The sequence below is a fragment of the Poecile atricapillus genome, chromosome 31 (genome assembly GCF_030490865.1).
Source record: "Poecile atricapillus isolate bPoeAtr1 chromosome 31, bPoeAtr1.hap1, whole genome shotgun sequence".
In the NCBI taxonomy this organism is placed as follows: Eukaryota; Metazoa; Chordata; class Aves; order Passeriformes; family Paridae; genus Poecile; species Poecile atricapillus.
Window position 1 is genome coordinate 234,145 of NC_081279.1, and position 71,546 is coordinate 305,690.

Below are 71,546 nucleotides of genomic sequence, written 5' to 3' on the forward strand. Positions count from 1 at the left end.
TCAGGCCATGCAAACTGATACTTTTTCGTCTGTGTGCTAAGATCACTGGAAGGATGTCAGTGATGTACCACACACTTCTCAGAGCTGTCCCTTCTATCCAGCTCTCCCCAGTCACTTCACACACTTCACTCCAAGCACTTTCTGATAGAGTTCAGTAGCACATGGGATTTCATCCTGGCTTTTCTTCATTTTCTCCTGAGCTGTCTCCAGACACAGTGTGTGGGCACTGCAGCAGCATTAACGGGGCACCTCCCTGACACTGAGATTCATGTCACAACTTTTCATCAAAAGCAGCAAAGAAATGATTCCCACTGGGTCCCACACGGCTCCCTGGCAACTTTGTGCTGCTGCAGCTCCAGCACCAGGCCTGGTGCACAGGAATTTCAGGAGGAGACACACCGAAGGAATCAACCATTCCCAGAGAAGAAACATCTGTTTGCATGGCCCAAATCCCCACAACACTGCAGACTCTGGTGACCCACACTCTGCATTTGCACTTCAGCCTCTGTGCCTCACTTTTCCTCTCACTAAAGTCCCCCCAGTTTCCCTCATGCTCAGATTCCCAAGAGAATTCAAAGCAGCATTAGGAGCAGGGAGAGATGATGGGAGCTGTCCCAAGGCTCAACCAAATTTCTCAGGCCTGACAAATCTAGCCAAGGACAGAGGAAAAAGCTGCATGAAAGAGGTGTGAAATGAAAGCAGGAATCAAATTTAGGTAGAATGAGAGAAGCTGAAGAGGTTTTCAGTGTTTGCAACAAGATTAGAACCTCCAGGTCCAGGAGGGATGGGACATTTTCCCCACTCTAACAACTCTGTGATGCAAATTGCAGCTCAAATCCTTCTCCCCAGCTCTGGGACTTGTTCAGCCACCAACATGGTGCTGAATTTTTCAAGCAAAGTGGAAGCTGGTCAGAGAGGTGGCTTGCAAATCAAAATCACAGAGGACAGCTTGGAAGCAGCAGCCAGAGCAAAGAGAGGCAGAGCCCGGCCCTGGGGTGCAGCACAGCCACACAACACATGCCTGAAACTCTAAGACATGAAAGAATTTGCCACGGGAGACACAGAAGGTACTTGATGGAATCCTGCCTCCTTCACGATGCATCAGCACGCAGGATAACACAAGTATGAAGGTGACAACACCTTCTGCTGCTGCTTCCATCTCCTGAGTCAAATCTCCCCAATATCTCTCACTATTGGCCATTCCCAAAGCCTCAGATTCCCTCAGTCCTTGCAGGATTTCAGTGCTGAGCAGCATGAAGGGAGATAAAGGCACTTGCAGAGACCAGAGATGCATTTTCTGCCTGAGGTGCATTCCACTGCCCAGCTTAGTTCCTCTAAAACCATTCCAATCAGCCCCTTGGACAGCACCAAGCCAGCCGCAGAACATCAGCGCCTGAAAATGCTTGGAAATGCCATTCTTTGAGATTTCTCTCCAGCTCTCCCATTTCATGGTGCCATTGCAGGGCTTTATCCCATCACTCAGCACTTGCAGCAAATCATGGCAACCAGCTTCAAACGGATTTGTAGTGCTGAGCAAATACGAGGCAATTTGACTTTGTCTCCAGTGAATGAAATTTCACCTCAATCAGACGAACTCTGTGTTCTGTCATTGGCCAGGCACTAACTACTGCCAGCTCCCCCCAAGCCTGGATGTCAAACTGCCTTTATATTGGGAAGTTAAATTGATTTGGTTTTATGTACAAGATTATTCTGTCTCCAAATCATTTGGAGCCATAGAATTGCATTTCCAAGGACTAAACTCAGAGCAGCCACAAAGAGCACAAGAGGCAGGAAAAGAAAGAAAAATAGAGATTTCTAAGGAGATGGAAATTGAATGCTGAGTTTTTCCCATTCCAGGAAGTTCCATCAATTATCACCTGCCACCTCCTTGCCTTCACTTGTGTGGCCACCACTGAATACACTCCCAGAGAAGAAAATGTTGGTCCTACTGAAAACGGGGGCTAGAAGTAGAAAAAGGCTCAGAGATCTGACTTCAAAGACAACATCATGAAAAGAGCTGCCTTATAATAGCAAGATATGATGGGCAGCAGGAATGGCTGAAGCCAGCAGAGAGAAGTCCATGAACTATTGGTGCTACAAAGATTTTTGACAAAACCCCCAAGAAGCCAAAACCAGCGTTTGGTCTGGCCCAGCTGATAGGAGCCCTGTGCATTTAATTCAGTCATTGGCAGCACATGGAGATTGGCTTTAAGCTCCTTTGGTCCACTACAATTTTATTTTATTTTATTTTATTTTATTTTATTTTATTTTATTTTATTTTATTTTATTTTATTTTATTTTATTTTATTTTATTTTATTTTATTTTATTTTATTTTATTTTATTTTATTTTATTTTATTTTATTTTATTTTATTTCATTTCATTTCATTTCATTTCATTTCATTTCATTATTTCATTTCATTTCATTTTTTCCACCCAGAAAATGGAATTTCTTCTCCTCTTCGGGAAGAAATTACTGCTTTGAATGGTTCAAGCAGAGTTTCTTCCTACACCCACTTGTAATCAGTCACCAAGAGAAAAATTTTCTCAAAAGATCTCTTAAAAATTTTGGAGTTACTTTCAACATAAATAACTTGGTGATTTTGCTCCAGATGAGAAGGGAATTGAATTTGACTCCCTCAGCTTAAAAAGAAGTCTTTCTTCCCAGCTCTTCACCAAGAGGAACAAAACACTTGGTTGCAGCAAAATGAAGGGAGGAAGAAGTTTCTTTCCCCCTGAGCTGCACAACAGGAGACAATTTTGTTGCCAAGAGGTGACAAAACCCAGCCAATTTCCAGTTCTTTCAGTTGAAGGGAAAAGCTCCAAGGATCATAGCTGGGACAGACACAGAGTGGGAGGAGCAGGGAATCTGCTGGGGGGTTTTGGCCTGGGGCATAGATTAAAGAAATCTTCAAGTGAAACCCGTCAGAGCTCAAGACTTCATCCCACAGAGGAGAAATTGGATTTGACCCAAATGCCATTCAAATCCAAAAAACATTGAGGCATTTCCCCAAGCTCTGCTGAGCCATCAGGTACAACCCAAAGCACCCTGTGCGACCAGAGCAGCAGCTCCCTGGCATGGGGACAGGGATGCTCCCTTGGCAAGCCGCCTGCATCACCCATGGGATTTGCAAGATCTGTTTCTAAAGACCCCAATATCCAAAAGACTCCACATTCAAAGCCTTTCCTTTGTGGTTTCACTTCTCCATCTGTCTCTTGTCACTAGACAGCTGCTTCACTTCAACACCCTTCTGGATGGGGTCAAATTTTCTCCGAATTTCCAGCCTAAACAGGAAGTTACTTCCATTCATTCTTCTGCAAGTACTGGCAGCTTGTAGCTGCTCTGCTCTTCCTCTCCTGCTGTGCATTTGTGCACATCAAGTGCCAAGAGCATTTCCTTGTTTCAATGCCGCAGCGACGGAAAGCCCGGAGCACCGCGACTTCTCTAGATATTCAGCCCTGATAAGGGCTGGGCCGAGGCGCTTGAGCAGCTTCGAGCAGGCGAGTGATTCAGCTCAGGCTCAGCGGTAGTTGAGTGATTTCAGCTCAGCTTAGCTCGGCTCGGCAGCAGCGGCAGGCAGGCAACACAGGAAGCAGGGACGGGAATGCTGGTCCAGCGTTCCACCAAGGCAAAATCTTTTATTCAGGCAGAGCTTCGGCGAAGGGTGCTGGCAACAGCGAATCCATCGAACAGGGGAAAAGCCGGGGTATTTATGGGGAAGGAGAGGGGCGGGGGGAAGCCCGAGATACCTGTATTGGGATGGGACAGCAGGCGGGAACACCAATGGGACACAACAGTTTAACATATCTAACTCAAAGAACCCTGGGAGTGACACATTGTCTCTCTCTTACAGAGAAGTATCTTGTCTCCAGGGTAGAGCCAGAATCTCAGGCCCAGAGGGCTCCTCCGTACCCACATTTCAATGATGTCATTTTGCCTTATTATTTCCTTCCCATAGAGTTGCACAGATTTGGTGCTGGCTCAACACTCAGAACATTGACAGCACAAAGTCGAGTTTTCGCACCAACTTCTCCAACCTTGGCACCTGTTGCAGTCCGCAACCTCAAAATCTCAGCCAGGGAAACCGCAGGGTTCTGGGGACCAGCATGGAACACCAGCGAGACGGGCCTTTGTTCATGAAACCATTTCTTCAGCATGGGAACAAACTCAGATCCAGAACAGAGAGCCCCAAACAGAGGCACGGCAGGGGTTTTTGAGGGACAGAACTCTTGAGGGTCTCCACCCTTGAGGCTGGAGTTCAGGGTCAGGGACCACTACAAACACAACAAGGGAGAAGCCCCCCAGGGACTCCAACCCAATCTGAACCCCTGGGCCACCCTTCACAAGGGGTTTGGGGTGGGACAATGGAATTCGTTGCCTCCCCCGAGGCACATCACAACATCTGCTCCTTTTTTTTTTTTCCCCCTTCAAATTTTAATTTGGAGCTTAAAAATGTTTCCAAAACTTACAGCATAAAATCTTACCTCCTCCACAGAGCACCCACTTTGCTCTGTGGGACACTAAAAACTCAATAACAAAACACGTTAAGCAAACAAACAAACAGAAAAAAACAAAATTAAAAACAAACACTTAAATTGAACAGTGATGGTACTTAATACAAACGTAACGCTTTTTTAGTTCAGTCTCTTCCAGTTCTGGAGTTTCTTTCAGGAAGGGCGCAGCTCTTAGATCTCCTCTCACGAGGGGCAGAGTTCTTAGATCTCCAGCTTCGGCTCTGGTCTCGTAGGTGTGGGCGTTGCCACTTGAGATGTTCTTGGTGAAACGCTGGCTTTCAGAGCTCGGTTCCAGTTTTGATTTCCCCAGAGGGGGTGTTGCTCACCATGGAAAAGGCACAGCCCCCAGGGGTGGAGCAGCTGAAGAAAGGGCTGGGAGCGAAGCAGGAGTTACTGGGGGAAGGGAAGGTTGGGGGCCAGAAAAGAAGGAGCAAGGCAGAAAAAAGGAATCCCAGACCGCGTGGGCAGTGCCATCTTGGGAAGAGGGCAGGGTCCGGGATGGACTTTCCCGGCCAGGGAACGGGAATATGGAAAGACAGGGGGTGAAGAAGGACACGGAACGGCGGGCAGACGGCAGCAGACCCGCAGCACTCTGGATGTTCCCCGTCCCTTGCCTGCCTTCAGGAAAACAGGGGATGGGATGGCAGAAAGACACCGGGGTGACGGGGAGTCGGCAGCAACCCCGAGCCATCTTGGCATTTTTCACCCTTTGTCCTGCCCTTAGGAACAGAGGAGAGGGGAAGATACAGGGAGGTATACACCAAAAAAAAAAGAGGGACTTCACAGAAGCCAAAAAACAGTCCACAGGAAGGGCCATACCGTCCATAATCGTCCATAATCGTCCATAATGTTAATCTCGTCCATAAAGGTCCTTCCCATCTATATAAAAAAAACCCAAAACCCTCCATAATACGTCTCGTTGGGTGATGTTAGATGTTTGTCCCAGTGTCTGGTCTCTCGGCTCCCCCACCTCCATAAGCCCTTTTTCCCCATGGCCCTGAGGCACTCCCAACTTGGCCCTCCTGCCAGGTATTCTCGACTCCTCCTTTCTAAGGCGGGAGTCTCTCCGGCTCTCGAGCCATCAGCCGGGGATTTACGGAGTGTCCATGTTGCCGCTCCTGCTGTTCTCCTGGTGCCTCGCTGGATGCCGTGCATTCTCCACCATTTGTTGCAGTCCGCAACTGCAGGATCAGGTCCAGGGATGATATTTTCTGGAAACCGGCATGTACTACAACGAGAAGCGCCTCTGTTCATGAAACCATTTCTTCAGCACGGGAACAACTCAGATCCAGAACAGAGAGCCCCCAACAAAGGCAGGGCAGGGGTTTTTGAGGGACAGAACTCTTGAGGGTCTCCACCTTTGAGGGTGGAGTTCAGGGTCAGGGACCATTAGAAACACAACAAGGGAAAAACCCCCCAGGGACTGAAACCCAATCAGAACCCCTGGGCCACCCTTCACAAGGGGTTTGGGGTGGGACAACTTCATCCAGGGCTCCCACACCCATCTCCCAAAGCAGGAGGTCAAAATTCACTAGCTTGGCTTACAGCCATGCCTCTCCTGTAACAATGCTTATCTGAAACTAACTCTTTGCCTCCCTGAAGCACCTCCCAACAGTTTATGCTGTCTCTTTCCATGTTGATCACTCTCTCTCTCTTCCCCTATCTCTGGAAAAAAGGATGAATTTGCAAGACTCACCTGAGTAGTGAGCAGGTTCAACTCTTGCCCAGGCCTTGTGGATGGTCCTGGGATCTCTGCTGGAGCAGCGCCTGGAGCTGTCTGCGCTAGAAGATTTTTTCCCATGGCTGCTGTGGGGAGTGTGGCCATTATCTGAGCACGCTGCAAGCTCCTATCTTTCCCTGCATATCTTTAGTGGGCAGTGTGTGGTGAAACTGAGCAGTGGCAGCAAGTGCAGGCCAGGCAGGGAGCGGCCTGGCCCGGCAGCCCCGCTGTGCAAGGCCCAGCCAAGCCTCTGAGAAGGGGCTCCTGTCACTTGCCAGTCTCCATCCTCCCCGGGAAGCGCAGAGCTGCGGCCAGCCCCGCTCCCCTCCCGTGGCCTTGGCTGGCCTGGGGGGAAGGAGGCTGAAGGGGAGCCCTGGTACCTCTTGAAAAGGCGGAAAGCAAAGAGAGCAAGGAATTGCCGGCCTTAGGTCTTCAAGTGCTGTTTTCAGGTTGATGTCACTTCTCAATGGTCCCAACTGCTGTCAGTTCTCAGCATCGGCCACTTGTTGGCCAGGAGAAAAACTTGGTGGCATTTTGAAGAGATTTGGGGAATCTTGAGGGATTTCTGTAGAAGTTTCTAGGATCTTGAGCAGATTGAAATAATTTTGTGGGATTTTTGTGGATTTTTGTGGGATTTTTGTGCAATCTGTAAAATATTTCTGGAATTTTGTGTGATATTGAGAAGATTTAAATAATTTTGTGGGATTTTTGTGGAATTTATGGGATTTTTCTGGAATTTTGAGGGATTTTTCTGTAATTTTTGGAAATGAGTGGAGATTTTGAGGGATGTTTCTGGAATTTGCTAAGGTTTTGAGATTATTTAAAGAATTTTGTGGTATTTTTCTGGAATTTCGCGGATTTTTCTGGTATTCTGTGGTATTTTGAGGAGACTTGAAGAATTTTGAAGGTTTTTTCTTAGATTTTGAGATTTGTGGAGATTTTGTGGGATGCTTCCTGAATTTGGTGGGGTTTTGAAAAAATTTAGGGAAGTCTGTGGGATTTCTCTGGAATTTTTGGGCTTTTTTCAAGAATTCTGAGGGTTTCAGAGGAGACCTGAAGAATTTTGAGGAATTTTTCTTAGACTTTATGGAAATTCGTGGGGATTTTGTGGGATGTTACTGAAATTTTGTGGGATATTGAGGAGATTTAGGGAATGTTCTGGGATTTTTCCATCATTTGGTGGGATATAGAGGAGACATGATGAATTTTGCAGGATTTTTCTTAGATTTTGTGGACAATAATGGAGATTTGGTGGGACTATTCTGGAACTTGGTAGGGTTTTGTGAAGATTTAGGGAATTTTGAGGGATTTTTCTGTAATTTTGTGGGCCTTTTCAAACACTTTGTGTGGTTTTGAGGAGAGTTGAAGAATTTTAGGAATTTTTCTTAGATTTTGTAGAAACTTGTGGAGGTTTTGTGGGATTTTTTGTGGAATTTTGTGGGATATAGAGAATATTTTGGCATTTTGAGGGATTTTTCATGTATTTTGTGGGAAATTGTGGAGATTTTGTGGGATGTTTCTGGAATTCAGTTGGGTTTTGAGGAGAATTAGGGAATTTTGTGGGATTTTTGAGGAATTTTGTGAATTTTCCTGGAATCCTGTGGGATTCTGCTGATACTTGAACAATTTTGAGGATTTTTTTTTAGATTTTGTGAGAATTTGTGGAGATTCTGTAGGATTTTGCTGGAATTTTGTGGGTCTTTTCAAAGACTTCGTGGGATATTGAGGAGATTTTGGCATTTTGAGGGATTTTTCATGTAATTTGTGGGAATTTGTGGAGGTTTTATAAGATGTTTCTGGAATTCAGTTGGGTTTTGAGAAAATTTAGGGAATTATGTGGCATGTTCCTAGAATTTGGTATGGTTTTAAGGTGATTTAGGGAATTTTGTGGGATTTTCCTTGAATTTTAAGGAAATTAGTGGGGATTTTGTGGGATATTCCTGGAATTTGGTAGGGTATTGAGGAGATTTAGGGAATTTTGAGGGATTTTTCTTGAATTTTGTGGGAATTTGTGGAGATTTTGTGCGATGTTTCTGGAATTCAGTTGGGTTTTAAAAAAATTTAAGGAATTTTGTGGGATGTTTCTGGAATTTTGTAGGATATTGAGGAGATTTTGTGGGATGTTTCTGGAATTTTGTGGGGCTTTTCAAGAATTTTGTGGTATTTGGAAAAGATTTAGTGAATTTTGTGGTGGTTTTCCTGAATTTTGTGGTAATTTGTGGAGATTTTATGAGGCGTTTCTGGAATTTGGTAGAGTTTTCAGAAGATTCTGGGATTTTTGAGGGATTTTTCTGGAATTTTGGAAGGCTTTTCAAGGATTTTGTTGGATTTAGAGGAGACTTGATGAATTTTGCGGGATTTTTCTTAGATTTTGTGGACATTTGTGGAGATTTTGTGGGATGTTTCTGGGACTTGGTAGGGTTTTGTGAAGATTTAGGGAATTTTGAGTGATTTGTCTGGAATCTTGTGGGCCTTTTCAAAGACTTTGTGTGGTTTTGAGGAGACTTGAAGAATTTTGTGGAATTTTTCTTGGATTTTGTGGAAACTTGTGGAGGTTTTGTGTGATTTTTGTGGAATTTTGTGGGATATTGAGGAGATTTAGGGATTTTGAGGGATTTTTCATGTATTTTGTAGGAATTTGTGGAGATATTGTGGGATGTTTCTGGAATTTGTTGGGTTTTGAGGAGATTTAGGGAATTTTGAAAGGATTTTTGAGGAATTTTGTGGGTTCTTCTGGAATTCTTTGGGATTCTGGAGAGACTTGAAGAAATTTGAGAAATTTTTTTTAGATTTTATGGGAATTTGTGGAGATTCTGTAGGATTTTTCTGGAATTTTGTGGGCCTTTTGAAGGACTTTGGGATTTTGAGAAAAGTAGAAAAATTCTTAGGAATTTTTGATAGAGTTCGTGGAAACTTGTGGAGCTTTTGTGTGATGTTTGTGGAATTTTGTGGGATATTGAGGAGATTTTGGCATTTTGAAGGATTTTTACTGTATTTTGTGGAAATTTGTGGAGATATTGTGGGATGTTTCTGGAACTCAGTTGGGTTTTGAGGAGATATATGGAATTTTGTGGGATGTTTCTGCAATTTTGTTTGATATTGAGGAGATTTTGTGCGATGTTTCTGGAATTTTGTGGGGCTTTTCACGAATTTTGTGGGATTCTGAGGAGGCTTGAAGAATTTTGTGGAATTTTTATTCGATTTTATGGAAACTTGTGGAGGTTTTGTGTGATTTTAGTGCAATTTTGTGGGATATTGAAGAGGTTTTGGCATTTTGAGGGATTTTGTTCTTGAATTTTGTGGTTATTTGTGGAGATTTTGTAAGATGTTTCTGGAATTCAGTTGGGTTTTGAGAAGTTTTAGGGAATTTTGTGGCATATTCCTGGAATTTGCTATTTTTTTAAGGTGATTTAGGGAATTTTGTGGGATTACTCTTAAATTTTATGGAAATTAGTGGGGATTTTGTGGGATATTCCTGGAATTTGGTAGGGTATTGAGGAGATTTAGGGAATTTTGTGGGATTTTTCTTGGATTTTGTGGAATTTTGTGGAGATTTTGTGGGATGTTTCTGCAATTTGGTAGATGTTAGAGAAGATTTTGTGAATTTTTGGGATTTTTCAGGAATTTTGTGTATTCTTCCTGTGAATTGTGTGGGATTCTGAGGAGGCTTGAAGATTTTTGAGGAGTTTTTCCTAGAATTTGTGAACATGTGTGGAGATTTTGTGTGATTTTTGTGGAATTTTGTGAGATTGTGTGGCGGCTTGAAGAATTTTCAAAGATTTTTCATGTATTTTGTGGGAATTTGTGGAGATTTTGCAAGATGATTCTGGAATTCAGTTTGATTTTGAGAAGATTTAAGGAATTTTGTGGGATTTCTCTGGAATTTTGTGGGGTTTTTCAGGAATTTTGTGGGAATTTGTGGAGATTTTCTGGGATTTTTGTGGAATTTGTTAGAATTTTCAGAAGATTAAGGGAATTTTGAGTGATTTTTTTGAAATTTCGGAAGGCTTTTCAAGGATTTTGTGGGATTAAGAGGAGACGATGAATTTTTCGGGTTTTTTCTTAGATTTTGTGGATATTTGTGTAGATTTTGTAAGGTGTTTCTGGAATTCAGTAGGGTTTTGAGAAGTATTAGGGAATTTTGTAGGATTTTTCTAGAATTTTGTGGGGTTTTTTAAAGAATTTTGTGGGATTCGTAGGAGGCTTGAAGAATTTTGTGGAATTTTTCTTGGATTTTGTGGAAACTTGTGGAGGTTTTGTGTGATTTTTGTGGAATTTTGTGGGATATTGAAGAGATTTTGACATTATAAGTGATTTTTCTTGAATTTTGTTGGATATTGAGGAGATTTTGTGGGATGTTTCTGGACCTCTTAGGGACATTTCTGGAATTTTGTGGGATTCTGAAGAGAATTGACGAATTTTGACGAATTTTTCTTAGATTTTGTGAACATTTCTGGAGATTTTTGTAAGATTTTTTCTGGAATTTTGTGAGATTCTGAGGTGGCTTGAAGATTTTTGAGGGATTATTCATGAATTCTGTGGGAATTTGTGGAGATTTTATGGGGTGTTTCTGGAATTTGGTAGAGTTTTGAGAAGATTTAGGGAATTTTGAGGGATTTTTGTGGGAATGGGTGGAGATTTTGTGGGACATTCCTGTGAATTGGTATGGTTTTGAAATGATTTAGGGAATTTTGAGGGATTTTTCTGTAATTTTGTGGGCCTTTTCAAACACTTTGTGTGGTTTTGAGGAGAGTTGAAGAATTTTAGGAATTTTTCTTAGATTTTGTAGAAACTTGTGGAGGTTTTGTGGGATTTTTTGTGGAATTTTGTGGGATATAGAGAATATTTTGGCATTTTGAGGGATTTTTCATGTATTTTGTGGGAAATTGTGGAGATTTTGTGGGATGTTTCTGGAATTCAGTTGGGTTTTGAGGAGAATTAGGGAATTTTGTGGGATTTTTGAGGAATTTTGTGAATTTTCCTGGAATCCTGTGGGATTCTGCTGATACTTGAACAATTTTGAGGATTTTTTTTTAGATTTTGTGAGAATTTGTGGAGATTCTGTAGGATTTTGCTGGAATTTTGTGGGTCTTTTCAAAGACTTCGTGGGATATTGAGGAGATTTTGGCATTTTGAGGGATTTTTCATGTAATTTGTGGGAATTTGTGGAGGTTTTATAAGATGTTTCTGGAATTCAGTTGGGTTTTGAGAAAATTTAGGGAATTATGTGGCATGTTCCTAGAATTTGGTATGGTTTTAAGGTGATTTAGGGAATTTTGTGGGATTTTCCTTGAATTTTAAGGAAATTAGTGGGGATTTTGTGGGATATTCCTGGAATTTGGTAGGGTATTGAGGAGATTTAGGGAATTTTGTGGGAGTTTTCTTGGATTTTGTGGGAATTTGTGGAGATTTTGTGGGATGTTTCTGCAATTTGGTAGGGTTTTGAGAACATTTAGGGAATTTTGTAGGATTTTTCAGGAATTTTGTGTATTTTTCCTGTGAACTGTGTGGGATTCTGAGGAGGCTTGAAGAATTTTGAGGAATTTTTCTTATATTTGGTAAACATTTCTGGATATTTTGTGTGATTTTTGTGGAATTTTGTGGGATATTGAGGAGATTTAGGGATTTTGAGGGATTTTTCTTGAATTTTGTGGGAATTTGTGGAGATTTTGTGCGATGTTTCTGGAATTCAGTTGGGTTTTAAAAAAATTTAAGGAATTTTGTGGGATGTTTCTGGAATTTTGTAGGATATTGAGGAGATTTTGTGGGATGTTTCTGGAATTTTGTGGGGCTTTTCAAGAATTTTGTGGTATTTGGAAAAGATTTAGTGAATTTTGTGGTGGTTTTCCTGAATTTTGTGGTAATTTGTGGAGATTTTATGAGGCGTTTCTGGAATTTGGTAGAGTTTTCAGAAGATTCTGGGATTTTTGAGGGATTTTTCTGGAATTTTGGAAGGCTTTTCAAGGATTTTGTTGGATTTAGAGGAGACTTGATGAATTTTGCGGGATTTTTCTTAGATTTTGTGGACATTTGTGGAGATTTTGTGGGATGTTTCTGGGACTTGGTAGGGTTTTGTGAAGATTTAGGGAATTTTGAGTGATTTGTCTGGAATCTTGTGGGCCTTTTCAAAGACTTTGTGTGGTTTTGAGGAGACTTGAAGAATTTTGTGGAATTTTTCTTGGATTTTGTGGAAACTTGTGGAGGTTTTGTGTGATTTTTGTGGAATTTTGTGGGATATTGAGGAGATTTAGGGATTTTGAGGGATTTTTCATGTATTTTGTAGGAATTTGTGGAGATATTGTGGGATGTTTCTGGAATTTGTTGGGTTTTGAGGAGATTTAGGGAATTTTGAAAGGATTTTTGAGGAATTTTGTGGGTTCTTCTGGAATTCTTTGGGATTCTGGAGAGACTTGAAGAAATTTGAGAAATTTTTTTTAGATTTTATGGGAATTTGTGGAGATTCTGTAGGATTTTTCTGGAATTTTGTGGGCCTTTTGAAGGACTTTGGGATTTTGAGAAAAGTAGAAAAATTCTTAGGAATTTTTGATAGAGTTCGTGGAAACTTGTGGAGCTTTTGTGTGATGTTTGTGGAATTTTGTGGGATATTGAGGAGATTTTGGCATTTTGAAGGATTTTTACTGTATTTTGTGGAAATTTGTGGAGATATTGTGGGATGTTTCTGGAACTCAGTTGGGTTTTGAGGAGATATATGGAATTTTGTGGGATGTTTCTGCAATTTTGTTTGATATTGAGGAGATTTTGTGCGATGTTTCTGGAATTTTGTGGGGCTTTTCACGAATTTTGTGGGATTCTGAGGAGGCTTGAAGAATTTTGTGGAATTTTTATTCGATTTTATGGAAACTTGTGGAGGTTTTGTGTGATTTTAGTGCAATTTTGTGGGATATTGAAGAGGTTTTGGCATTTTGAGGGATTTTGTTCTTGAATTTTGTGGTTATTTGTGGAGATTTTGTAAGATGTTTCTGGAATTCAGTTGGGTTTTGAGAAGTTTTAGGGAATTTTGTGGCATATTCCTGGAATTTGCTATTTTTTTAAGGTGATTTAGGGAATTTTGTGGGATTACTCTTAAATTTTATGGAAATTAGTGGGGATTTTGTGGGATATTCCTGGAATTTGGTAGGGTATTGAGGAGATTTAGGGAATTTTGTGGGATTTTTCTTGGATTTTGTGGAATTTTGTGGAGATTTTGTGGGATGTTTCTGCAATTTGGTAGATGTTAGAGAAGATTTTGTGAATTTTTGGGATTTTTCAGGAATTTTGTGTATTCTTCCTGTGAATTGTGTGGGATTCTGAGGAGGCTTGAAGATTTTTGAGGAGTTTTTCCTAGAATTTGTGAACATGTGTGGAGATTTTGTGTGATTTTTGTGGAATTTTGTGAGATTGTGTGGCGGCTTGAAGAATTTTCAAAGATTTTTCATGTATTTTGTGGGAATTTGTGGAGATTTTGCAAGATGATTCTGGAATTCAGTTTGATTTTGAGAAGATTTAAGGAATTTTGTGGGATTTCTCTGGAATTTTGTGGGGTTTTTCAGGAATTTTGTGGGAATTTGTGGAGATTTTCTGGGATTTTTGTGGAATTTGTTAGAATTTTCAGAAGATTAAGGGAATTTTGAGTGATTTTTTTGAAATTTCGGAAGGCTTTTCAAGGATTTTGTGGGATTAAGAGGAGACGATGAATTTTTCGGGTTTTTTCTTAGATTTTGTGGATATTTGTGTAGATTTTGTAAGGTGTTTCTGGAATTCAGTAGGGTTTTGAGAAGATTTTGTGAATTTTGTGGGATTTTCCCGGAATTTTGTGTATTTTTCCTGTGAATTGAGTGGGATTCTGAGGAGGCTTGAAGAATTTTGTGGAATTTTTCTTGGATTTTGTGGAAACTTGTGGAGGTTTTGTGTGATTTTTGTGGAATTTTGTGGGATATTGAAGAGATTTTGACATTATAAGTGATTTTTCTTGAATTTTGTTGGATATTGAGGAGATTTTGTGGGATGTTTCTGGACCTCTTAGGGACATTTCTGGAATTTTGTGGGATTCTGAAGAGAATTGACGAATTTTGACGAATTTTTCTTAGATTTTGTGAACATTTCTGGAGATTTTTGTAAGATTTTTTCTGGAATTTTGTGAGATTCTGAGGTGGCTTGAAGATTTTTGAGGGATTATTCATGAATTCTGTGGGAATTTGTGGAGATTTTATGGGGTGTTTCTGGAATTTGGTAGAGTTTTGAGAAGATTTAGGGAATTTTGAGGGATTTTTGTGGGAATGGGTGGAGATTTTGTGGGACATTCCTGTGAATTGGTATGGTTTTGAAATGATTTAGGGAATTTTGTGGGATTTTTCATGAATTGTGTGGGATTCTGAGGCGACTTGAAGAATTTTGTGGGATTTTTCAAGGATTTTGTGGGAATTAGTGGAGATTTTGTGGGATGTTTCTGCAATTTGGTAAGGGTTTGAGAAGATTTGGTGAATTTTGGGGATTTTTCAGGGATTTTGTGTATTTTTCCTGTGAATTGTGTGGGATTCTGAGGCGACTTGAAGAATTTTGTGGAATTTTTCTTGGATTTTGTGGAAACTTGTGAAGGTTTTGTGTGATTTTTGTGGAATTTTGTGGGATATTGAGGAGATTTAGGGATTTTGAGGCTTTTTTCATGTGTTTTGTGGGAATTTCTGAAGATTTTGTGGGATGTTTCTGGAATTCAGTTGGGTTTTGAGAAGTTTTAGGGAATTTTGTGGTATATTTCTGGAATTTTGTAGGATATTGAGGAGATTTTGTGAGATGTTTCTGGAATTTTGTGGGGCTTTTCAAGAATTTTGTGGTATTTTGAAAAGATTTAGTGAATTTTGTGGTGGTTTTCCTGAATTTTGTGGTAATTTGTGGAGATTTTATGAGGCGTTTCTGGAATTTGGTAGAGTTTTCAGAAGATTCTGGGATTTTTGAGGGATTTTTCTGGAATTTTGGAAGGCTTTTCAAGGATTTTGTTGGATTTAGAGGAGACTTGATGAGATTTGCGGGATTTTTCTTCGATTTTGTGGACATTTGTGGAGATTTTGTGGGATGTTTCTGGGACTTGGTAGGGTTTTGTGAAGATTTAGGGAATTTTGAGTGATTTGTCTGGAATCTTGTGGGCCTTTTCAAAGACTTTGTGTGGTTTTGAAGAGACTTGAAGAATTTTGTGGAATTTTTCTTGGATTTTGTGGAAACTTGTGGAGGTTTTGTGTGATTTTTGTGGAATTTTGTGGGATATTGAGGAGATTTAGGGATTTTGAGGGATTTTTCATGTATTTTGTAGGAATTTGTGGAGATATTGTGGGATGTTTCTGCAATTTGGTAAGGGTTTGAAAAGATTTAGGGAATTTTGTAGGATTTTCAGGGACTTTGTGTATTTTTCCTGTGAATTGTGTGGGATTTTGAGGAGGCTTGAAGAATTTTGTGGAATTTTTCTTGGATTTTGTGGAAAGTTGTGGAGGTTTTGTGGGATTTTTGTGGAATTTTGTGGGATATGGAGGAGATTTAGGGATTTTGAGGTTTTTTTCATGTGTTTTGTGGGAATTTGTGGAGATTTTGTGGGATTTTGTGGGAATGGGAGGAGATTTTGTGGGACATTCCTGTGAATTGGTATGGTTTTGAAATGATTTAGGGAATTTTGTGGGATTTTTCATGAATTGTGTGGGATTCTGAGGTGACTTGAAGAATTTTGAGGGATTTTTCATGGATTTTGTGGGAATTTGTGGAGATTTTGTGGGATGTTTCTGAAATTCAGTTGGGTTTTGAGAAGATTTGGGGAATTTTGTGGGTCTCCTCTGGAATTTTGTGGGGGTTTTCAGGAATTTTGTGGGAATTTGTGGAGATTTTGTGGGATTTTTGTGGAATTTGGTAGAGTTTTCAGAAGATTTAGGGAATTTTGAGTGATTTTTTAAAATTTTGTAAGGCTTTTCAAGGATTTTGTGGGATTTAGAGGAGACGATGAATTTTGCTGGATTTTTCTTAGATTTTGTGGAGATTTGTGGAGATTTTGTAGGATGTTTCTGGAATTTTGTGGGATTCTGCAGAGAATTGACGAATTTTGAGGAATTTTTCTTAGATGTTGTGAACATTTCTGGAGATTTTTGTGAGATTTTTGTGGAATTTTGTGAGATTCTGAGGCGACTTGAAGAATTTTGAGGGATTTTTCATGGATTTTGTGGGAATTTGTGGAGATTTTGTGGGATGTTTCTGGAATTTGGTAGGGTTTTGGAATGATTTAGGAAATTTGGTGGGATATTTCTGGAATTTTGTGGGGCTATTCAAGAATTTTGTGGTATTTTGAAAAGACTGAGCAAATTTTGTGGTGTTCTTGAATTTTGTGGGAATTTGTGGAGATTTTATGGGGCGTTTCTGGAATTTGGTAGGGTTTTCAGAAGATTTAGGGAATTTGGAGGGATTTTTGTGGGATTTTGTGGGAATGGGTGGAGATTTTGTGGGTCATTCCTGTGAATTGGTATGGTTTTGAAATGATTTAGGGAATTTTGTGGGACTTCTCTGGAATATTGTGGGGTTTTTCAAGAATGTTGTGGGAATTTGCAGAGATTTTCTGGGATTTTTGGGGAATTTGATAGAGTTTTCAGAAGATTAAGGGAGTTTGGAGTGATTTTTTTGAAATTTTGTGAGGCTTTTCAAGGATTTTGTGGGATTTAGAGAAAACTTGATGAATTTTGCTGGATTTTTCTTAGATTTTGTGGACATTTGTGGAGATTTTGTGGGGTATTTCTGGAATTTTGTGGGGCTATTCCAGAATTTTGTGGTATTTTGAAAAGATTGAGCGAATTTTGTGGTGTTCTGCTTGAATTTTGTGGGAATTTGTGGAGATTTTATAAGGTGTTTCTGGAATTGGGTAGAGTTTTCAGAAGATTTAGGGAATTTTGAGGGATTTTTGTGGGATTGTGTGGGAATGGGTGGAGATTTTGTGGGACATTCCTGTGAATTGGTATGGTTTTGAAATGATTTAGGGAATTTTGTGGGACTTCTCTGGAATTTTGTGGGATTTTTCAAGAATTTTGTGGGATTCTGAGGAGACTTGAAGAATTTTGAGGGATTTTTCATGTATTTTGTGGGAAATTTTGGAGATTTTGTGGGATGTTTCTGGAATTCAGTTGGGTTTTGAGAAGATTTGGGGAATTTTGTGGGACTTCTCTGGAATTTTGTGGGGGTTTTCAGGAATTTTATGGGAATTTGTGGAGATTTTGTGGGATGTTTCTGCAATTTGGTAGGGTTTGAAAAGATTTAGTGAATTTTGGGGATTTTTCAGGGATTTTGTGTATTTTTCCTGTAAATTATGTGGGATTCTGAGGAGGTTTGAAGAATTTTGTGGAATTTTTCTTGGATTTTGTGGAAACTTGTGGAGGTTTTGTGGGATTTTTGTGGAATTTTGTAGAGTTTTCAGAAGATTTAAGGAGTTTTGAGGGATTTTTTTGAAATTTTGTAAGGCTTTTCAAGGACTTTGTGGGATTTAGAGGAGACGATGAATTTTGCTGGATTTTTCTTAGATTTTGTGGACATTTGTGGAGATTTTGTGGGATGTTTCTGGAATTTTGTGGGATTCTGCAGAGAATTGACGAATTTTGAGGAATTTTTCTTAGATTTTGTGAACATTTCTGGAGATTTTTGTGGAATTTTGTGAGATTCTGAGGTGACTTGAAGAATTTTGAGGGATTTTTCATGGAATTTGTGGAAACTTGTGGAGGTTTTGTGGGATTTTTGTGGAATTTGGTAGAGTTTTCAGAAGATTCAGGGAATTTTGAGAGATTTTTCTGGATTTTTGGAAGGCCTTTTCAGGATTTTGTGGGATTTAGAGGTGACTTGATGAATTTTGCGGGATTTTTCAAGGATTTTGTGGACATCTGTGGAGATTTTGTGGGATGTTTCTCGAACTGGGTAGGGTTTTGTGAAGATTTAGGGAATTTTGAGGCATTTTTCAGGAATTTTGTGGGCCTTTTCAAAAACTTTGTGTGGTTTTGAGGAGACTTGATGAATTTTGAGGAATTTTTCTTAGATTTTGTGGAAACTTGTGGTGGTTTTGTTTGATTTCTGTGGAATTTTGTGGGATATTGAGGAGATTTTGGCATTTTGAGGGATTTTGCATGTATTTTGTGGTTATTTCTGGAGATTTTGTGGGAAATTTCTGGAATTTGTTGGGTTTTCAGAAGATTTAGGGAATTTCGTTGGATTTTTCTGGAATTTGGTATGGTTTTAAGGTGATTTCAGGAATTTTGAGGGATTTTCCATGAATTTGATGGAAATTAGTGGGGATTTTGTGGGATGTTTCTGGAATTTGGTAGGGTATTGAGGAGATTTTGTGAATTTTGTATGATTTTTCAGGAATTTTGTGGATTTTTCTGGAACTCAGTTGGAATCTGAGGAGACCTGAAGAATTTTGAGGAGTTTTTCTTATATTTTGTGGGAATTGCTGGAGATTCTGTGGGATTTTTCTTGAATTTTGTGGGCCTTTTCAAGGACTTCGTGTGGTTTCTGAGGAGACGGGCAGAATTCTGAGGATTTTTTCTTAGATTTTGTGGAAACTTGTGCAGGTTTTGTGTGATTTTTGTGGAATTTTGTGGGATATTGAGGAGATTGAAGGGTTTTGAGGGAATTTTCATGTATTTTGTGGTTATTTGTGGAGATTTTGTGGGATGTCTCTGGAATTCAGTTGGCTTTTGAGAAGATTTAGGGAATTTTGAGGCATGTTCCTGGAATTTGGTATGGTTTTAAGGTGATTTATGGAATTTTGAGGGATTTTCCTTGAATTTGATGGAAATTTGTGTAGATTTTGTGGGATGTTTCTGGAATTTTGTGGGATATTGAGGAGATTTTGGCATTTTGAGGGATTTTTCATGTATTTTGTGGATATTTGTGGAAATTTTGTGGGATTTTTTTGAAAATTTGTGAGGCTTTACTGCAATTTTTTGGGATGTTGTGAAAATGTCAAGAATTTATTGGGATTTTTAAGGAATTTTGTGGAATTTTTTTTGAATGTTGTGGAATATCTTCTATTTTGTATAATTTTGAGGAGAACTGAAGGATTCCGAGGGATTTTTCTTAGATTTTGTGGAGATTTCTTAGTATGTTCCTGAAATTCAGTAGGGATTGGAGGAGTTTTAGGGATTTTTGAGGGATTTCTCTTGAATTTTGTGGTAATTTGTGGGGATTTTGTGGGATGTTTCTGGAACTTTGCAGGATTTTCTGGGAATTTGTGGGATTCTGCAGAGAATTGACGAATTATCAGGGATTTTTCTTAGATTTTGTGGAAATTTGTGGAGATTTTGTGGGATGTTTCTGGAATTCAGTTGGGTTTTGAGAAGATTGAGGGAATTTAGAGGGATTTTTCTTGAATTTTGGAGAAATTGGTGGGGATTCTGTGGGATTTTTCTGGAATTTGGTGGGATTTTTGTGGTATTTTGTGGGATATTGAGGAGATTCAGAGATTTTTGTGGGATTTTTCTTGAATTTTGTGGACATTTGTGGAGATTTTGCGGGATGTTTCTGGAATTCAGTTGGGTTTTCAGAAGATTTAGGGAGTTTTGTAGGATGTTTCTGGAATTTTTCTGGATATTGAAGAGATTTTGTTGGATGTTTCTGGACTTCTGTGGGGCTTTTCAAGAATTTTGTGGTATTTGGAAAAGATTTAGCGAATTTTGTGGTGTTTTTCTTGAATTTTGTGGGAATTTGTGGAGATTTTATGGGGCGTTTCTGGAATTTTGTGGGGTTTTGAGAAGATTTTGTGAATTTTGTGGGATTTTTCAGGAATTTTGCGTATTTTTCCTGTGAATTGTGCGGGATTCTGAGGAGGCTTTAAGAATTTTGTGATATTTTTCTTAAATTTTGTGGGAACATTTGTGGGGATTTTGTGGGATTTTCCTGGTATTTTGTGGGATATTGAGGAGATTGCAGGGTTTTGAGGGATTTTTCATGTATTTTGTGGATATTTGTGGAGATTTTGTGGGATTTTTTTGAAAATTTGTGGGGCTTTACTGCAATTTTTTTGGGATGTTGTGAAAATGTCAAGAATTTACTGGGATTTTTATGGAATTTTGTTGAATTTTTTTGGAATGTTGTGGAATATCTTCTATTTTGTATCATTTTGAGGAGAACTGAAGAATTCCGAGGGATTTTTCTTAGATTTTGTGGAGATTTCTTAGGGTGTTCCTGGAATTTAGTAGAGTTTTGAGGAGATTTAGGGATTTTTGAGGGATTTCTCTTGAATTTTGTGGTAATTTGTGGGGATTTTGTGGGATGTTTCTGGAACTTTGCGGGACTTTTCTGGGATTATGTGGGATTCTGCAGAGAATTGACGAATTATCAGGGATTTTTCTTAGATTTTGTGGAAATTTGTGGAGATTTTGTGGGATGTTTCTGGAATTTGGTGGGATTTTTGTGGTATTTTGTGGGATATTGAGGAGATTCAGAGATTTTTGAGGGATTTTTCTTGAATTTCATGGACATTTGTGGAGATTTTGTGGGATGTTTGTGGAATTTCATCGGGTTTTGAAAAGATTTAGGGAATTTTGAGGGAATGTTGAGGGATTTTCCTTAAATTTTATGGAAATTTGTGGGGATTTTGTGGGATGTTTCTGCAATTTGGTAGGGTTTTGAGAAGATTTGGGGAATTCAGTTGGGATTATTGTGGAATTTTGTGAATTTTTCTGGGATTCTGTGGGATTCTGAGGAAACCTGAAGAATTTGGAGGAATTTTTCTTAGATTTTGTGGAAACTTGTGGAGGTTTTGTGGGATTTTTGTGGAATTTTGTGGGATATTGAGGAGATTTAGGGATTTTGAGGGATGTTTCTTGAATTTTGTGGGAATTTGTGGAGATTTTGTGGGATGTTTCTGGAATTCAGTTGGGTTTTGAGAAGATTTAGGGAGTTTTGTGGGATGTTTCTGGACTTTTGTGGGGCTTTTCAAGAATTTTGTGGTATTTGGAAAAGATTGTGTGAATTTGGTGGTGTTTTTCTTGAATTTTGTGGGAATTTGTGGAGATTTTATGGGGCGTTTCTGGAATTTGGTAGAGTTTTCAGAAGATTCAGGGATTTTGGAGGGATTTTTCTGGAATTTTGGAAGGCTTTTCAAGGATTTTGTGTGGTTTTGAGGAGGCTTGAAGAATTTTGTGATATTTTTCTTAGATTTTGTGGGAACATTTGTGAAGATTTTGTGGGATTTTCCTTGAAATTTGTGATTGTGATGCAGCTGGAAGAATTTTGAGGGATTTTTCATGTATTTTGTGGGAATTTGTGGAGATTTTGTGGGATGTTTCTGAAATTCAGTTGGGTTTTCAGAAGATTGAGGGAATTTTGTGGGACTTCTCTGGAATTGTGTGGGGTTTTTCAGAAATTTTGTGGGATTCTGAGGAGGCTTGAAGAATTTTGTGGAATTTTTCTTGGATTTTGTGGAACCTTGTGGAGGTTTTGTGTGATTTTTGTGGAATTCTGTGGGATATTGAGAAGATTGAAGAGTTTTGATATTTTTTTCATGTATTTTGTGGGAATTTGTGGAGATTTTGTGGGATGTTTCTGGAATTTGGTGGGGTTTTGATAAGATTTAGGGAATTTTGAGGCATATTGCTGGAATTTGGTATGGTTTTAAGGTGATTTAGGGAATTTTGAGAAAATTTTCCTTGACTTTGATGGAAATTTGTGTAGATTTTGTGGGATGTTTCTGGAATTTGGTAGGGTTTTGGAATGATTTTGTGGAAATTTTGTGGGATATTTCTGGAATTTTGTGGGATATTGAGGAGATTTTGGCATTTTGAGGGATTTTTCATGTATTTTGTGGGAATTTGTAGAGATTTTGTGGAATGTTTCTCGAATTCAGTTGGGTTTTGAGAAGATTTAGGGAATTTTGTGGGATTTTTCTGGAATTTGGTATGGTTTTAAGGTGATTTAGGGATTTTTCAGGGATTTTCCTTGAATTTTATGGAAATAAGTGGGGATTTTGTGGGATATTCCTGGAATTTGGAAGGGTATTGAGGAGATTTAGGGATTTTTGTGGGATTTTTTGGGAATTTTGTGTATTTTTCCTGTGAATTGTGTGGGATTCTGAGGAGGCTTGAAGAATTTTTAGCATTTTTTCTTAGATTTTGGGAAGATTTGTGGAGATTTTGTGGGATGTTTCTGCAATTTGGTAGGGTTTGAGAAGATTTTGTGAATTTTCTCGGATTTTGTGGAAACTTGTGGATATTTTGTGTGATTTTTGTGGAATTTTGTGGGATATTGAGGAGATTTTGGCATTTTGAGGAATTTTTCATGTATTTTGTGGTTATTTGTGGAGATTATGTGGGATGTTTCTGGAATTCAGTTGGGTTTTCAGAAGATTTAGGGAATTTTGTGGGACTTCTCTGGAATTTTGTGAGGCTTTTCACGAATTTTGTGGTATTTTTGAAAATATTTAGGGAATTTTGTGGAGCTTTTCTTGAATTTTGTAGGAAATCGTGGAGATTTTATGGGGCGTTTCTGGAATTTGGTAGAGTTTTCAGAAAATTCAGGGAATTTTGTGGGATTGTTGTGGGATTTTATGATATTTTTTGGGAATCGGTGGAGATTTAGTGGGACATTCCTTTGAATTGGTATGGTTTTGAAATGATTTAGGGACTTCTGTGGGACTTCTCTGGAATTTTGTGGGATTTTTCTAGAATTTTGTGAGATTCTTAGGAGACTTGAAGACTTTTGAAGAGTTTTTTTAGATTTTGTGGAAATATTTGGAGATTTTGTGGGATATTTGGGGAGATTTTGTTGGATATTAAAGAGATTTATGGATTTTGAAGGATTTTTCTTGAATTTTGTGGGAATTTGTATAGTTTTGTGGGATGATTCTGGAATTTGGGAGTGTTTTCTGAATATTTAGGGAATTTAGTGGGATTTTTCTGGAACTTCGTGTATTTTTCTGGAATTTTGTTATATTTTGGGAAAATTTAAATAAATTTGAGGGATTTTTCTTTAAATTTGTGGAAATCGGTGGAGATTTTCTGGGATTTTTCTGGAATTTTGTGGGTCTTTTAAAGGATTTTGTTGGGTTCTGAGGGGACTTGAAGGCCCGTCTCCCCTAGGAACACGCACGTGCTGCCCGTCCGAGTGGATCGGCCTTCGCTGCTACCACGGCGATGGGGCGACCATCTGGTCCCTGGGCGTGCTGCTGTTTGAGATGGTGTGCGGGTACTTACCCTTGGAGAAGGAGCGAGACATCGTCTTGGGGCAGCTCTTCTTCCCGCAGGAGGCCTCTCCAGGTTGCTATGGGGCCTGAAGAAGGCAGGCTTTGGCAGGTGGCAGCGCGCAGCCCAGCCCGGCCCTCCCGCAGCTGCGCGGGACGTCCATGTGCCCTCAAGGGCCGGCTGCAGCAGGTGGCCCGTGGCAGGCTGGCTGTGGCACGCTTGGCTGAAGGAGGGGACGCTTGTCCTGCCGTGCCGCTCTCCCGCCAAGGCCAGCTCCCAGCACACGCAGCGTGGCCCGGCTTCTGCAGGCGCCGGCAGCAGCTGGGCAGGAGCCTTCTGCAAGTGAGCGCCGCTTTCTGCCTTCTCTCCCCAGAGTGCCAACATCTGATCCGCTGCTGTTTGTCCAAGCACCCCATGGATCGGCCACTGCTGGAGCAGATCTTCTACCACCCTTGGGTGTAGGGCGGCCATTTCTGATGCCTTGCCGCAGCCTCTGCAGCACCCAGTTCCCGTGTCCCACGCAGGACTGAGGGCCCAGGAAATAAAAGAACCCGAAACCCAGTGCGGGCCGGCAAGTCTGGTCCTTGTTAGCAACTTCAGCTAAGGGAACCTCTTGGCAAAAGGGGTAATCAGAGCGTTCCCTTCAGCCTTTGTCAAGCTTTTGATGCCTTTCCTCCAGGTTGTCCCTCAAAATCAGAGAGGGGTAGAGCCTGCACCAGTCCCCCGAAATCGGTGGGAGGCAGAGACTACTCCCAGGTCCCTCAAAACTGGAGGAGGATGGAGACGATCCCTGGGCCCACAACACTGAAGGGAGATAAATACCCGGCCCCCCCAAAATAAGAGATGGATGGAGCCCACAGCGGCCCCCAAGTCAGAGGGGGAAGGGGAGACTGCCAGCCCCCCTAAAGAGGAGGGGAATTTTGCCTGTGCAAGCCCCACAAATGGGAAGGGGACAGGGAACAGCCCTGGCCTGGCAAAGGGAAAGAGTGGCCGGGGGCTGCCAGGATGGTGACAACACTGGCACCCCCCAAATCAGAGAGGGACAAAGAGCCTGCACAGGCTTCCCAGGAGAAGAAAGGGGGCAGCAAATATCCCCTGTCCCCCTAAGTTGGAGGGGCACAGACACAACGCCCACCCCCCTATAGTGGAGGGGGACAGACACAGAAGACCCCACAAAAAGAGCATGGGGAACCAAGAGCACTGCCGGCCCCACAAAGGAAGGAGGGTGGAGAAACTCCCCATCTGTCCTTGTTTTGGAAGACAGGTGTCTGCTAGGGAGGGCAGGGGCCTCCCCTGGAATGGAAATGTAGACCCCCTCCCTCCAAATCATTATAATTTTGAATTTAAGGGGCTCTCAGACAGAGATCTGTGGATACGAATAACAGTTCTTTACTAGTGTGTATAACGAGGCACATAAACAACAATAACTACGGTGTTAACAAGAAAACAGAACCAGGGACCCTGTGACAGCCTTCTCGGCCGGGACAGGAAAGGATGGAGGAGAGGCTTTGCTTCACAAACCCCCTCGGGTTGGCAGTCAGTGCCAGTGCTCCTTCAGGGCTCTGAGGAACACTCAGCTGGAACAGCAGGGATGAGCTGAGATCCCGGGCCGGTGGCTGAGGTGGATCAGTAGCTCAGTGGTGGTGCCTGGCACTGCCACACGTCCCGGCAGGACAGGGGGTGTGAGGCCACCAACGAAGAGGGAAGAAGGAGAAGGAGAAACAGCAGCTCCGTCTGGGTGATGGCAAATTCCCATCTCTCTGCAGCAACAGCTCCCAGCAAAGTGTCCTTCTCTGAAGCTGAAGAAGCCACCAAACTGTGCCCACCTTCCCCTTCTCCTGCCCCCTTCAGCCCTGGGCCCAACTGAACTCTTTGTGTTTCTCAAGTACCACCCACAGTCAGGTTTTCCCTGCAACTAATGGGTAAAAATTCCACAGATGAGCCAGAACTAAAAGAAGGACACCTAACCACCAACAGCTTCTCATCTCCATCTCTTTGCACTCCAAAAGCCAGGAGGGATCGATCTGTCACCTCAAAACCACTCAATCCCACTGAAAACAGCTCCATTTTACCCCAAAAGGGCTCAATCCCAACTCAAAAGGGCTTGTTCCTCCTCAGAAAATCTCAATCCCACACCAAAATTACTCAGTTCCACGGCTACCAAGTGAGATGGAGTGGGAAGGTGTTCTGGTTTAGGGCAAATTTGGAAGAAACCCTCTGAAAGGAGTCCCTGTAAAAAGCAAATTAAAGTTGTCCCTTGAATATGAATAATACGAATAATATGAATAATATTACAGAATAAATCCTCTGGCTGCTTGAAGAGATGGCAAAGCCAGAAAAGTCCTTTCAATGGGGTGTAGCTCAGCTCGCTCAGTCTCTTATCAGTTCCTCCAGCGCTGGAAAGGGCCCAGGCCCAGGCCCCCGTGGGCCAGAGCCGTGAGCTCCCGGGGTTTGTCTGGGTTCTCAGTCCAGAGCAGCTTTGAACAGATCCAAGGAAAAAGGCAAAAAATACGCCGGGGAACTCCTGTGCCTCAGCTAGCTAAAAACCAACTAAACTAAACTAAAAACTAACTAAAAAGGAAACTGAATTGAAGTGCCGAGAAGCAAAGGAGAGCTCTGTCCCACTGTCCGTCCCTGCAGCAGACAACACAGGCCAGGGAAGCGTGCGGGGCACTGAGTGCCATTTCTGCAAACAAACTGCAGCTTCTTCTTCCCCCCCTTGGCTCTCAGAGCCAGTCTTGAAGGTGCAGAACTTAATAGGCAGCAGAAACAGAACAGACACCTGGGGATCCAAGGATCACAAAGTCACCCCAGGCCAGAAGGAGGTTGGGAGAAGTGGGATCCACATTTGGAGCGGTGGGATGGGGATTGTGTGGGGCTGGCTGGCTGGGCTGTATTGGATAGGAAATCAAACTTTCAGAGTTCCTGATTTCTGTCCCATTCATTTTCAGTCAGGTGCAGCTCTGTTTGCAGAGTGTCACTGTGGCGCTTGAGACGGACACACGACGCAGCGAGGTTGGCACGGCAAGAGCAATCTTTATTGTTCAGAAGCTGCTTTTCCATGGTTGGCTGTGGGGGCTGGGGAACTGCCTGATTCAGAGATCCTGGCCCTTCCTTGGAGGCAAGATACTTTTTTCTAAGAGAGGGTAAAGTATCAGTCCCAGCAATCTTTGAGTTAGTTATGTTAAACTGTTACACTCCATTGCTGTTCTCCCCTGCCATCCCACCCCGATACCTGTATCCCAGTGTCATGGAGTTACTTTACCTTTAAGGAAAGTTGGAGTTGCTCGGGACTGTCTGGAGTCTTTTCTCCTGACCAATTATCGGTCATTGCTGAGAATTGACAGCAGTTTTAGCCATTGAAAAGGGGGATCAACTTATGAACCCTACCTTAAAGTGTAAAACCAGAGCTTTTTTGTGCTCTTTGTTTCCTGGCTGTGAAAGGTAACTGAGCTCCGGCCTCTCGCTCTCTGCCTGGACATGCGGCCGGGCGGGGGCTGGGCTGGGCCTGCCGTATCTCCCGGCTGGGAGATGGGGCCTGCGGGGGCTTACCCCGAGCCAAGCCGGGCCAGGCCGGTTCCTGGCTCGGCTGCAGGTTTTGCCGTGATGGAATTTACCAGAAACTGCTGAGTGAAGAAGGAGAGGGGCTCTGGGCCTGCAGCAAGCAGAGACACCGACTACACTCTCTAGAGCAGCTATGAAGAACTTTCCATCGCAGACAGCTCCAGCTCCTGTTCAGCAGAGATCACTGAAACATCTACAAAAGCTTGGGCAGGATTTTAACTCTTTCTCACCCAGATGAGACTGGCGGATTAATCTTTTTATCCAGAGAGAGATAAGGAGAGTGATCAACATGAAAAGAGACTTTATAAACTACCAGTGACAGGAAAGAAAAGAAGCTTCAAGAAAGGTAGAGAATTAAGAAGATGCTTTAATTAAGCTGAAATATCTTTCTGTTAAAAGTATGGGGATGGACAATGAAGTCTTGAAAAGAACTCCTTTAATTCATGACAGAGTATGAGGAGGAATAGAGTGTTCTAAGTAAAATTTGAGTAAAAAGTAGAGTGATTGTGGTATAGTGAAGTGCGAGAAACAGTAAAGCAAAAATTTGAAGCCTTGGGAGGGCAATGAGAAAAACTGTTTTCTGGTGAAGCTCACAGAAAACAGATGAAGAAAACTCTTGCTTTTGAATAACTTATCCTTAAAAATGCTATCCCCAAACTCATGACCCATAACACATTTCAGAGTGATGTGGAATGGGAGGGGTGAGCTCTGATAACAGCAGCTCTGGGCAGCTGATATCAGGGAAACGGAAAACTATAACAAAAATAGTTTTCTTGTGAGAAACTCCATAAATTAGCAGAAAGAAACTTCTGTTTCTCTACAGAGACTGGTGAAAAGACTGTAGAAAGAATTGGGACTGTTTAAACCATCAAAATTCTAAAGTTTTTGTCTCTGTTGTCATGTGAACAAAGGAATCGTGGGCAGTAAGAAATGAAAAGGTTTTTCTGGAAGTTTATTCTGGTGTTCTTATTATTGTAGTTTGTCAATAAACTTTCTTTATTCCTTTTAAGTTTTATGCCTGTTTTGCTCTTGTTTTAATCCATCTCTCACAGCAAGAAATAAGTAATTTTTTTTCCCCATTTTGATAATTACTGGTTTAAACCCACGACACCCAGTTTCCCCCCAGCCCCTCTCCTCCCCTATAAATACCCCAGTTTATCCCCTGTTCCAGAGAGCTGCTGTCACTGGCTCCCTTGGCCCAGGGCCCGGCTGTAATAAAGGCCAGTTCTCTGCGGAACGCCACACAGCGCTCTGCTCTCTCCCTCCGTGTCGCCTGCACGCTGCCGCTGAGCTGAGCTGAGCTGAAATCACTCGCCGGGCAGAGGACGTGTCTGTGCCCCGGGCAGCCCAACCGCGGACCGCTTTTCCGGGAGTCGCGGCACCCCTGCCGCCTCCACCGCCGCGGCAACCTATGAGAATGCACAGCTGGGTTCTGCTCAGGCCATTTCAAACTACCTGGGGTGTTTGGGACTTGCCCTTGCAAAGGCAGCATCTCAGGAAAAGTCCAAGTTTCTCTTCATGGACTCCCAGGATGTCTTGCCTTGGAAGGGACCTTAAAGCTCCTCTTGTTCCAACTCTCAGCACACTCACGACACCTTCCCCTAGACCAGCTTGCTCCAAGCCCCATCCAACCTGGCCTTCAACCCTTCCAAGGGTCAGACAATCACAGCTTCTCTGAACCTGGTCTATTCCTCCCACATCTAAAATCATACCAAACTTAACAGCCTCAGACATCGTTTTCTATCAAATATCTCCATTTTTCTAGGAAAGAAATATGGCAAAACTTGTTTGCATCTGACATTGCAAAATCAACATGATCTCTTCAGAAAGTTCTGCTGCCCGCCCACTTTTCTTATTTTTGCCCATTTGGTGGAACATTTGCATTCTGTTGTTGTTTGGAGCAGTATTTTAATGTATCTGGCGGAGGCTGCTTCAAATAGTCCAGTGAGATACCAGGGGGTGAGGGGTGGAAAACTGAGCTCTTACACATCCAGTACTTCTCTTGTTGGAAGTCTTCAATCCCACCTCTCTGCTGGGATGAAATAGGTGCTACTCATCCAAATTCTAAAGAATCGTGCATCAAGCTGACACTATTTGAAGACTTCAAAATAGAAAAGCCACTTGAAACAAACCTCTGCTCCTTTCCATTTTCTCTGTTCCAGAGTTTACGACAGAAGACAGAAGAGAAAGATTGTTTTGACAACAATGTTTTCAGGACTCTAAAAAGAATATCAAAACCGCTCTGCCACACTCTCAGCTCTTGCAGTGCCAAAAAGCACTGGCTCTCTTTGCTCACAGAGTCACAATTGTGGTGGCATTTCTAGCACACCACAGGACAGCGATGTTTTTCCTTTTCTCCTGGAAATACCTACAGCACTTCTGCGTAGCAAGGCAAACATGAGCCTCTTTTAGTGGCCCTTGAAATTGGACATGTGAAATGAGGTACACAAAGCCACAGGCCAGCTGAACCTGGGATCTCTGAATGGGTCTTCACATTCTTCCCAGGAAGATGAATGGCAACCACTATTTTGGGAGGGAAACTGCATCAGCTGGCAATTTGGTGTAGGAAATGTGCTTTCTGCTCCTCTCAGAGCCAAAACTCCTACCCATTTCTTGCAAGTCCTTCTTAGATAAGGACCATGTTCAACTGAGCGACAGTGAAGCCAAATGGCAATCCAGGAATCAATTGTCCTGTACACAATCTCCTCCATCCACGTGCAAGGTTACTCACGGGCACACAGGAGGAAGGAAGGAAGCCAAATGCATCATTGGACATAAAGTCAGACGTGTTGAGGGATGAAGAAATCTCGCAGAACTATGGAAACCTGCCCTGAAAAGCCAGTTCAGGAAGAGCCTGAGCTGTTTTGTGCTTCTAGGCCTGAAGATGCTCAGGATCTTTCCCAGATGCTCAGCAGGCAGCAGGATTGTGCCTGAATCTGCCTCTGGAAATGCCAGTGCCTCAACTGAGAGCTGTGGCAATGATTTCCATTGCATGGAGAGGGGCCACAGTCCTGCAAGAGTCTTTCAGCAGAGCAAACAGCAGCCTGGAGGGTGGGCAATGCTGCAACTGTACCACTGCATGCTCATCCTTCACCGTAATGCAGAGCTGCCCCCAAAGCTGCCATGGATCACTTTTTAGATTTCTCCTGTTGGATATATTTTGGAGAAGTTGTTCTAGGTGGCTTTGGATGGAGATCCTGTAGGAAGCAGCCATTTGCCTGCTGTGATATCCTTACAACTAATCCTAACTTCTCATTGCCTTTGGTTTTATTTGAGGTTTTTTATCTATTTGTTTGATTGGTTTCTTTGGGTTTGTTTCTTTGTGTTTTTGTCTCTTTTGGTTTGAGTTTTTTTCTTTTTTATAAATGACTGGTGAAGTTTGCAGAGCCAAACTCCAGAAAACATAAACCAGGTTTGACTTTCCAGAAATTGCTTTTGGCTGGCTTTAGCTGCATTCCCCAGGATGAGGATCCCCAGTAGATATTTGCAGGTTTTGTTCTGCATCATCAGCTTGCCCAGACTTTGCTCAGTGTTTCACCAATGGAGAAGACAATGGATATTTTGCCAAACCTCCTTTCAAACAACAAAACTTGGGGCAGCGTGACAGAAAAGAAGAAAAGAAAATCTTCGCCACTTAGAACAGAGCCAGAGTCCCACCATTTTCCCCTCCACTTTTCTTGATTTTCTACATTTAGAGGCAAAGCTTCCATCTCCAAAAGCTTCGATTTCTCACTTCCTGATGCTCTTTGCTACCCTTTAGCCTTGACCCCCACGCATCGGACTGCTGTCCATGTGGGGCTGGGGATGCTCAGCCTGGAAAGAGAAGGTGCTGGGGAGGCCTCCCTGCAGCTCTAGGAAAGATGGGCACCGAGAGGAGAAGGCTTTCAACTGCAGGAGTGAGATTGAAGTTGCATCTAATGAAGCTGCTCTTTTCCACTCAGGCTGCTGGGGCACTGGCCCAGGCTGTGCACACAGGCTGGGGATGCTCCATCCTTGGCAACATCCAAGGCCAGCTGGGAGCAGGGCTCTGAGCAACATATTCTGGGGGAAGATTGCTCAGCTTGGAACAAGATGGTCTTTAGGGTCCCTTCCAAGCCCAGCCACCCAGGGATTCCATCATTCTATGGTCTCCGTTGTCCTCTTCAGTCTGGGCCTGGGCTCCTGGCAGTGATGTCACAGTGCACGCTCCAGCTAGAACTTCCAGCATCCAGCAACGGCCACAACACAACCCTTGGCTCCTTGTGTCAGCACGCTCTTCAGAGTGCTCCAAGGCCACCCCTGTTACCTTGTTGCCACCTGCCCCCTGATTCCCCCAGCAGTCCCCAAAGCTCCCCATTTCTTGGATTTTGGTGCCCATCCCTGCAGGATGTCTGCATTTGTTCCAAAGAAGGTATGGTACTATTCCATGAAGGTGGACACCCCGCAGCTGCCTGGGTGGGCTGGAGCTGTGTAGGACAGTGTGGGAAAGGGACCCCACTCTGAGATTTTGCTACCTCTGCAGGCTGTCATGGACAGAGAGGAGGAGATGGAGGTGGATACACCAATTAATTGTGAAGAGAGTATGGAAGTGGATGGAGAGAACACTGGGGATGAAGAGATGGACATAGATCTGGATCAGACGGAAGAAGAAATGGAAGTGGAAATGCAAGATGATATTGAAGAGATGGAAATTGAGCTAGAAGACGAGGAGGAGGACATGGTGTTGGGATGAAGACCGATGCCAGCAGTAGAAGAGGCAGGTGCTCCCCACGGGCAGAGCGGGTCCCCTGCTGCCAGGCTGGGGCTGGGCTGGGCACTCCCTGCTCAGGGACACGCTAGCCCATGCACTGGATTCTGGTGGCCATCCCTGGCCTGGCCTGGCCTTGCTTTGGGCCACACAAGCCCTGTTCCAGTGCCTGGGCCACAGCCCCCAGCCCCAGCCAGGCTCACTTCTGGCAGCAGAGTCCCCCTGTGCCAGTGTCCCAGCCCGGGAGCACATGGAACACCCCTCCATGCCTGACTGCACTGACCGTGCTACTTGGTTTTCTTCCAGGACTGAGGCACATCCCAGACACAGATGGCACCCTTCTGTATATATGTTATAGAGTTGTTGTATTCAGGATAGATGTTTTAGGGTTTGTTTAAGTGTTCTGTAAATACGTTTCATATAGTTTAGTTAGATAAGTTCTTAGGTAAATAGGTTCTGTACTTTGTTGTTGTTGTTGTTACAAATATTCTGACAATGTAAATATGTTGTGTAGTTCATTCTTGTTCATTTTCTTCTACAAATAAACATTCTTTGTTTTTCACACCCCAGTTCTCTTTGCATTTTCTTCGGGCACATTTGCAAAGTTGTGCTTTCCACTCGCTCCAGGTTCCCAGGGCTGGATGTCCCGGAGGGAGCTGGCACAGCCACCCCAGCAGTGGCTCCCTGTGCACAGGGGGTCCCACTGACAGAGCTCACCCTCTCCTTGCAGTTTCTCTGGACCCACTTGGGAGCTGGAGGAGCAAATCCCAGTGGGCCCTGTCCCATGGCATCCCACATGGGAGCAGGGCTCAGCCTCATCCATGGCTCTTCCCTGGCTAGCCCCAGGGCTAAGGAGGCTACACTGGGCTGCGGGCAGCCTGCTTCCTGGGCACCCTGAGGGGCTGGAGCCAGCCTGGAGGGAGCCTCAGCACAGGGGCCTCTGGCCTACATGCACCAACATTTCCTTTGGAAACCCCCTCTGTCACCACACTCTGCTACAAGAACAACATCAATTGTTCCTCCTACTTCAAGGGGAGACCTTAATTGGCACAAATTTGTCCCTTGGACTTTCTAGCACAGCAAATGTCAGCGCTTGCAATCCCTGTTCTGTACTCCTTGCTCAGGCACCAAAACATTGGAACCTGCCAGAACATCTTGAATTAGCACCAACCTGCAGAGAGCTACAGGGGGAGAACCTACCCCCAACCACACAGGGACATTGATGGGCTGGGGCAGAGCTGAAACTAAAGTATTTTAATGCCAAGAGACAGGATTTTTTATTGCTGAATTCATTCTCCCACAACAAGAATGAAAGCTTTCAGTCTCCTCACCTGCCACACATGTCTATTGCCAAGGTTTGCTTCTGGGTTACCACTGATTTTTATTCATCTCTTCACAACTCTGATGCTCTTCCTGCCTAAGGTGCAGAGATGATATTTCAGAGCCTGATGAGCTCAGCACAGCTTGTGAAACACGCAGGATTTACACACCCAGAGATTCAGACCATGCAAACTGATACTTTTTCGTCTGTGTGCTAAGATCACTGGAAGGATGTCAGTGATGTACCACACACTTCTCAGAGCTGTCCCTTCTATCCAGCTCTCCCCAGTCACTTCACACACTTCACTCCAAGCAGGTTCTGATAGAGTTCAGGAGCACATGGGATTTCATCCTTGTCATGGGGTTAGTTTACCTTTAAGAAAGTTAAAGTTGCTGGGGTCTCCTGGGAGTCTTTTCTCCTGACCAATTATCGGTCATTGCTGAGAGTTGACAGCAGTTTTAGCCATTGAAAAGTAGAATCAACTTGTGAACCCCACCTTAAAGTGTACACCCAGAAGTCTGTAGTTGTTCTTTGTTTCCTGGCTGTGAAGGGTGGCGGAGCTCCAGGCCTCCCGTTCCCTGCCCAGGCCATGCGGCCTGGGTAGGGGGCCGGGCTGGGCTTGCCGTTCTCCCGGCCGGGAGATGGGGGCCGGCGGGGGCTTGCCCCGGGCTAAACCGGGCCAGGCCGGTTCCTGGCTTAGCTGCAGGTTTTGCTGTGATAGAATTTACCAGAAAACTGCCGAGTAAAGAAGAAGAAAAGCTCTAAGCCTGCTGCAAGCAGAGACAGTGACTATGCTTTCCAGAGCAACTATGAGGAACTTTCCATCGCAGACGGCTCCAGCTCCTGTTCAGCAGAGATCAGTGAAACATCTACAAAAGCTTGGGCAGGATTTTAACTCTTTCTTATCCAGATGAGACTTGCGGATTAATCTTTTCATCCAGAGAGAGAAAAGGAGAGTAATCAACATGAAAAGAGACTTTATAAACTACTAGTGGCAAGAAAGAAAAGAGACTTCAAGAAAAGTAGAGAATTAAGGAGATGCTTTAATTAAGCTGAAATATCTTTCTGTTAAAACTATGGAGATGGACAATGAAGTCCTGAAAAAACCCCCTTTAATTCATAATAGAGTATGGAGAGGAATAAGGTGTTCAAAGTGTAAATTTGAGTAAAAAGTGAAGTAATTGTGGTATAGTGAAGTGCTGAGAGATTTGAAGCCTTGAGAGGCAATGAGAAAACTGTTTCTTAGTGAAGCTCACAGAAGCAGATGAAGAATACTTTTTTGCCTTTGACTAACTTATCCTTAAGAATGCTATCTTCAAACTCATGACCCATAACACATTTCAGAGTGATGTGGAATGGGAGGGGTGGGCTTTAATAACAGTAGCTCTGAGCAGCTAATATCAGAGAAACGAGAAACTATAACAAAAATAGTTTTCTTGTGACAAACTCCATAAATTAACAGAAAGGAACTTCTGTTTCCCTACAGAAACTGAGGAAAAGACTATAAGAAAATTAGAACTGTTTAAACCATCAAAATTATAAAGTTTTTGTCTCTGTTGTCATGTAAATGAAAGAATAGTGAGCAGTGAGAAATGAAAAGGTTTTTCTAAAAGTTTATTCTGGTGTTCTTATTCTTGTAGTTTGTCAATAAACTTTTCTTTATTCCTTTTAAGTTTTATACCTGGTTTGCTCTTATTTTAATCCATATCTCACAGCAAGAAATAAATAATTCTTTTTTCCCCTTTTTGTTAATTACTAGTTCAAAACCACGACAATCCTGGCTTTTCTTCATTTTCTCCTGAGCTGTCTCCAGACGCAGTGTGTGGGCACTGCAGCAGCATTAACGGGGCACCTCCCTGACACTGAGATTCATGTCACAACTTTTCATCAAAAGCAGCAAAGAAATGATTCCCACTGGGTCCCACACGGCTCCCTGGTAACTTTGTGCTGCTGCAGCTCCAGCACCAGGCCTGGTGCACAGGAATTTCAGGTGGAGACACACCGAAGGAATCAACCATTCTCAGAGAAGAAACATCTGTTTGAGTGGCCCAAATCCCCACAACACTGCAGACTCTGGTGACCCACACTCTGCATTTGTACTTCAGCCTCTGTGCCTCACTTTTCCTCTCACTAAAGTCCCCCCAGTTTCCCTCATGCTCAGATTCCCAAGAGAATTCAAAGCAGCATTAGGAGCAGGGAGAGATGATGGGAGCTGTCCCAAAGCTCAACCAAATTTCTCTGGCCTGACAATTCTAGCCAAGGACAGAGGAAAAAGCTGCATGAAAGAGGTGTGAAATGAAAGCAGGAATCAAATTTAGGTAGAATGAGAGAAGCTGAAGAGGTTTTCATTGTTTGCAACAAGATTAGAAGCTCCAGGTCCAGGAGGGATGCAACATTTTCCCCACTCTAACAACTCTGTGATGCAAATTGCAGCTCAAATCCTTCTCCCCAGCTCTGGGACTTGTTCAGCCCCCAACATGGTGCTGAATTTTTCAAGCAAAGTGGAAGCTGGTCAGAGAGGTGGCTTGCAAATCAAAATCACAGCGGACAGCTTGGAAGCAGCAGCCAGAGCAAAGAGAGGCAGAGCCCGGCCCTGGGGTGCAGCACAGCCACACAACACATGCCTGAAACTCTAAGACATGAAAGAATTTGCCACGGGAGACACAGAAGGTACTTGATGGAATCCTGCCTCCTTCACGATGCATCAGCACGCAGGATAACACAAGTATGAAGGTGACAACACCTTCTGCTGCTGCTTCCATCTCCTGAGTCAAATCTCCCCAATATCTCTCACTATTGGCCATTCCCAAAGCCTCAGATTCCCTCAGTCCTTGCAGGATTTCAGTGCTGAGCAGCATGAAGGGAGATAAAGGCACTTGCAGAGACCAGAGATGCATTTTCTGCCTGAGGTGCATTCCACTGCCCAGCTTAGTTCCTCTAAAACCATTCCAATCAGCCCCTTGGACAGCACCAAGCCAGCCGCAGAACATCAGCGCCTGAAAATGCTTGGAAATGCCATTCTTTGAGATTTCTCTCCAGCTCTCCCATTTCATGGTGCCATTGCAGGGCTTTATCCCATCACTCAGCACTTGCAGCAAATCATGGCAACCAGCTTCAAACGGATTTGTAGTGCTGAGCAAATACGAGGCAATTTGACTTTGTCTCCAGTGAATGAAATTTCACCTCAATCAGACGAACTCTGTGTTCTGTCATTGGCCAGGCACTAACTACTGCCAGCTCCCCCCAAGCCTGGATGTCAAACTGCCTTTATATTGGGAAGTTAAATTGATTTGGTTTTATGTACAAGATTATTCTGTCTCCAAATCATTTGGAGCCATAGAATTGCATTTCCAAGGACTAAACTCAGAGCAGCCACAAAGAGCACAAGAGGCAGGAAAAGAAAGAAAAATAGAGATTTCTAAGGAGATGGAAATTGAATGCTGAGTTTTTCCCATTCCAGGAAGTTCCATCAATTATCACCTGCCAGCTCCTTGCCTTCACTTGTGTGGCCACCACTGAATACACTCCCAGAGAAGAAAATGTTGGTCCTACTGAAAACTGGGGTTAGAAGTAGAAAAAGGCTCAGAGATCTGACTTCAAAGACAACATCATGAAAAGAGCTGTCTTATAATAGCAAGATATGATGGGCAGCAGGAATGGCTGAAGCCAGCAGAGAGAAGTCCATGAACTATTGGTGCTACAAAGATTTCTGACAAAACCCCCAAGAAGCCAAAAACAGCGTTTGGTCTGGCCCAGCTGATAGGAGCCCTGTGCATTTAATTCAGTCATTGGCAGCACATGGAGATTGGCTTTAAGCTCCTTTGGTCCACTACAATTTTATTTTATTTTATTTTATTTTATTTTATTTTATTTTATTTTATTTTATTTTATTTTATTTTATTTTATTTTATTTTATTTTATTTTGTTTTGTTTTGTTTTGTTTTGTTTTGTTTTGTTTTGTTTTGTTTTATTTTATATTTTGCCACGCAGAAAATGTAATTGCTTCTACTCTTTGGGAAGAAATTACTGCTTTGAATGGTTCACGGCAAAAAGTTTCTTCCCATACCCACTTGCAATCGGTCACCAAGAGAAATATTTTCTCAAAAGAGCTCTTAAAAATTTTGGAGTTACTTTCAATATAAATATCTGGGTGATTTTCCTCCAAATGATAAAATAATTGAATTTGACTCCCTCAGCTTAAAAAGAAGTCTTTCTTCCCAGTTCTTCACCAAGAGGAACAAAACACTTGGTTGCAGCAAACTGAAGGGAGGAAGAAGTTTCCTTCCCCCTGAGCTGCACAACAGGAGACAATTTTGTTGCCAAGAGGTGACAAAACCCAGCCAATTTCCAGTTCTTTCAGTTGAAGGGAAAAGCTCCAAGGATCAGAGCTGGGGCAGACACAGAGTGGGAGGAGCAGGGGATCTGCTGGGGGGTTTTGGCCTGGGGCATAGATTAAAGAAATCTTCAAGTGAAACCCATCAGAGCTCAAGACTTCATCCCGCAGAGGAGAAATTGGATTTGACCCAAATGCCATTCAAATCCAAAAAACATTGAGACATTTCCCCAAGCTCTGCTGAGCCATCAGGTACAACCCAAAGCACCCTGTGGGACCAGAGCAGCAGCTCCCTGGCATGGGGACAGGGATGCTCCCTTGGCAAGCCGCCTGCATCACCCATGGGATTTGCAAGATCTGTTTCTGAAGACCCCACCATCCAAAAAACTCCACATTCAAAGCCTTTCCTTTGGGGTTTCACTTCTCCATCTGTCTCTTGTCACTAGACAGCTGCTTCACTTCAACACCCTTCTGGATGGGTCCAAATTTTCCCCGAATTTCCAGCCTAAACAGGAAGTTACTTCCATTCATTCTTCTGCAAGTACTGGCAGCTTGTAGCTGCTCTGCTCTTCCTCTCCTGCTGTGCATTTGTGCACATCAAGTGCCAAGAGCATTTCCTTGTTTCAATGCCGCAGCGACGGAAAGCCCGGAGCACCGCGACTTCTCTAGATATTCAGCCCTGATAAGGGCTGGGCCGAGGCGCGTGAGCAGCTTCGAGCAGGCGAGTGATTCAGCTCAGGCTCAGCGGTAGTTGAGTGATTTCAGCTCAGCTTAGCTCGGCTCAGCAGCAGCGGCAGGCAGGCAACACAGGAAGCAGGGACGGGAATGCTGGTCCAGCGTTCCACCAAGGCAAAACCTTTTATTCAGGCAGAGCTTCGGCGAAGGGTGCTGGCAACAGCGAATCCGTCGAACAGGGGAAAAGCCGGGATATTTATGGGGAAGGAGAGGGGCGGGGGGAAGCCCGAGATACCTGTATCGGGATGGGACAGCAGGCGGAAACACCAATGGGACACAACAGTTTAACATATCTAACTCAAAGACCCCAGGGAGCGACACATTGTCTCTCTCTTACAGAGAAGTATCTTGTCTCCAGGGTAGAGCCAGAATCTCAGGCCCAGCGAGCTCCTCCATACCCACATTTCAATGATGTTATTTTGCCTTATTATTTCCTTCCCATAGAGTTGCACAGATTTGGTGCTGGCTCAACACTCAGAACATTGACAGCACAAAGTCCAGTTTTCACACCAACTTCTCCAACCTTGGCACCTGTTGCAGTCCGCAACCTCAGGATCTCGGCCAGGGAAACCGCAGGGTTCTGGGGACCAGCATGGTAGACCAGCGAGACGGGCCTTTGTTCATGAAACCATTTCTTCAGCATGGGAACAAACTCAGATCCAGAACAGAGAGCCCCAAACAGAGGCACGGCAGGGGTTTTTGAGGGACAGAACTCTTGAGGGTCTCCACCCTTGAGGCTGGAGCTCAGGGTCAGGGACCACTAGAAACACAGCAAAGGAGAAACCCCCCAGGGATTCAAACCCAATCTGAACCCCTGGGCCGTCCTTCACAAGGGGTTTGGAGTGGGACAACTTCATCCAGGGCTCCCACGCCCATCTCCCAAAGCAGGAGGTCAAAATTCACTAGCTTGGCTTACAGCCATGCCTCTCCTGTAACAATGCTTATCTGAAACAAACTCTTTGCCTCCCTGAAGCACCTCCCAACAGTTTATGCTGTCTCTTTCCATGTTGATCACTCTCTCTCTCTTCCCCTATCTCTGGAAAAAAGGATGAATTTGCAAGACTCACCTGAGTAGGGAGCAGGTTCAAGTCTTGCCCAGGCCTTGTGGATGGTCCCGGGATCTCTTGCGGAGCAGCGGCTGGAGCTGTCTGCGCTAGAAGATTTTTTCCCATGGCTGCTGTGGGGAGTGTGGCCATTATCTGAGCACGCTGCAAGCTCCTATCTTTCCCTGCATATCTTTAGTGGGCAGTGTGTGGTGAAAGTGAGCAGCGGCAGCAAGTGCAGGCCAGGCAGGGAGCGGCCTGGCCTGGCAGCCCCGCTGTGCAAGGCCCAGCCAAGCCTCTGAGAAGGGGCTCCTGTCACTTGCCAGTCTCCATCCTCCCCGGGAAGCGCAGAGCTGCGGCCAGCCCCGTTCCCCTCCCGTGGCCTTGGCTGGCCTGGGGGGAAGGAGGCTGAAGGGGAGCCCTGGTACCTCTTGAAAAGGCGGAAAGCAAAGAGAGCAAGGAATTGCCGGCCTTAGGTCTTCAAGTGCTGTTCCCAGGTTGATGTCACTTTTCAATGGTCCCAGCTGCTGTCAGTTCTCAGCAATGGCCACTTGTTGGCCAGGAGAAAAACTTTGTGGCATTTTGAAGAGATTTGGGGAATCTTGAGGGATTTTGTTGAAGTTTATAAAATCTTGAGCAGATTGAAATAATTTTGTTTGAGATTTTTGTTGATTTTTTTGAGATTTTTGTGGAATCTGTAAGATATTTCTGGAATTTTGTGTGATATTGAGAAGATTTAAATATTTTTGGGGAATTTTTGTAGAATTAGTGGGATTTTTCTGGAATTTTGAAGGATTTTTCTGTAATTTCTGGAAATGAGTGGAGATTTTGTGGGATGTTTCTGGAATTTGGTAAGGTTTTGAGATTATTTAAAGAATTTTGTGGTATTTTTCTCGAATTTTGCAGATTTTTCTGGTATTCTGTGGTATTTTGGGGAGACTTGAAGAATTCTGAAGGATTTTTCTTAGATTTTGAGATTTGTGGAGATTTTCTGGGATGTTTCTTAAATTTGATGAGGTTTTAAAAAAATTTAGGGAATTTTGTGGGATTTCTCTGGAATTTTTGGTCTTTTTTCAAGAATTCTGAGGATTTCAGAGGAGACCTGAAGAATTTTGAGGATTTTTTCTTAGATTTTATGTAAATTTGTGAGGATTTTGAGGGATTTTTGTGGAATTTTGTTGGATATTGAGGAGATTTAGGGATTTTGTTGGATTCTTCATAATGTGGTATTTTCTAAAATTTTGTGGGATTTTGCGGCGACCTCAAGAATTTTGAGGAATCTTCTGGAGATTTTGAGGGATTTTTTTAATTTTTGAGGACATTTGTGGAGATTTTGTGGGATGTTACTGCAATTTTGTGGGATGTTGATTAGATTTAGGGAATGTTCTGGGATTTTTCTGGAATTTGGTAGGATATAGAGGAGACTTGATGAATTTTGCAGGATTTTTCTTAGATTTTGAGGACATTTGTGGAGATTTTGTGGGATGTTTCTGGAACTTTGTAGGGTTTTGTGAAGATTTAGGGAATTTTGAGGTATTTTTCTGTAATTTTGTGGGCCTTTACAAGGACTTTGTGTGGTTTTGAGGAGACTTGAAGAATTTTGAGGCATTTTTCTTAGATTTTGTGGAAACTTGTGGAGGTTTTGTGTGATGTTTGTGGAATTTTGTGGGATATAGAGAAGATTTAGGGATTTTGAGGGATTTTTCATGTATTTTGTGGGAATTTGTGGAGATTTTGTGGGATGTCTCTGGAATTCAGTTGGGTTTTAGAGAGATTTAGGGAATTTTGTGGGATTTTTGTGGAATTTTGTGGATTTTTCTGGAATTCTGTGGGATTCTGCGGAGACTTGAACAATTTTGAGGATTTTTTTTTTAGATTTTGTGAGAATTTGTGAAGATTTTTTGGTATTTTTCTGGAATTTTATGGGCCTTTTCAAGGACTTTGTGGGATTTTGAGAAATCTAGAAGAATTTTGAGGAATTTTTCTTAGACTTCGTAGAAACTTGTTGAACTTTTGTGTGATGTTTGTGGAATTTCGTGGGATATTGAGGAGATTTTGGCATTTTGAGGGATTATTCATGCATTTTGCGGGAATTTCTGGAGATTTTGTGGGATGTTTCTAGAATTCAGTTGGGTTTTGAGAAGATTTAGGGAATTTTGTGTCATGTTCCTAGAATTTGGTATGGTTTCACGGTGATCTAGGGAATTTTGTGGGATTTTCCTTGAATTTTAAGGAAATTAGGTGGGAAATTGTGGGATATTCCAGGAATTTGGTAGGGTATTGCGGAGATTTAGGGAATTTTGTGGGATTTTTTTTTGGATTTTGTGGAAATTTGTGTAGATTTTGTGGGATGTTTCTGCAATTTGGTAGGAGTTTGAGAAGATTTGGTGAATTTTGGGGATTTTTCAAGAATTTTGTGTATTTTTAATGTGAATTGTATGGGATTTTGAGGAGGCTTTAAAAATTTTGTGGAATTTTTCTTAGATTTTATGGACATTTGTAAAGATTTTGAGGGATTTTTGAGGAATTTTGTGAGATATTGAGGAGATTTTGGCATTTTTAGGGATTTTTCATGGATTTTGTGGGAATTTGTGGAGATTTTGTGGGATGTTTCTGGAATTAGGTGGGGTTTTAAGAAGATTTTGTGAATTTTTGGAATTTTTCAGGAATTTTGTGTATTTATCCAGTGAATTGTGTGGGATTCTGAGGAGACTTGAAGAATTTTGTGGAATTTTTCTTGGATTTTCTGGAAACTTGTGGAGGTTTTGTGGGATTTTTGTGGAATTTTGTGGGATATTGAGGAGATTTAGGGATTTTGAGGGATTTTTCAAGAATTTTGTGAGAATTTGTGGAGATTCTGTAAGATTTTTCTGGAATTTTGTGGGTCTTTTCAAAGACTTCGTGGGATATTGAGGAGATTTAAGGATTTTCAGGGATTTTTCATGTATTTTGTGGGAATTTGTGCAGGTTTTATAAGATGTTTCTGGAATTCAGTTGGGTTTTGAGAAGATTTAGGGAATTTTGTGGCATATTCCTGGAATTTGGTATTGTTTTAAGGTGATTTAGGGAATTTTGTGGGATTACTCTTAAATTTGATGGAAATTAGTGGGGATTTTGTGGGATGTTTCTGGAATTTGTTGGGGTTTTGAGAAGATTTTGTGAATTTTGTGGGATTTTCCCAGAATTTTGTGTATTTTTCCTGTGAATTGTGTGGGATTTTGAGGAAACTTGAAGAATTTTGTGGAATTTTTCTTGGATTTTGTGGAAACTTGTGGAGGTTTTGTGGGATTTTTGTGGAATTTTGTGGGATATTGAGGAGATTTAGGGAATTTTGAGGGATTTTTCAAGAATTTTGTGGGAATTTGTGGAGATTTTGTGGGATGTTTCTGGAATTCAATTGGGTTTAGAGAAGATTTAGGGAATTTTGTGGCATATTCCTGGAATTTGGTATTGTTTTAAGGTGATTTAGGGAATTTTGAGGGATTTTCCTTGAATTTGATGGAAATTAGTGGGGATTTTGTGGGATGTTTCTGGAATTTGGTAGGGTTTTGGAATGATTTAGGAAATTTTGTGGCATATTTCTGGAATTTTGTGGGGCTATTCAAGAATTTTGTGGTATTTTGAAAAGATTGAGCGAATTTTGTGGTGTTCTTCTTGAATTTTGTGGGAATTTGTGGAGATTTTATGGGGCGTTTCTGGAATTTGGTAGAGTTTTCAGAAGATTTAGGGAATTTTGAGGGATTTTTGTGGGATTTTGTGGGAATGGGTGGAGATTTTGTGGGACATTCCTGTGAACTGGTATGGTTTTGAAATGATTTAGGGAATTTTGTGGGATTTGTCAAGAATTTGGGGGGATTCTGAGGAGACTTGAAGAATTTTGAGGGATTTTTCATGTATTTTGTGGGAATTTGTGGAGATTTTGTAAGGTGTGGAATTCAGTTGGGTTTTGAGAAAATTTAGAGAATTTTGTGGCATATTCCTGGAATTTGGTATGGTTTTAAGGTGATTTAGAGAATTTTGAGGGATTTTCCTTGAATTTGATGGAAATTAGTGGGGATTTTGTGGGATGTTTCTAGAATTTGGTGGGGTTTTGAGAAGATTTTGAGAATTTTGTGGGATGTTCCCAGAATTTTGTGTATTTTTCCTGTTAATTGTGCGGGATTCTGAGGAGGCTTGAAGAATTTTGTGGAATTTTTCTTGGATTTTGTGGAAACTTGTGGAGGTTTTGTGGGAGATTTGTGGAATTTTGTGGGATATTGAGGAGATTTAAGGATTTTGAGGGATTTTTCATGTATTTTGTGGGAATTTGTGGAGATTTTGTGGGATGTTTCTGGAATTCAGTTGGCTTTTGAGAAGTTTTAGAGAATTTTGTGGCATATTCCTGGAATTTGGTATGGTTTTAAGGTGAGTTAGGGAATTTTGTGGGATTACTCTTAAATTTGATGGAAATTTGTGTAGATTTTGTGGGATGTTTCTGGAATTTGGTGGGGTTTTGAGAAGATTTTGTGAATTTTATGGGGTTTTCCTGGAATTTTGTGTATTTTTCCTGTGAATTGTGTGGGATTCTGAGGAGGCTTGAAGAATTTTGTGGAATTTTTCTTGGATTTTGTGGAAACTTGGGGAGGTTTTGTGTGATTTTTGTGGAATTTTGTGGGATATTGAGGAGATATAAGGATTTTGAGGTTTTTTCATGTATTTTGTGAAAAGTTGTGGAGATTTTGTGGGATGTTTCTGGAATTCAGTTGGGTTTTGAGCAGACTTAGGGAATTTTGTGGGATTTTTCAGGATTTTTTTTGGATATTGAGGAGATTTTGTGGGATGTTTCTAGAAGTTGTTGTGTTTTGAGAAGATTTCGGGAATTTTGTGGCATATTCCTGGAATTTGGTATGGTTTTAAGGTGATTTAGGGAATTTTGAGGGATTTTCCTTGAATTTGATGGAAGTTTGTGTAGATTTTGTGGGACGTTTCTGGAATTTGGTAGGGTTTTGGAATGATTTAGGAAATTTTGTGGGATATTTCTGGAATTTTGGGGGGCTATTCAAGAATTTTGTGGTATTTTGAAAAGATTGAGCGAATTTTGTGGTGTTCTTCTTGAATTTTGTGGGAATTTGTGGAGATTTTATGGGGCATTTCTGGAATTTGGTAGAGTTTTCAGAAGATTTAGGGAATTTTGAGGGATTTTTGTGGGATTTTGTGGGAATGGGTGGAGATTTTGTGGGACATTCCTGTGAACTGGTATGGTTTTGAAATGATTTAGGGAATTTTGTGGGACTTCTCTGGAATTTTGTGGGATTTTTTAAGAATTTGGTGGGATTCTGAGGAGACTTGAAGAATTTGGAGGGATTTTTCAAGGATTTTGTGGGAATTTGAGGAGATTTTGTAAGGTGTGGAATTCAGTTGGGTTTAGAGAAAATTTAGAGAATTTTGTGGCATATTCCTGGAATTTGGTATGGTTTTAAGGTGATTTAGAGAATTTTGAGGGATTTTCCTTGAATTTGATGGAAATTAGTGGGGATTTTGTGGGATGTTTCTGGAATTTGGTGGGGTTTTGTGAAGATTTTGAGAATTTTGTGGGATGTTCCCAGAATTTTGTGTATTTTTCCTGTGAATTGTGCGGGATTCTGAGGAGGCTTGAAGAATTTTGTGGAATTTTTCTTGGATTTTGTGGAAACTTGTGGAGGTTTTGTGGGAGATTTGTGGAATTTTGTGGGATATTGAAGAGATTTAAGGATTTTGAGGGATTTTTCATGTATTTTGTGGTATTTTGTGGAGATTTTGTGGGATGTTTCTGGAATTCAGTTGGCTTTTGAGAAGTTTTAGAGAATTTTGTGGCATATTCCTGGAATTTGGTATGGTTTTAAAGTGAGTTAGGGAATTTTGTGGGATTACTCTTAAATATGACGGAAATTTGTGGAGATTTTGTGGGATGTTTCTGGAATTCAGTTGGGTTTTGGGAAGATTTAGGGAATTTTGTGGGATATTCCTGGAATTTGGTAGGGTATTGTGGAGATTTAGGGATTTTGTGGGATTTTTTGGGAATTTTGTGTATTTTTCCTGTAAATTCTGTGGGATTCTGAGGAGGCTTGAAGAATTTTTAGCATTTTTTCTTAGATTTTTGTGGAGATTTGTGGAGATTTTCTTGGATGTTTCTGGAATTCAGTTGGGTTTTGAGAAGATTTAGGGAATTTTGTGGCATGTTCCTGGAATTTGGTATGGGTTTAACGAGATTTAGGAAATTTTTCTTGGATTTTGTGGAAATTTGTGTGGATTTTGTGGGATGCTTCTGCAATTTGGTAGGGTTTTAGAAGATTTTGTGAATTTTCTTGGATTTTTCAAGAATTTTGTGTATTTTTCCTGTGAATTGTGTGGGATTCTGAGTAGGATTTAAGATCTTTGAGGCATTTTTCTTAGATTTTGTGGAAAAGTGTGGATATTTTGTGTGATTTTTGTGGAATTTTGTGTCATATTGAGTAGATTTTGGCATTTTGAGGGATTTTTCATGTATTCTGTGGTTATTTGTGGAGATTATGTGGGATGTTTCTGGAATTCAGTTGTGTTTTCAGAAGATTTAGGGAATTTTGTGGGACTTCTCTGGAAATTTTGTGGGGCTTTTCAAGAATTTTGTGGTATTTTTGAAAATATTTTGGGAATTTTGTGGAGCTTTTATTGAATTTTGTGGGAATTTGTGGAGATTTTATGGGGCGTTTCTGGAATTTGGTAGAGTTTTCTGAAGATTCTGGGAATTTTGTGGGATTGTTGTGGGATTTTTGTGGAATTTTGTGGGAATCGGTGGAGATTTAGTGGGATATTCCTTTGAATTGGTATGGTTTTGAAATTATTTAGGGACTTCTGTGGGACTTCTCTGGAATTTTGTGGGATTTTTCTAGAATTTTGTGGGATTCTTAGGAGACATGAAGACTTTTGAGGAGTGTTTTTTAGATTTTGTGGAAATATTTGGAGATTTTGTGGGATATTTGAGGAGATTTTGTTGGATATTGAAGAGAGTTATGGATTTTGAGGGATTTTTCTTGAATTTTGTGGGAATTTGTATAGTTTTGTGGGATGATTCTGGAATTTGGTAGTGTTTTCTGAATATTTAGGGAATTTAGTGGGATTTTTCTGGAACTTCGTGTATTTTTCTGGAATTTTATTATATTTTGGGAAAATTTAAATAAATTTGAGGGATTTTTCTTGAAATACGAGGAAATTGGTGGAGATTTTGTGGGATTTTTCTGGAATTTTGTGGAGCTTTTAAAGGATTTTGTTGGATTCTGAGGGGACGTGAAGGCCCGTCTCCCCTAGGAACACGCACGCACTGCCCGCCCGAGTGGATCGGCCTTCGCTGCTACCACGGCGATGGGGCGACCATCTGGTCCCTGGGCGTGCTGCTGTTTGAGATGGTGTGCGGGTACTTACCCTTGGAGAAGGAGCGAGACATCGTCTTGGGGCAGCTCTTCTTCCCGCAGGAGGCCTCTCCAGGTTGCTATGGGGCCTGAAGAAGGCAGGCTTTGGCAGGTGGCAGCGCGCAGCCCAGCCCGGCCCTCCCGCAGCTGCGCGGGACGTCCATGTGCCCTCAAGGGCCGGCTGCAGCAGGTGGCCCGTGGCAGGCTGGCTGTGGCACGCTTGGCTGAAGGAGGGGACGCTTGTCCTGCCGTGCCGCTCTCCCGCCAAGGCCAGCTCCCAGCACACGCAGCGTGGCCCGGCTTCTGCAGGCGCCGGGAGCAGCTGGGCAGGAGCCTTCTGCAAGTGAGCACCGCTTTCTGCCTTCTCTCCCCAGAGTGCCAACATCTGATCCGCTGCTGTTTGTCCAAGCACCCCATGGATCGGCCACTGCTGGAGCAGATCTTCTACCACCCTTGGGTGTTGGGCGGCCATTTCTGATGCCTTGCCGCAGCCTCTGCAGCACCCAGTTCCCGTGTCCCACGCAGGACTGAGGGCCCAGGAAATAATAGAACCCGAAACCCGGTGCGGGCTGGCAAGTCTGGTCCTTGTTAGCAACTTCAGCTAAGGGAACCTCTTGGCAAAAGGGGTAATCAGAGCGTTCCCTTCATCCTTTGTCAAGCTTTTGATGCCTTTCCTCCAGGTTGTCCCTCAAAATCAGAGAGGGGTAGAGCCTGCACCAGTCCCCCCAAATCGGTGGGAGGCAGAGACTACTCCCAGGCCCCTCAAAACTGGAGGAGGATGGAGACGATCCCTGGGCCCACAACACTGAAGGGAGATAAATACCCGGCCCCCCCAAAATAAGAGATGGATGGAACCCACAGCGGCCCCCAAATCAGAGGGGGAAGGGGAGACTGCCAGCCCCCTAAAGAGAAGGGGAATTGTGCCTGTGCCAGCCCCACAAATTGCAAGCGGACAGGGAACAGCCCTGGCCTGACAAAGGGCAAAGAGCGGCCGGGGGCTGCCAGGATGGTGACAACACTGGCACCCCCCAAATCAGAGAGGGACAAAGAGCCCGCACAGGCTTCTCAGGAGAAGAAAGGGGGCAGCAAATATCCCCTGTCCCCCAAGTTGGTGGGGCACAGACACAACGCCCACCCCCCCTATAGTGGAGGCGGACAGACACAAAAGAACCCACAAAAAGAGCATGGGGAACCAAGAGCACTGCTGGCCCCACAAAGGTAGGGAGGATGGAGAAACTCCCCATCTGTCTTTGTTTTGGAAGACAGGTGTCTGCTAGGGAGGGCAGGGGCCTCCTCTGGAATGAAAATGTAGATCCCCTCCTTCTGAATCATTATAATTTTGAACTCAAGGGGCTCTCAGACAGAGATCTGTGGATAGGAATAGCAGTTCTTTACTGTATACACACTTTAGCGTGTATAACGTGGCACACAAACAACAATAACTACGGCATTAACAACAAAACAGAACCAGGGACCCCGTGACAGCCGTCCTGACTGGGACAGGAAAGGATGTAGGAGAGGCTTTGCTTCACAAACCCCCTCGGGTTGGCAGTCAGTCCCAGTGCTCCTGCAGGGCTCTGAGGAACACTCAGCTGGAACAGCAGGGATGAGCTGAGATCCCGGGCTGGTGGCTGAGGTAGATCAGCAGCTCCGTGGCAGTGCCTGGCACTGCCACACGTCCCGGCAGGACAGGGGGTGTGAGGCCACCAACGAAGACGGAAGAAGGAGAAGGAGAAACAGCAGCTCCGTCTGGGTGATGGCAAATTCCCTTCTCTCAGCAGGAACAGCTCCCAGCAAAGTGTCCTTCTCTGAAGCTGAAGAAGCTGCTAAACTGTGCCCACGCTCGCCTTTTCCTGCCCCCTTCAGCCCTGGGCCCAACCGAACTCTTTGTGTTTCTCTAGTATCACCTGCAGTCAGGTTTTCCCCGCAACTAATGGGTAAAAATTCAACAGGTGAGCCAGAACTAAAAGAAGGAAACCTAACCCCCAACAGCTTCTCATCTCCATCTCTTTGCACTCCAAAAGCCAGGAGGAATCGATCTGTCACCTCAAAACAACTCAATCCCACTGAAAACAGCTCCATTTTACCCCAAAAGGGCTCAATCCCAACTCAAAAGGGCTTGTTCCTCCTCAGAAAATCTCAATCCCACACTAAAATTACTCAGTTCCACCACCGCCAGGTGAGATGGAGGTGGAAGATGTTCTGGTTTAGGGCAAATTTGGAAGAAAACCTCTGAATGGGGTTCATCTAAAAAGCAAATTAAAGTTGCTCCTCATCCAAATATATCAGGAAAATTATTTTATAGGAGAAAAGTGGAAAAACACAGTTTACTTAACAATCAAAGCATCTACAAGCATGAGAAAGATGAATAATATTAAAGAATAAATCCTCTGGCTGTTTGAAGAGATGGCAAAGCCAGAAAAGTCCTTTCCATGCGGTGTAGCTCAGCTCGCTCAGTCTCTTATCAGTTCCTCCGGCGCTGGAAAGGGCTCAGGCCCAGGCCCCCGTGGGCCACAGCCGTGAGCTCCCGGGGTTTGTCTGGGTTCTCAGTCCAGAGCAGCTTTGAACAGATCCAAGGAAAAAGGCAAAAAACACTCTGGGGAACTCCTGTGCCTCAGCTAGCTAAAAACCAACTAAACTAAACTAAAAACTAACTAAAAAGGAAACTGAACTAAAGTGCCTAGAAGCAAAGGAGAGCTCTGTCCCACTGTCCGTCCCTGCAGCAGACAACACAGGCCAGGGAAGCGTGCGGGGCAGTGAGTGCCATTTCTGCAAACAAACTGCAGCTTCTTCTTCCCCCCCTTGGCTCTCAGAGCCAGTCTTGAAGGTGCAGAACTTAATAGGCAGCAGAAACAGAACAGACACCTGGGGATCCAAGGATCACAAAGTCACCCCAGGCCAGAAGGAGGTTGGGAGAAGTGGGATCCACATTTGGAGCGGTGGGATGGGGATTGTGTGGGGCTGGCTGGTTGGGCTATATTTGATAGGAAATCAAACTTTCAGAGTTCCTGATTTGTGTCCCATTCATTTTCAGTCAGGTGCAGCTCTGTTTGTAGAGTGTCGCTGTGGCGCTCGAGACGGACACACGACGCAGCGAGGTTGGCACGGCAAGAGCAATCTTTATTGTTCAGAAGCTGCTTTTCCATGGTTGACTGCGGCGGCTGGGGAACTGCCTGAATCAGAGATCCTGGCCCTCCCTTGGAGTCAAGATACATTTTTCTAAGAGTGTGCAAAGTATCAGTCCCAGAAATCTTTGAGTTAGTTATGTTAAACTGTTACACTCCATTGCTGTTCTCCTCTGCCACCCCACCCCAATACCTGTATCCCAGTTTCCCCCAGCCCCTCTCCTCCCCTATAAATACCCCAGTTTATCCCCTGTTCCAGAGAGCTGCTGTCACTGGCTCCCTTGGCCGAGGGCCCGGCTGTAATAAAGGCCAGTTCTCTGCGGAACGCCACACAGCGCTCTGCTCTCTCCCTCCGTGTCGCCTGCACGCTGCCGCTGAGCTGAGCTGAGCTGAAATCACTCGCCGGGCAGAGGACGTGTCTGTGCCCCGGGCAGCCCAACCGCGGACCGCTTTTCCGGGAGTCGCGGCACCCCTGCCACCTCCACCGCCGCGGCAACCTATGAGAAAGCACAGCTGGGTTCTGCTCAGGCCATTTCAAACTACCTGGGGTGTTTGGGACTTGCCCTTGCAAAGGCAGCATCTCAGGAAAAGTCCAAGTTTCTCTTCATGGACTCCCAGGATGTCTTGCCTTGGAAGGGACCTTAAAGATCCTCTTGTTCCAACTCTCAGCACACTCAGGACACCTTCCCCTAGACCAGCTTGCTCCAAGCCCCATCCAACCTGGCCTTCAACCCTTCCAAGGGTCAGACAATCACAGCTTCTCTGCAACCTGGTCTATTCCTCCCACATCGAAAATCAGACCAAACTTAGCATCCTCAGAGACAGATTTCTATCAAATATCTCCATTTTAATAGGGAAGAAATATGGCAAAACTTGTTTGCATCTGACTTTGCAAAATCAACACGAGCTCTTCAGAAAGGGCTGCCACCCACCCAGTTTGCTTATTTTTCCCCATTTGGTGGAACATTGTCATTCTGTTGTTGTTTGGAGCAGTATTTTAATGTATCTGGCTTAGGCTGCTTCAAATAGTCCAGTGAGATACCAAGGGGTGAGGGGTGGAAAACTGAGCTCTTACACATCCAGTACTTCTCTTGTTGGAAGTCTTCAATCCCACCTCTCTGCTGGGATGAAATAGGTGCAACTCATCCAATTTCTAAAGTATCATGCATCAAGCTGACACTATTTGAGGACTTCAAAATAAAAAAAGCCAATTGAAACAAACCTCTGCTCCTTTCCATTTTCTCAGTTCCACTGTTTAGGACAGAAGACAGGAAGGAAAGATTGTTTTGGCAACAATGTTTTCAGGACTCTAAAAAGAATATCAAAACCGCTCTGCCACACTCTCAACTCTTGCAGTGCCAAAAAGCACTGGCTGGCTTTGCTCACAGAATTGACAATTGTGGTGGGATCTCTACCACACCACAGGACAGTGATTTCTTTGTTTTTCTCCTGGAAATACCTACAGCACTTCTGGCTAGCAAGGCAAACATGAGCCTCTTTTAGTGGCCCTTGAAATTGGACATGTGAAATGAGGTACACAAAGCCAAAGGCCAGCTGAACCTGGGATCTCTGAATGGGTCTTCACATTCTTCCCAGGAAGATGAATGGCAATCACTATTTTGCAGGGAAACTGCATCAGCTGGCAATTTGGTGTAGAAAATGTGCTTTCTGCTCCTCTCAGAGCCAAAACTCCTACCCATTTCTTGCAAGCCCTTCTTAGATAAGGACCATGTTCAACTGAGTGACAGTGAAGCCAAATGGCAATCCAGGAATCAATTGTCCTGTACACAATCTCCTCCATCCATGTGGAATGTTACTCAGGGGCACACAGGAGGAAGGAAGAAACCCAAATGCATCATTGGACATAAAGTCAGACGTGTTGAGGGATGAAGAAATCTCGCAGAGCTATGGAAATCTGCCCTGAAAACCCAGTTCAGGAAGAGCCTGAGCTGTTTTGTGCTTCTAGGCCTGAAGATGCTCAGGATCTTGCCCAGATGCTCAGCAGGCAGTAGGATTGTGCCTGAATCTGGCTCTGGAAATGCCAGTGCCTCAGCTGAGAGCTGTGGCAATGATTTCCATTGCATGGAGAGGGGCCACAGTCCTGCAAGAGTCTTTCAGCAGAGCAAACAGCAGCCTGGAGGTCTTTAGGGTCCCTTCCAATCCCAGCACCCAGGGATTCCATCATTCTATGGTCTCCGTTGTCCTCTTCAGCCTGGGCCTGGGCTCCTGGCACTGATGTCACAGTGCACGCTCCAGCTAGAACTTCCAGCATCCAGCAACGGCCACAACACAACCCTTGGCTCCTTGTGTCAGCACGCTCTTCCCAGTGCTCCACAGCAATCCCTGTCACCTTGCTTATCATCTGCTCCCTGATACCCCCATCAGTCCCGAAAACTCCCCGTTCGTTGGATTTTGTTATCCATCCCTGCAGGATGTCTGCATTTGTTCCAAAGAAGGTATAGTGCTATTCCATGGATTTTGACACCCCGCAGCTGTCTGGGTGGGCTGGAGCTGTGTGGGACAGTGTGGGAAATGGACCACACTCTGAGATTTTGCTCCCTCTGCAGGCTGTCCCAGACCGAGAAGAGGAGATGGAGGTGGATGCCCAGATTGATAGAGAGGAGGACATGGAAGTGGACAGAGAGGATAATGGAGAGGAAGACATGGAGGTGGAAATGGAGGACTATATTGAAGAGATGGATATTGACGTAAAAGACGAGGAGGAGGACATGGTCTTGGGATGAAGACCGATGCCAGCAGCAGAGCAGGCAGGTGCTCCCCATGGGCAGAGCGGGTCCCCTGCTGCCGGGCTGGGGCTGGGCTGGGCACTCCCTGCTCAGGGACACGCTAGCCCATGCACTGGATTCTGGTGGCCATCCCTGGCCTGGCCTGGCCTTGCTTTGGGCCACACAAGCCCTGTTCCAGTGCCTGGGCCACAGCCCCCAGCCCCAGCCAGGCTCACTTCTGGCAGCAGAGTCCCCCTGTGCCAGTGTCCCAGCCTGGCAGCACATGGAACACCCCTCCATGCCTGACTGCACTGACCGTGCCACTTGTTTTTCTTCCAGGACTGAGGCACATCCCAGCCACCCTTCTGTAGATACAAGAGCTGCCACCCTTCTGTACATGCGTTTTGGAGTTGTTGTGTTCATGATAGATGTTTTAGGGTTTGTTTAAGATTTCTGTAAATACGTTTCATATAGTTTTGTTAGATAAGTTCTTAGGTAAATAGGTTCTATAGTTTGTTGTTGTTGTTGTTACAAATATTCTGACATTGTAAATATGTTGCGTAGTTCATTCTTGTTCCTTTTCTTCTACAAATAAACATTCTTTGTTTTTCACACCCCAGTTCTCTTTGCATTTGCTTCGGACACATTTGCAAAGTTGTGCTTTCCACTCGCTCCAGGTTCCCAGGGCTGGATGTCCCGGAGGGAGCTGGCACAGCCACCCCAGCAGTGGCTCCCTGTGCACAGGGGGTCCCACTGACAGAGCTCACCCTCTCCTTGCAGTTTCTCTGGACACACTTGGGAGCTGGAGGGGCAAATCCCAGTGGGCCCTGTCCCATGGCATCCCACATGGGAGCAGGGCTCAGCCTCATCCATGGCTCTTCCCTGGCTAGCCCCAGGGCTAAGGAGGCTGCACTGGGCTGCGGGCAGCCTGCTTCCTGGGCACCCTGAGGGGCTGGAGCCAGCCTGGAGGGAGCCTCAGCACAGGGGCCTCTGGCCTACATGCACCAACATTTCCTTTGGAAACCCCCTCTGTCACCACACTCTGCTACAAGCACAACATCAATTGTTCCTCCTACTTCAAGGGGAGACATTAATTGGCACAAATTTGTCCCTTGGACTTTCTAGCACAGCAAATGGCAGCACTTGCAATCCCTGCTCTGCACTCTCTGCTCGCGCACCAAAACATTGGAACCTGCCAGAACATCTTGAATTAGCATCAACCTGCAGAGAGCTACAGGGGGAGAACTTACCCCCAACCACACAGGGACATTGATGGGGTGGGGCAGAGCTGAAACTAAAGTATTTTAATGCCAAGAGACAGGATTTTTTATTGCTAAATTCATTCTCCCACAACAAGAATGAAAGCTTTCAGTCTCCTCACCTGCCACACATGTCTATTGCCAAGGTTTGCTTCTGGGTTACCACTGATTTTTATTCATCTCTTCACAACTCTGATGCTCTTCCTGCCTAAGGTGCAGAGATGATATTTCAGAGCCAGATGAGCTCAGCACAGCTTGTGAAACACGCAGGATTTCCAGACCCAGAGATTCAGGCCATGCAAACTGATACTTTTTCGTCTGTGTGCAAAGATCACTGGAAGGATGTCAGTGATGTACCACACACTTCTCAGAGCTGTCCCTTCTATCCAGCTCTCCCCAGTCACTTCACACACTTCACTCCAAGCAGGTTCTGATAGAGTTCAGGAGCACATGGGATTTCATCCTGGCTTTTCTTCATTTTCTCCTGAGCTGTCTCCAGACACAGTGTGTGGGCACTGCAGCAGCATTAACGGGGCACCTCCCTGACACTGAGATTCATGTCACAACTTTTCATCAAAAGCAGCAAAGAAATGATTCCCACTGGGTCCCACACGGCTCCCTGGCAACTTTGTGCTGCTGCAGCTCCCGCACCAGGCCTGGTGCACAGGAATTTCAGGTGGAGACACACCGAAGGAATCAACCATTCCCAGAGAAAAAACATCTGTTTGAGTGGCCCAAATCCCCACAACACTGCAGACTCTGGTGACCCACACTCTGCATTTGTACTTCAGCCTCTGTGCCTCACTTTTCCTCTCACTAAAGTCCCCCCAGTTTCCCTCATGCTCAGATTCCCAAGAGAATTCAAAGCAGCATTAGGAGCAGGGAGAGATGATGGGAGCTGTCCCAAAGCTAGACCAAATTTCTCAGGCCGGACAATTCTAGCCAAGGACAGAGGAAAAAGCTGCATGAAAGAGGTGTGAAATCAAAGCAGGAATCAAATTTAGGTAGAACGAGAGAAGCTGAAGAGGTTTTCAGTGTTTGCAACAAGATTAGAAGCTCCAGGTCCAGGAGGGATGCAACATTTTCCCCACTCTAACAACTCTGTGATGCAAATTGATGGTCAAATCCTTCTCCCCAGCTCTGGGACTTGTTCAGCCACCAACATGGTGCTGAATTTTTCAAGCAAAGTGGAAGCTGGTCAGAGAGGTGGCTTGCAAATCAAAATCACAGCGGACAGCTTGGAAGCAGCAGCCAGAGCAATGAGAGGCAGAGCCTGGCCCTGGGGTGCAGCACAGCCACACAACACATGCCTGAAACTCTAAGACATGAAAGAATTTGCCACGGGAGACACAGAAGGTACTTGATGGAATCCTGCCTCCTTCACGATGCATCAGCACGCAGGAGAGCACGAGGATGAAGATGACAGCACCTTCTGCTGCTGCTTCCATCTCCTGAGTCAAATCTCCCCAAAATCTCTCACTATTGGCCATTCCCAAAGCCTCAGATTCCCTCAGTCCTTGCAGGATTTCAGTGCTGAGCAGCATGAAGGGAGATAAAGGCACTTGCAGAGACCAGAGATGCATTTTCTGCCTGAGGTGCATTCCACTTCCCAGTTTAGTTCCTCTAAAACCATTCCAATCAGCCCCTTGGACAGCACCAAGCCAGCAGCAGAACATCAGCGCCTGAAAATGCTTGGAAATGCCATTCTTTGAGATTTCTCTCCCGCTCTCCCATTTCATGGTGCCATTGCAGGGCTTTATCCCATCACTCAGCACTTGCAGCAAGTCTTGGCAACCAGCTTCAAACGGATTTGTAGTGCTGAGCAAATACGAGGCAATTTGACTTTGTCTCCAGTGAATGAAATTTCACCTCAATCAGACGAACTCTGTGTTCTGTCATTGGCCACGCACTAACTACTGCCAGCTCCCCCCAAGCCTGGATGTCAAACTGCCTTCATATTGGAAAGTTAAATTTAGTTGGTTTTATGTACAAGATTATTCTGTCTCCAAATCATTTGGAGCCATAGAATTGCATTTCCAAGGACTAAACTCAGAGCAGCCACAAAGAGCACAAGAGGCAGGAAAAGAAAGAAAAATAGAGATTTCTAAGGAGATGGACATTGAATGCTGAGTTTTTTCCCATTCCAGGAAGTTCCATCAATTATCACCTGCCACCTCCTTGCCTTCACTTGTGTGGCCACCACTGAATACACTCCCAGAGAAGAAAATGTTGGTCCTACTGAAAACTGGGGCTAGAAGTAGAAAAAGGCTCAGAGATCTGACTTCAAAGACAACATCATGCAAAGAGCTGCCTTATAATAGCAAGATATGATGGGCAGCAGGAATGGCTGAAGCCAGCAGAGAGAAGTCCATGAACTATTGGTGCTACAAAGATTTCTGACAAAAGCCCCAAGAAACCAAAAACAGCGTTTGGTCTGGCCCTACTGATAGGAGCCCTGTGCATTTAATTCAGTCCTTGGCAGCACATGGAGATTGGCTTTAAGCTCCTTTGGTCCACTACTATTTTATTTTATTTTATTTTATTTTATTTTATTTTATTTTATTTGATTTGATTTGATTTGATTTGATTTGATTTGATTTGATTTGATTTGATTTGATTTGATTTGATTTGATTTGATTTGATTTGATTTGATTTGATTTGATTTGATTTGATTTGATTTGATTTGATTTGATTTTTTCCACCCAGAAAATGTAATTGCTTCTTCTTTTTGGGAAGAAATTACTGCTTTGAATAGTTCAAGGCAAAGAGTTTCTTCCCATACCCACTTGCAATCAGTCACCAAGAGAAAAATTTTCTCAAAAGATCTCTTAAAAATTTTGGAGTTACTTTCAACATAAATAACTTGGTGATTTTGCTCCAAATGAGAAGGGAATTGAATTTGGCTCGCTCAGCTTAAAAAGAAGTCTTTCTTCCCAGCTCTTCACCAAGAGGAACAAAACACTTGGTTGCAGCAAACTGAAGGGAGGAAGAAGTTTCTTTCCCCCTGAGCTGCACAACAGGAGACAATTTTGTTGCCAAGAGGTGACAAAACCCAGCCAATTTCCAGTTCTTTCAGTTGAAGGGAAAAGCTCCAAGGATCAGAGCTGGGGCAGACACAGAGTGGGAGGAGCAGGGGATCTGCTGGGGGGTTTTGGCCTGGGGCATAGATTAAAGAAATCTTCAATTGAAACCCGTCAGAGCTCAAGACTTCATCCCGCAGAGGAGAAATTGGATTTGACCCAAATGCCATTCAAATCCAAAAAACATTGAGGCATTTCCCCAAGCTCTGCTGAGCCATCAGGTACAACCCAAAGCACCCTGTGGGACCAGAGCAGCAGCTCCCTGGCATGGGGACAGGGATGCTCCCTTGGCAAGCCGCCTGCATCACCCATGGGATTTGCAAGATCTGTTTCTAAAGACCCCAACATCCAAAAAACTCCACATTCACAGCCTTTCCTTTTGGGGTTTCACTTCTCCATCTGTCTCTTGTCACTAGACAGCTGCTTCACTTCAGCACCCTTCTGGATGGGGTCAAATTTTCTCCGAATTTCCAGCCTAAACAGGAAGTTACTTCCATTCATTCTTCTGCAAGTACTGGCAGCTTGTAGCTGCTCTGCTCTTCCTCTCCTGCTGTGCATTTGTGCACATCAAGTGCCAAGAGCATTTCCTTGTTTCAATGCCGCAGCGACGGAAAGCCCGGAGCACCGCGACTTCTCTAGATATTCAGCCCTGATAAGGGCTGGGCCGAGGCGCGTGAGCAGCTTCGAGCAGGCGAGTGATTCAGCTCAGGCTCAGCGGTAGTTGAGTGATTTCAGCTCAGCTTAGCTCGGCTCGGCAGCAGCGGCAGGCAGGCAACACAGGAAGCAGGGACGGGAATGCTGGTCCAGCGTTCCACCAAGGCAAAACCTTTTATTCAGGCAGAGCTTCGGCGAAGGGTGCCGGCAACAGCGAATCCGTCGAACAGGGGAAAAGCCGGGATATTTATGGGGAAGGAGAGGGGCGGGGGGAAGCCCGAGATACCTGTATCGGGATGGGACAGCAGGCGGGAACACCAATGGGACACAACAGTTTAACATATCTAACTCAAAGACCCCTGGGAGCGACACATTGTCTCTCTCTTACAGAGAAGTATCTTGTCTCCAGGGTAGAGCCAGAATCTCAGGCCCAGCTGGCTCCTCCTTAGCCACAACTCCCCCTTCTTTACTTATTAAAAAGGCATCTCCTAGAGAGTTAGCTAATAGATTCTTAAAACATGAAAACATACTTGGGAAGATAATAACAATTAGGAAAACCCAAAAAACTTTTTTCAGGAGGGAGGCAACCCATCCTTTGAGCCCTTAGCTCCCAAAATGGTCCTCAAGCCACTGGGGCTCCTTTTCAGTCTGGAGTTCCTGGACCGGACCGCGTGTTGGGGTCTCTGGATGAGGGCGTGGATGCCTTCACTGGGGCTGGGGAGGTCAAAGCAGCACAGTCCGTTAAATTCTTCGCAGCCGTGTCCATGGGCCAGGAGCAAAAAGTCTAGAGGGTTGGTGGCACTGCCCATGGACAAGCACATGTGGTCTTGTTTGAGCGTCTTTGCCAGGGTGATCCACATGGTCTCTTGGGGCTGTGCTACTAGCCAGGCATCCACAGCCGATGTTTTCAGGAGCATCCAGATAATGAGGAACATTCGGAACTCAAGGATGGTTTTGCTCTCCATTTTCTACAACAGGACATAAAAGATTAGCTCTGATTTTTGGAGGGGGGGGGAGCTATTTTCTTTTTCCCTTTCCTCTCCCATCTCCCCCCTCTTTTAAAAAAAACAAACAAAAAAACAAACAATTACAAGCAAGGTTATTCTGTGTATTGGGGACACATGAGCTGACACCAGCAGCAGCACAGAGGTGCATTTTGGTGTAAACTGGCAATTTGGGCTGAGCAACGAGGGCAAGAAGGGGAAGGGGGAGGGAGTTAAGAAGATTTGCGTACTGTCACGGTGTCAGGCGTGACGTTGGCAGTCGTCTCGTTGCAGCTCTGGTAGCAGGACGGTTTGGCCTCTGTCTGGTTGTTGGTCTGGTGGCAGGTCGGTTCTGTGGACTCCGATGACGTCTCCGTTTCCAGGCTGCAGTGGGCTGCTGTTTTTCTGGACCTGTGTGGGTCTCAGGAGACTTTGAAAGTTCTGAATTTGGTGCAGGGTTTGTAGGGCCTAAATAAGGTTTTACATTTTTCCCTGGGAGCCACTTAGGTCCTGATGGCGTGGACACACACGCATACCCTCTCCCCCAGGTAATCAATGGGAAAGGTCCTGATACCACTTGTGATTCAGGATCCTTGATCAGCACTGGTGGCTTCTCTGTGAGTTTGGCATGAGTTGAGTTAGAGAAGTGCTGAATTACAGGGGGGTCAGGCTCTGTAGCTGAGCAATTTAGAAAGTTCATGACATATAGAGCCTTACAGAGCCTCTCAATGGGAGGAATGATCTCTGTTCCTCCCCGCTGGTGATCAAGGACTCTTTTCAGGTTTTGGTGGGTCCTTTCTACTATTGATTGCCCTGTAGGGGAATGAGGAATGCCCGTGGTGTGTTTCACCCCCCACTCATTGAAAAAGTCTCTTAGTTTGTGAGAGGTGTAAGCAGGTCTGTTGTCTGTTTTAATTTGTTCTGGGACTCCCAGGGTAGCAAAAGCAAGGAGAAAATGTCGGATGGTGTGCTTGGCATTTTCTCCTGCATGGGCTGAGGCAAACACTGCGCCAGAGAAGGTGTCTACGGAGACATGTACATATTTGACTCTCCCGAGGGACGGGACGTGAGTGACATCGGTTTGCCATATCTGGCAGCTGTTAAGTCCTCGGGGGTTAACCCAGGAGTTAACAACTGGTATTTGGAACGATTGGCAATTAGGACAGGTGGCAACTATCGCACTAGCCTGGTCTCTGGGTAGTCTGAACATTCTCATCAGTGCAGGCACGTTTTGGTGGAAGAACTGGTGGGACAATTTCATTTGTGCGAAAATGTCAGGGACATTGGCTGCTCCAGCAGGCATGGCTAAGGCGTCTGCCCTCCTGTTTCCTTTGGCAATGGCACCTGGGAAGTTGGTGTGTGCCCTCACATGCATGACATAGTAAGGTTGCTTTCTGTGGGAGATAAGATACACTAATTCAGAAAGCAATTGGTATCAATTTGGGTTAGAGACCTCTTTCAGAAATGCATGTTCTGCTCTCATAGCTATTCCAGCCACATAAGCCGAATCAGTCACCAGATTGAAAGGTTCTTGGAATTTTTCAAAAGCTCTGACAACGGCTGCTAATTCAGCAATTTGTGGTGATCCCTCGACCACTTGGACATCAGACTCCCATTTCTGTGTCCTGGGGTCCTTCCAAGTCATGACTGACTTGTGGGATTTCCCTGAGCCATCTGTGAAAACCGTCAGGGCCTGGAGTGGTGTTTTGCTCTGTAATGATTTGGGGACCAAATTAAATGTGGTTTTGAAAAGTTTGTGGCCAGGTGGGTGTATAGAAATTTGGCCTGAATAGCTATTGAGAGCGAACTGAAGGCTCTCATTGGTTTGGAGCAAAGGCTCCAAACTTCCAGTTGCCAATGGGAGGAAGATGCAGGTGAACTCACAGGCTGCAAGAGTACGGAGACAGACTCTAGCTCTTTTAATGAGTTCCGCCATGATTTCCTGTGGAGTGGTGATAGTCTTAGTGGGCTGGTTATGTGTGAAAATCCACTCGATGATAAGGAGTGGATCCTTCAATGCCATGTCCCATTGAAAAATGAGCGCGTGTAAGTGCAGGGCCTTACCCAGGATAACCAGCTGGAAGGGCAGGCTGGGTTCATAACGGTGGGCTTGCCGTGAAGACAGGGCCTCCTGGACCTTGGTGATGGATTCCCGGGCCTCCGGCGTGAGGGAGTTGTTGGGGAAGGTGAAACAGGGAAAGCTTATGAATGTGATGGTTTAACAAAAGATTCTGGAAATATGAAGGCTAGAATCAAAGTAGAAATGAAAGCCTGCTTTGAGTCATAGGATACTGAGTACTGGTTAACCAAAGAACAATAGCTTAGCCAGCTAGAGGAGAATCCCTGTTGATAAAACAATGTCCTTCTGCTGATAAAGAATGCAAAGGTCAAGAAGCAAGGAAAGAACTTGTAAGGTTTTGTAGAATCTAAAATGCAACACTGTATGTTAATAGAGGGAAGCGCATAGGCTGAATGTAAATTCTTTAGTGGGTGTGTCTCATGGTGATTGGTTACTAAGAATTAGAATATTCACGACAGAAAAAGATATATTGGATTGTAACAAGAACTTCGCTCTCTTTACTCTTTACTCTTTACTCTGACCTCTTTACTCTTCTCTCTGACCCCTTACCCTTTCCCTCTTACCCCATTACCCCTCTCCCCCACTCCTAACTCTCAGCCCCCTCTCCCTGCTCCTACCCCTCTCGTCTTCCCTGCTCTCTCCCTCTACTTTTTCCCTCTTTCCCTCTGCTCTCTTACTCCCTCCCTCCCTCATCCAACCTCTCCTCCCCTGCTCAACCTGTTCTCTCTCTCTCCTCCCCCGGACCACGTGGACGCCGAGGCTGGTGGCGGACACGGGTCTCCCCTCCTTTTACCCTTATAATAAATTGCTTATACTTAAACAGCTTGACCCTGGAGAAGTCTCTCACCGCGAGCGAGAATTTATTTACACTGCAATAGGGAGTGGGGTGAATCGAGGGCTTCGCTGCCACGGAGCAGGTTGAATAGGGGCGCAAGGACTTCTGTTGTTACCCCAAGCAGAGGGCGTATCCAGTTGATGGACCCGCAGAGCTGATGTAGGTCCCGCAGGGTCTTGGGGTCATCTTTGATGGTCAGCTGCTGGGGCACGATGGTCCGTTCACGGATCCGGAGTCCCAGGTAGGTCCAAGGGCAGGTGTGCTGGATCTTGTCCTCACGGATCTCAGATCCAGTGTCCTCAATTGTCTGGATGGTTTTTTGTAAAGTCTGGTGCAGATAGTCATTGTCAGCAGCACTAACCAGGATGTCATCCATGTAGTGGAGGATGATGGCATCCAGGAACAGGGTCCTCACAGGTGACAGGATGCGGGCCACGTACCATTGGCAGATGGTAGGAGAATTTTTCATCCCCTGAGGAAGGACTAGCCAATGGTATCTCTTTAAAGGTGCTTGTCTGTTTGGAGAGGGAAGCGAGAATGCAAATCTGAAGGCATCCCGGGGATGGAGGGCTATGTTGAAAAAACAGTCCTTGATGTCAATGACAACCAGTTTCCAATCCCGGGGAGCATTGAAGGGGAAGGCATGCCAGGCTGGAGGGGTCCCATGTCTTCAATGACATCATTGATTTTCCTGAGGTCATGAAGGAGTCTCCACCTGTCCTTGCCTGGTTTGCGTAGGACAAAGACAGGGGAGTTCCAAGGGCTATTGGTCTCTGTAATGTGGCCCTTGGCAAGCTGCTCTTCTATGAGGGCTTCCAGTGCACGCAGTTTGGTCTCAGATAGGGGCCACTGATCAACCCACACTGGATGGTGCTGTTTCCAGGTGAGTTGGGGGATGGTAGGCGTGGCACGCTTCTCAGTGACCCCCACTAAAAATCCCTGCTGGGAATCTGCAGAGAAGCTTCCTATTGGGACAGGAGATCCCGTCCCCGGAGGGTGATTGGTGCTCTCACCACAAATGGCCTGATGGTTGCCATTTGACCCTCAGGTCCTTCGATGACAAATATTCCATTTGCTCCTCATGGAAGCTGTCATCCCTCCAATTCCTGAAATCATGCCTGCTACAGGTTGTAATTCCCAATTGTCTGGCCACTCGGAGCGGGCGATGATGGTAACATCTGCTCCAGTGTCTAGCATTCCTGGATGCTGAATCCTTTCCCCATAACAAAACAGGCTGCAGTCCACAATGGGTTTGCAGAAGCCCACAACCTGAGTCCACATAGCGCTGGGGTTGAGGGGAACCTGTTCCGGGCAGTCACTGGGAAGTAAAAAGGCCTGTGCCACAGGAGTCTGTTCCTTTAAATAATAAGGAGGGTCTATGCAGGTCAGGGAGATGGAAATTTCGTCTCCAGGGTATATGGTCTGAACCTCAGGAACAGTATGCATTTGTTCTGGACAGTTGGTAGGGTCCCCAAGTATTAAGATGTTGGAGGGACCGCCTGGTGGTCCACGTTTCCCTGTGGGGATTTTGTAAACACAGTCACCCTTCATCTGTAAAGAGAGTCTAGTTACCAGTTGACGGCGGGTTCCCATCTGGAGCGCTCCACCTGCTGGGTTTGATATCGGGGTCCCCGTGGAGGCAGGATGGTGGGTTTGGCAGGAGGGGTGGAGCGGTGCGGCATTTGATTTGATGTCGAAGCGCGGAGCCGTTCCGTGCTCTGCCTGAAGTTTCCCGAACGCCAGTTCTGTCTGGGGAACTGTTGGTGGGCAGGTGGTTGTATGGAATGTCTCTCTGGACAGTCTTAGAAAAAATGTCCAGGCTTGCCGCAGTTAAAACAGCGATTTGTGTTGGGGTCTGCAGCATAAGCTCCAGATATCCCCTCTGCCACTCCCTTAGCCACTGCAAGTGCCACTGTATTCTCACTTGAGGCAGAGGAGTGTTTGGTGCAGGCTTCAACCATCTGATCTATGGTTGGTTCGGGGTCCAGAGGGAGGGCTTGCAAAACTGCTTTGCACTCCTGATTAGCATTGGCCATTGCTATTTTCACTATTAATTCTTTTTGCGCTTGAGGGCTTTCTATCTGCTTTTCAATGGCTACTTTTAGCTTATCAATATACTTAATAAAAGACTCAGTTGCCCCTTGCTGAATATTGGTGAAGCACTGTGTTGGCACTTTATCATCAGGGGTGGTAAAAAGAGGTATCTTGGCAGCATTAGCTATATCCTGTAAGGCTGCTTCAGGCAGATCCCTGGCCTGATCTCGGGGCTTTTGGAAATCTCCTCCTCCTAATTGCTCCAAAGTAAAATTGGGTCTGTTAGCATCTTTTGCATAAACATCTGCTAACTGCTTTAAATGTTTCTTCCACTGCTTCTCCCACAGCATGTATTCTGCTGGAGAGAGCAGGCAGTTCAAAATATTCTTGATGTCATGTGGAACCATGACGTGGGCAGAGAAGGAAGCTTCTAGTAAGTGTTTAAAAAAATGTGAACCCCTGCCGTGTTCCTCGGCAGCTTTGCAAAGTTCCTGCAGTTCCCTATAATGAAGGGACTCCCATGCAGCAACCTGTGCCCCTGTCCTGTCTCTCTTCATTATTACCAGAAAGGCAAGTATTTTCTGGGACAGAGCAGAGTTCCCCGCCCGTGTGGCTTCCCTCTGCACCTCAGCCCAGTGATCTCCATATTCAGAATCTGAAGAAGAAGATTCACTGCTCTCATCTCCTAGTGGAGATGGGGGAGGCGCTTGCTGGCAGCGCGGGGCCGGCTCGGGTGTCTAGAGCTGGCCCTTTTGTGGCCGGGTGGGGAAGCCGAGATGGCCCCGCTCTGGCTGGAGCCGTCCCGGCCTCCGGGGCACAGGGACCCTGGAGCGGGAGCGCCGCTGGGGACGGGGCCCCGGCACAAAGGGACAGGAGCGGGGTCCGCGATGGGGAGGGGTTTCCCCATGGATGGGGGAGGGCCCGACGCGGTTACACCCAACGATGCAGTGGGGGGGGAGGAGCCGCAGGACGCGGCAGGAAGAGAAGGGGTGAAGGCGGGAAAGTGGCCATTTTGGGCATCGAGGGCGGGAAAACCGGGGTGGGAGTGGGACAAAATGGCGGGGCTGGCCACGCTGCCGGCGCCATCTGTGCTAACGCTAGGAACTGGGAGGGACACAACCGGGTGTGAGGGCATAGGAGAGAGGGTAGAGGAAAGACCCAGAGCAGCATGGCCATTGCCACCCTGGTACAGGTAGAGAGACAGTGGGAAGGTGTCAGGGAGTCGGCAGCAGCTCTGTGCCTGGGGGCAACGTCCACCCGCCGACCGGCTCTCAGATAGGGAAAGGTGTTCGGGGGCACTTGGAGAGGTGGACGGGGTTAGGGGGCTTAACTGGGGACCCAAAACTCCCTCTTCTTTTTTTCCCTCTTTTTCCAATGAGAAAATAATATTTTGAAACACAGGAAAAAACTTTGCAACAGAAAAATCCCCTTTAGCTTGAACAGTATATAACTTTCTTCCCACATTATCCCAAAAAATTCCCGATTTAGCAGAGTCCGAATTCATCTTAAAATGTTTAAAAACCCAATGAATAAATCTTTTTAAATCCCCTTTAGGAAACTTAAAAGTTCCCGATTTTAGGGCATTTGCAACTTGGATATAAAAGTCCCTCTCAGGTGGCGTCAGTCTCTGTACAGAGGACTGGTTTCCCATCCTTTTTCACTCCCCACCCAGCAGTAAAACAGGAAAGAAAAAGAATAAAAAGCCCAAGGAAAAAAAAAACTTCGACTTACAATTTCTCTTCAGCAGATGCCGGCGGGTGAAAAAAAAGCTGCTGGGTAGGTGGTCACCTGGCGGCCGGTCCTCAGGGACTCTTCCTTGCCCCAGATGGTCAGACGAGGGTCCCGGTCGCAGCCTCTGGGATCACCTCTTGCTAGAACGCAAGAAAGGCTTCCTCGAGGGGCGGCGGCTCAAACAGCGGCTCGTCTCGCAGGTAAACTGCGGGCAGACGCTTCTTCAGGGCTCCTTCGAAGGCCCCGCGTTTGGGACGCCAGTTGCCGCAGCGACGGAAAGCCCGGAGCACCGCGACTTCTCTAGATATTCAGCCCTGATAAGGGCTGGGCCGAGGCGCGTGAGCAGCTTCGAGCAGGCGAGTGATTCAGCTCAGGCTCAGCGGTAGTTGAGTGATTTCAGCTCAGCTTAGCTCGGCTCGGCAGCAGCGGCAGGCAGGCAACACAGGAAGCAGGGACGGGAATGCTGGTCCAGCGTTCCACCAAGGCAAAACCTTTTATTCAGGCAGAGCTTCGGCGAAGGGTGCCGGCAACAGCGAATCCATCGAACAGGGGAAAAGCTGGGATATTTATGGGGAAGGAGAGGGGCGGGGGGAAGCCCAAGATACCTGTATCGGGATGGGACAGCAGGCGGAAACACCAATGGGACACAACAGTTTAACATATCTAACTCAAAGACCCCTGGGAGCGACACATTGTCTCTCTCTTACAGAGAAGTATCTTGTCTCCAGGGTAGAGCCAGAATCTCAGGCCCAGAGGGCTCCTCCGTACCCACATTTCAATGATGTCATTTTGCCTTATTATTTCCTTCCCATAGAGTTGCACAGATTTGGTGCTGGCTCAACACTCAGAACATTGACAGCACAAAATCAAGTTTTCACACCAACTTCTCCAACCTTGGCACCTGTTGCAGTCCGCAACCTCAGGATCTCGGCCAGGGAAACCGCAGGGTTCTGGGGACCAGCATGGAACAGCAGCGAGACGGGCCTTTGTTCATGAAACCATTTCTTCAACATGGGAACAAACTCAGATCCAGAACAGAGAGCCCCAAACAGAGGCACGGCAGGGGTTTTTGAGGGACAGAACTCTTGAGGGTCTCCACCCTTGAGGCTGGAGTTCAGGGTCAGGGACCACTAGAAACACAGCAAGGGAGAAGCCCCCCAGGGATTCAAACCCAATCTGAACCCCTGGGCTGTCCTTCACAAGGGGTTTGGAGTGGGACAATGGAATTCGTTTCCTTCCCCGAGGCACATCACAACATCTGCTCCTTTTTTGTTTTTTCCCCTTCAAAGTTTAATTTGGAGCTTAAAAATGTTTCCAAAACTTACAGCATAAAATCTTACCTCCTCCACAGAGCACCCGCTTTGCTCTGTGGGATACTAAAAACTCAATAACAAAACACGTTAAGCAAGCAAACAAACGGAAAAAAACAAAATTAAAAACAAGCACTTAAATTAAACAGTGATGGTACTTAATACAAACGTAACGCTTTTTTAGTTCAGTCTCTTCCAGTTCTGGAGTTTCTTTCAGGAAGGGCGCAGCTCTTAGATCTCCTCTCACGAGGGGCAGAGTTCTTAGATCTCCAGCTTTGGCTCTGGTCTCGTAGGTGTGGGCATTGCCACTTGAGATGTTCTTGGTGAAACGCTGGCTTTCAGAGCTCGGTTCCAGTTTTGATTTCCCCAGAGGGGGTGTTGCCCACCATGGAAAAGGCACAGCCCCCAGGGGTGGAGCAGCCAAAGAAAGGGCTGGGAGCGAAGCAGGAGTTACTGGGGGAAGGGAAGGTTGGGGGCCAGAAAAGAAGGAGCAAGGCAGAAAAAAGGAATCCCAGACCACGTGGGCAGTGCCATCTTGGGAAGAGGGCAGGGTCCAGGATGGACTTTCCCGGCCAGGGAACGAGAATATGGAAAGACAGGGGGTGAAGGAGGACACGGAACGGCGGGCAGACGGCAGCAGACCCGCAGCACTCTGGATGTTCCCCGTCCCTTGCCTGCCTTCAGGAAAACAGGGGATGGGATGGCAGAAAGACACCGGAATGATGGGGAGTCGGCAGCAACCCCGAGCCATCTTGGCATTTTTCACCCTTTGTCCTGCCCTTAGGAACAGAGGAGAGGGGAAGATACAGGGAGGTATACACCAAAAAAAAATGAGGAACTTCACAGAAGCCAAAAAACAGTCCACAGGAAGGGCCATACCATCCATAATCGTCCATAATCGTCCATAATGTTAATCTCGTCCATAAAGGTCCTTCCCATCTATATAAAAAAAAAACAAAACCTTCCATAATACGTCTCGTTGGGTGATGTTAGATGTTTGTCCCAGTGTCTGGTCTCTCGGCTCCCCCACCTCCATAAGCCCTTTTCCCCCATGACCCTGAGGCACTCCCAACTTGGCCCTCCTGCCAGGTATTCTCGACTCCTCCTTTCTAAGGCGGGAGTCTCTCCGGCTCTCGAGCCATCAGCCGGGGATTTACGGAGTGTCCATGGAGCCGCTCCTGCTGTTCTCCTGGTGCCTCGCTGGATGCCGTGCATTCTCCACCATTTGTTGCAGTCCGCAACTGCAGGATCAGGTCCAGGGATGATATTTTCTGGAAACCGGCATGTACTACAACGAGAAGCGCCTCTGTTCATGAAACCATTTCTTCAGCATGGGAACAACTCAGATCCAGAACAGAGAGCCCCAAACAAGGGCAGGGCAGGGGTTTTTGAGGGACAGAACTCTTGAGGGTCTCCACCTTTGAGGGTGGAGTTCAGGGTCCGGGACCATTAGAAACACAACAAGGGAGAAACCCCCCAGGGACTGAAACCCAATCAGAACCCCTGGGCCACCCTTCACAAGGGGTTTGGGGTGGGACAACTTCATCCAGGGCTCCCACGCCCATCCCTCAAAGCAGGAGGTCAAAATTCACTAGCTTGGCTTACAGCCATGCCTCTCCTGTAACAATGCTTATCTGAAACAAACTCTTTGCCTCCCTGAAGCACCTCCCAACAGTTTATGCTGTCTCTTTCCATGTTGATCACTCTCTCTCTCTTCCCCTATCTCTGGAAAAAAGGATGAATTTGCAAGACTCACCTGAGTAGGGAGCAGGTTCAAGTCTTGCCCAGGCCTTGTGGATGGTCCCGGGATCTCTGCCGGAGCAGCGCTGGAGCTGTCTGCGCTAGAAGATTTTTTCCCATGGCTGCTGTGGGGAGTGTGGCCATTATCTGAGCACGCTGCAAGCTCCTATCTTTCCCTGCATATCTTTAGTGGGCAGTGTGTGGTGAAACTGAGCAGCGGCAGCAAGTGCAGGCCAGGCAGGGAGCGGCCTGGCCCGGCAGCCCCGCTGTGCAAGGCCCAGCCAAGCCTCTGAGAAGGGGCTCCTGTCACTTGCCAGTCTCCATCCTCCCCAGGAAGCGCAGAGCTGCGGCCAGCCCCGCTCCCCTCCCGTGGCCTTGGCTGGCCTGGGGGGAAGGAGGCTGAAGGGGAGCCCTGGTACCTCTTGAAAAGGCGGAAAGCAAAGAGAGCAAGGAATTGCCGGCCTTAGGTCTTCAAGTGCTGTTCCCAGGTTGATGTCACTTTTCAATGGTCCCAACTGCTGTCAGTTCTCAGCAACGGCCACTTGTTGGCCAGGAGAAAAACTTTGTGGCCTTTTCAGGAGATTTGGGGAATTTTGATGGATTTTTGTAGAAGTTTCTAGGATCTTGAGCAGATTGAAATAATTTTGTAGGATTTTTTTGGATTTTTGTGGGATTTTTGTGGAATCTGTAAAATATTTATAGAATTTTGTGTGATATTGAGAAGACTTAAATAATTTTGTGTGATTTTTGTGGAATTTGTGGGATTTTTCTGGAATTTTGAGGGATTTTTCTTAGAGTTTCTGGAATTTTGTGAGGATATTGCGGGATGTTTCTGGAATTTGTTGGGGTTTTGAGAAGATTCAGGGATTTTTGTGGGATTTTTCAGAAATTTTGTGGATTTTTCTGGAATTCTGTGAAATTCTGAGGAGCTTGAAGAATTTTCAGGAATTTTTTTTAGATTTTGTGGAAATTTGTGGAGATTCTGTGGGATTTTTCTGGAATTTTGTGGGCCTTTTTAAGGACTTTGTGTGGTTTTGAGGAAACCTGAAGAATTTTGATGAATTTTTCTTAGATTTTGCGGTAACTTGAGGAGCTTTTGTGTGACTTTTGTAAAATTTTGTGGGATATTGATGAGATTTAGGGATTTTGAGGGATTTTTCATGGATTTTGTGGAAATTAGTGGAGATTTTGTGGAATGTTTCTGGAATTTGGTAAGGTTTTGAGATTATTTAAGGAATTTTGTGGTATTTTTCTGGAATTTTGTGGATTTTTCTGGTATTCTCTAAGATTTTGAGGAGACTTGAAGAATTTTGAAAGATTTTTCTTAGATTTTGAGATTTGTGGAGATTTTGTGGGATGTTTTTTAAATTTGATGGGGTGTTGAAAAAATGTAGGGAATTTTTTGGGATTTCTCTGGAATTTTTGGTCTATTTTCAAGAATACTGAGGGTTTCAGAGGAGACCTGAAGAATTTTGAGGATTTTTTCTTAGATTTTATGTAAATTTGTGAGGATTTTTTGGGATTTTTGTGGAATTTTGTTGGATATTGAGGGGAGGTAGGGATTTTGTTGGATTCTTCATAATGTGGTATTTTCTGGATTTTTTTTGGGATTTTGAGGAGACTTCAAGAAGTTTGAGGAATTTTTCTTAGATTTTGTGGAAACTTCTGGAGATTTTGAGGGATTTTCTTTAATTTTTGTGGACATTTGTGGAGATTTTGTGGGATGCTACTGCAATTTTGTGGGATATTGTGGAGATTTAGGGAATGTTCTGGGATTTTTCCGTGATTTGGTGGAATAGAGAGGAGACTTGTTGAATTTTGCTGGATTTTTCTTAGATTTTGCAGGAATTTGTGTAGATTTTGTGGGATGTTTCCGCAATTCAGTTGGGTTTTGAGAAGATTTAGGGAATTTTGTGGCATGTTCCTGGAATTTGGTATGGTTTTAAGGTGATTTAGGGAATTTTGAAGGATTTTCCTTGAATTTTAAGGAAATTAGTGGGGATTTTGGGGGATATTCCTGGAATTTGGTAGGGTATTGAGGAGATTTAGGGAATTTTGTGGGATTTTTCTTGGATTTTGAGGGAATTTGTGAAGATTTTGTGGGATGTTTCTGCAATTTGGTAGGGGTTTGAGAAGATTTTGTGAATTTGTGGGATTTTCCAGGGATTTTGTGTATTTTTCCTGTGAATTGTGTGGGATTCTGAGGAGGCTTGAAGAATTTTGTGGAATTTTTCTTGGATTTTGTGGAAACTTGTGGAGATTTTTGTGGAATTTTGTGAGATTATGAGGTGGCTTGAAGAATTTTGAGGGATTTTTCTTGCATTTTGTGGGAATTTGTGGAGATTTTGTGGGATGTTTCTGAAATTCAGTTGGGTTTTGAGAAGATTTGAAGAATTTTGTGGGACTTCTCTGGAATTTTGTGGGGTTTTTCAGGAATTTTGTGGGAATTTCGGGAGATTTTGTAAGATTTTTGTGGAATTTCGTAGAGTTTTCAGAAGATTTAGGGATTTTTGAGTGATTTTTTTGAAATTTTGAGGGTTTTTCAACAATTTTTTGGGATTTAGAGGAGACTTGAAGAATTTTACGGGATTTTTCTTAGATTTTGTGGAAATTTGTGGAGATTTTCTAGGATGTTTCTGGATTTCAGTAGGGTTTTCAGAAGATTTAGGGAATTTTGTGTGATTTTTCTAGAATTTTGTGGGGTTTTTCAAGAATTCTGTGGGATTCTGAGGAGACTTGAAGAATTTTGAGGGATTTTTCATGTATTTTGTGGGAATTTGTGGAGATTTTGTAAGAGGTTTCTGGAATTCAGTTGGGTTTAGAGAAAATTTAGAGAATTTTGTGGCATATTCCTGGAATTTGGTATGGTTTTACGGTGATTTAGAGAATTTTGAGGGATTTTCCTTGAATTTGATGGAAATTAGTGGGGATTTTGTGGGATGTTTCTGGAATTTGGTAGGGTTATGTGAAGATTTTGTGAATTTTGTGGGATTTTCCAGGAATTTTGTGTATTTTTCCTGTGAATTGTGTGGGATTCTGAGGAGGCTTGAAGAATTTTGTGGAATTTTTCTTGGATTTTGTGGAAACTTGTGGAGGTTTTGTGGGATTTTTGTGGAATTTTGTGGGATATTGAGGAGATTTAAGGATTTTGAGGGATTTTTCATGTATTTTGTGGAAATTTGTGGAGATTTTGTGGAATGTTTCTGGAATTCAGTTGGGTTTTGAGAAAATTTAGATAATTTTGTGGCATATTCCTGGAATTTGGTGTGGTTTTAAGGTGATTTAGGGAATTTTGTGGGATTACTCTTAAATTTGATGGAAATTAGTGGGGATTTTGTGGGATATTCCTGAAATTTGGTAGGGTATTTAGGAGATTTAGGGAGATTTTGTGGGATTCTTCTTGGATTTTGTGGAATTTGGTGTAGATTTTGTGGGATGTTT